Genomic DNA, 71,643 nt, shown 5'->3' with positions numbered 1-71,643 from the left:
AACCAGGCAAAGACCCAACCAAAAAGGAGAATTACTGGCCAATTTCCTTGATGAACACAGATGCAAAGATCCTTAACAAGATTCTAGCTAACAGAATCCAGAAACACATAAAAAAAATAATACACTATGATCAGGTAGGCTTCATCCCAGAGACACAGGGATGGTTTAACATACGTAAGTCAATAAATGTAATCCAGCATATCAACAGAGCCAAGGTCAAGAATCACATGATTATCGCCACAGATGCAGAAAAGGCCTTTGATAAAATTCAACATTCATTCATGCTAAAAGCTCTGGAGAAAATAGGAATAGAAGGAACATTTCTAAAAACAATAAAAGCCATTTATGACAGACCAATAGCCAATATTATACTTAATGGGGAAAGGCTACAACCAATCCTCCTAAAAACAGGAACAAGGGAAGGATGCCCACTGTCTCCACTCCTCTTCAACATAGTCCTAGAACCCTTAGCCAGGGCAATAAGGCAAGAAAAAGACATTAAAGGGATCCGCATAGGGAAAGAAGAAGTGAAACTATCCCTTTTTGCAGACGACATGATACTATACCTCCACGATCTCAAAAACTCCATCCCCAAACTTTCAGAAATCATAAGTCACTTCGGCAAAATAGCAGGATACAAAATAAACCCACAAAAATCAGTTGCCTTCCTATACACTGATAACGCACAGGAAGAGAGGGAAATAAAGGGAGCAACCCCATTCACAATAACCTCCCAAAAAATAAAATATTTAGGAATTAACCTAACCAAAGATGTAAAAGAACTATTTAATGAGAACTATAAAAAGTTAAAGAAAGAAATTGCAGAAGACACTAGGAAATGGAAAGACCTCCCATGCTCCTGGATAGGCCGACTTAATATAGTAAAGATGGTGATACTTCCAAAACTAATATACAAATTCAATGCAATTCCTATTAAAATCCCAATGACGTACATCACTGAAATACAGAAAACAGTCCAAAAATTTATATGGAACAACAAAAGACCTAGAATAGCCAAAACAATTCTAGGGGATAAAGACAATATGGGAGGGCTATCCATGCCGAACTTCAAACTCTACTACAGAGCTATAATAACAAAGACAGCATGGTACTGGCACAAAAACAGACCCGAAGACCAATGGAACAGAATAGAAGATCCAGATATAAATCCACAGGCCTACAGCCAGCTGATATTCGACAAAGGAGCCAAAGACATACAATGGAAGAAACACAGCCTCTTCAACTGCTGGTGCTGGGAAAACTGGGCAGCCACATGCAGAAAACTAAAAGTGGACCCCAGCCTATCACCATGCACCAACATCAACTCAAAATGGATTAAAGACCTTAACATTAAACCTGAATCTCTGAAACTACTGCAGGACAGAGTAGGAGAGACACTTGAACTAATAGGCACAGGAAGGAACTTCCTGAACAGAGTCCCAGGGTCACAACAAGTTGGAGAGAGACTCGACAAATGGGACTACCTTAAAATAAAAAGCTTCTGCACAGCTAAATCTATCGCAACTAAGCTAGAAAGACAACCAACTAATTGGGAAAAAATATTTACCAGCAATATATCAGACAAGGGGTTAACATCCTGTATATACAGGGAACTCAAGAAACTAATCCCTCCCAAACCTAACAAACCAATTACTAAATGGGCAAGGGAACTAAAGAGGGACTTCTCAAATGAAGAAATAAAAATGGCAAAGAAACACATGAGGAAATGTTCAACATCCCTGGTGGTGAAGGAAATGCAAATAAAGACAACCCTGAGATACCACCTCACCCCAGTCAGAATGTCCCACATCCACAAATCAGCCAACGACAAATGCTGGAGGGGATGTGGAGAAAGAGGAACCCTATTACACTGCTGGTGGGAATGTACACTTATACAACCACTTTGGAAAGCAGTCTGGAGGGTCCTTAGAAAGCTAAAGATTGACCTCCCTTACGATCCAGTCATACCACTTCTAGGCATCTACCCTGAACAACAGGAACCAAAATACAAGGACACGTGCACCTCCATGTTTATTGCAGCACTGTTCGCAATAGCTAGGATATGGAAACAACCTAGGTGCCCCACCACAGATGAATGGATCCAAAAATTGTGGTATCTATACACAATGGAATATTATGCAGCCATTAGAAATGACAAAATAATGGCATTTGCAGGGAAATGGATGGAGCTAGAAGGAATCATGTTGAGCGAGGTAAGCCAAGAACGAAGAGACAAACGGTACATGGTCTCCCTGATAAGTGGATGCTAAATCCAAAATGTTAGGTGATACGACAAAACTAACAGGACTTAAGAAACAAAGAACTCCTGCTCATCTGGTTGAACCACTACTAAATATCCCCATGCTGCTGATCACATATATGGTATATAACATGTGAACACTGTTATATATTACAGACTGTGGTAGACAATTTGCTCCAGGGAAGTTAGAATGAACTTGTGACTTTGAAATTATGTAATCACTTAATCACAATCAAAAAAAAAAAAAAAAAAAAAAAGAACCTCGGGGAAGGGAGGGAGGGAGGGGATCGTAGGGGGAAAACAATGGAGGGGGTAACAATGTTCAAGAGGAAGTGTACTCATAACCTCACTCATGTAACTGTAACCCTCTGTATAGTATCTTTACAATAAAAAAAAAAAAGCCAGCCTGTCCTGGGAAGCCTATAACCTGTATCTCCAATTCATCCCCAAAAAGGCAGGAAGTGGAACTGTGGCTCACCTGGCAAAGCGCAAGTCTAGGAAATTCTGCCCAAGCTCTGATGTGAAGTCCAGGACTGGCAACATGAATGAATGAATAAAACAAAACAGATCCCTGAATTTGCTTTGGCTATCTCCTGTACACTCTTACAGCTCCACCTCACTCTCACGGCTCCATCTCACTGTGTACAGCTCAGGGTATGCATCAAAATCTCTCAGAGGGCTATGAAACCTTCACTGTGAGTGAGGTGGAGAATAGGTGTTTCTTCCAAGGTCCTCCAATGTGGCCATTCTGAAGTCAAGCATGGCCCCTGGAGACACAGGCCTAGGAAAGTATGTGCCGATAAGACAGGAGACTTTTTGGAAGGCTCATTCCAGCTTATTAACTGACTCAAATGACTTCACAGAGCTGTTCTCTTTCTAAACTAAAGGTCCGTTAGTTGATTCAAAATCTGTTTTGGTGACCTAAGAGCACATTTCCAAATAGGAACAAAATCCCTGCCAAATGTCACAGCAGGAAAAGTGACAATGTACAGAGCAGTTTCCACCTCTCACCAGGGAGGAGGAAGAGATGTGGAGAGAAGCCAGCTTCCCTATTAAGACGTAAGGACTTGAGCAGAATGTATAGATTAGACAGACAGAGCAGACGGACAGGCAGACAGACAGACAGGCAAAGAGACAGACAGACAGACAGACAGACAGACAGACAGACAAGACAGACAGACAGACAGGATACAAAGATTGACAGAGAGAAGGGTGGAGAGAGATATACGGATGTATATATGCTAAGAGCCTGGGACTCATTATGTTGCCACTATGCCTTGGAATTTACTATGTACTCCACCATGGGATCAAACTTGAACCTTTTCTATTTCTTTCTCTCAATTGCAAGTGTTAGAGGTGCAAAATGCCATGCCTTGAACAAACATCCTTTTAAAAAGGTCAAGAGGAAGACTGGGAAAATGACTTAGGGATAGAGTGCTTGCCTAACATTCACAAAACCCTGGGTTTAATTCCTTAGTACCATATGAACAGAAAAGGCTGCACGTGTCACTGTACCTCAAGCGGTGGAGTGCTAGCCTTCAGCCAAAGAGACTAGGGACAGTGCCCAGGCCCTGACTTCAAGACCCAGGAATGGCCAAACAAAAACAAACAAAAAATAAGACTCCATTGTTAGAATGACTCCAGTCATCTTCACATTCTCAATATGACAAAACTGAAAAAAATCAATATTTATTTGTAGTGGTGGCATGGCTACAGTAGGAGAGCACCAGCCTTGAGCAGAAAAGCCATGAAAGAGGACAAGATGCTGAGATCAAGCCTCATTACTTACAAAAAAGCAAGTAAGCACATGCTAAGTATTGGCTCTACCGCTGACATACATGCATAGCCCACTCCCACACAACTTAGTAAGCATGTGACCTAGTTTTTAAAGGGACAATGGAAAGGTAAACAATGGGAATTTTCCATAGACAAATCTGGTCACACAGACTTCATACTCCTGATGAAAGTAAACATCACCACACATGTAAGAAAAATTTCATAGCAACAAAGGCTTGGCTATGTTATAGATAAACCCTACTTACTCTGTGATATTGCTGTCCTCCAGAACATACCTCCTGGTGAAAGTAAACATTACCAGACATATGAGATAAACCTAAGAGGAAAGAAGGCTTGGCTATGATATAGGTAAACCCAACAGACTCTGTGGTATTTCTGTCCCCCAGAACATTCTTTCAGTTCATCATAAATAACCATCAGCAAACCTCACAATAGGGATTTCAATGTCATAAAATCTAGGGAAGTCTGAGAAAATCTCACAGTAAAAGAAAAAGGGAAATGGTTCCCTAAGTACCCCCACACGGTGGGTGGTAAGTCAAAGATGGCAATCCAAATAAAGTGTGAACATTAAAGATAATATTATAATTCGTTCATTACTACCAACAAATCTAAAACACTACAACAATAAGGAATACTAAAGGAAACTACTTCATCTAAAGGAAAATCCGGCGATTTCCACATATATCCTATGAAAAAACTGTTAACCAAAGATTCCTATGCTAGCATCGGAGACACATGCATGTAACTCTAGCTACTCAGGAGGCTGAGACCTGAGCATCAAAGTGTGAAGGCATGTCAGGCAGGAAAGACTGTGAGATGCTTTATTCCAATTAAGAACCAAAAGGTCACAAGTAGAGTTGTGGATCAAGTAGGCCATCACTAGCCTTGAGCAAAAATACGTAGGGACAGTACACAGGCCATGAACTGAATTTCTATGATGGTAGCAAGAAAAAAAAAATTCCACTTTCTTCTTTCAAAGCCTCTACCAAGCCAATAACTGAAACACTGTGAGTGCTCTCTGAGGAGGTCACCACAATACCAGGACCTGCAATGAATGTTATTCTAATTGTACAGTTTCTCTGCCATTTCCATAATAATTTCTTTCTCTAGTTCCATGTATGTTTCTAATACATTTTCAAGTTGTCCTGTTCTTCAAATTAAGATGAATGTCAGTGCCTAAATCAAGCCATAATTCTAGAAAAGTCATGAGGAATCACCACCAGCTCTATGCTATGTGTTAGTCCACAGATTAGGAAATCCAGATTATAAATGCCTGAAGACTAAGAACTGATGCCTGATTCGTAATGCCTGAGGAAGACAGGTAGCCTACTGTATGGTAAAGATGACAGAGGATTCACAACTCTTAGATGTACAAGGCCTTGCAGTCAATCTGTTGTCCCCACGACTGCGGAAAAGAACTGTTTCATCTTAAAAATACAACTTCACCGAACTCTAATGAAAGTCATTCATTCATTTGATTATGTCACAAGACTGGGAACTTTATCTTCCTAGAAAAGTCCATGTTGATGTCTTTAGTGATGTGTACTAGAAGACAGTATGTCAAAAAACTAAATGAGCTGGGTGTCAGTGACTCATGCCTATGCTCCTAGCGATTCAGGAGAGTGAGATCTAAAAATGGCCAATCAAAGCCAGCCCTGCCAGTTAGTTCCTGGAGACTTTTATCTGTAATTAACTAGTAGAGAGTCAGAAGTGGATCTGTGATTCACGTGGAAGACCAATTGCCTCGAGGAATACAGATCAGGGACAGACAGCATCCAGGCTACAGTGCAAGCCCCAGTGACAATACTCAAAAAAAAATCCTAAAGGAAACTGAAGGTCAACTGTCAGCAAGAAACAATGTTTCTTCATCTAGAAGTCTTTACACAGCATACAATGTATTTTCATATGCTACATTAAAGTTGACAAGTGTTGTATTTCTCATATTTGAAATATACATTATGTATGTGCTGCGGGGTAACCTCAATTATGTGATACTAAAATAAATCATATGATCATGTAGATGTACATATAACATCATCTTTAACTTGGTATCGATTCATTTGGACAAAAGTTCAAAGATACCTTTGTATCTTCTAAAAGTCTGACCTGGGAGTATTGTTCATTTTCCATAATTTCAGTTGAGTCTCCTCTCCTGAAGTTTTCATATTGGCTACAGTTGACACCAGCCAATGAGCTTCACAATGAGAAAAAAACATGTTTTATATACAAGTAATTTGCTTCCTTCCTATCTCGTAAGAATTGTTTTTCTAAAAAGTTTCTGATCTGGCCAGGTTGACTGCATTTTAGTTATATACTTTTCCTTTCTGAGATTTTTTTTTAATTTTTCATTTTTATTTTTTATTTATTTATTTGTTGGTTGTGGGGCCTGAACTCTGGGCCTGGGCGCTGTCCTGCAGCTCTTCAGCTCAATGCTAACACTCTACCACGTGAGCTAGCGCGCCACTTCTGGCTTTTTCTGCTTATGTGGTGCTGAGGAATCGAACCCAGGGCCTCATGCATGCAAGGCAAGCACTCTACCACTGAGCCACCTTCCCAGCCCCCTTTCTGAGATTTTTAATGCAGACAAGCTGCAACAATCTCCATGAAATTTAGGAATATCCTTCTAATTCAACCACATCCTCTTCCACATTGAGAACCTGAGCTCAGGCAGGTTCAGGGCAGAGAGGCAGGGCCTGCTGAGCATAAGGGATCAAAAGGTAGCAACTACCTGCCTTCAGCATGCTTGCCAGATTTGAGGCTGAGAGACAACACATCTGCACAAATCAACTTTGCCTTGCAGAGTTCCTTTTCAGATGGGGTCCTTATTCCTACAAACAATCCCAACATCCCTAGTCAGCAAAATGGGTGTTTAAGGGTACAGACACCTATTAATACCCTGGGGCACACGCATAGAATAAAAACTAAGATACACAACAAACTGGAGAAAGACTGGACAAATGGGATTACCTTAAAAGTTTCTTCACAGATAGAAACATAGCAAACAAGCTAGAAAGACAACCAAATAACTGGGGAAAAAATACTTACCAGCAATATATTAGACAAGGGGGTAATATCCAGTATACACAGGGAACACAAGAAACTAATCCCTCCCAAAACCAACCAACCAGTTACTAAATGGGCAAGGGAACTAAAGACACACTTCTCAGAAGAAGAGATAAAAATGGCAAAGAAAGATGACATGATCTTGTATTTAAAGAATCCCATAGACTCCACTCCCAAATTACTCAAGCTGATTCAAAACTTTGGCAAAGTAGCAGGTTATGAAATTAACCCCCAAAAATCAATGGCTTTTCTGTATGCCAACAATGAGAAAAGTGTGGCTGAAATTAGGAAAGCAACTCCATTTGTAATAGCCCCACAAAAAATAAAATACCTAGGAATTAACTTAACTAAAGAAGTGAAGGATCTCTATGATGAAAACTTTAAAATCTTGAAAAAGGAAATCAACACAGAACTAAAAAAATGGCAAAGCCTCCCATGCTCCTGGATTGGAAAGATTAACATCGTGAAAATGGCAATACTTCCCAAGGCTATCTACAAATTCAACGCAATACCTATCAAAATTCCAACCTCATTCTTCAAGGAAATAGAAGAGGCAATCCAAAAATTCATATGGAACAATAAAAGACCCCGAATAGCAAAAACGCTCCTCAACGGAAAGAACACTGGTGGAGGAATATCAATACCAAATTTCAAACTCTACTATAAAGCCATAGTAATCAAAACAGCTTGGTACTGGCATAAGAACAGACCTCAGGACCAATGGAATAGAATTGAAAACCCAGAAATGGGCCGGGCGCTGGTGGCTCACGCCTGTAATCCTAGCTACTCAGGAGGCTGAGATCTGAGGATCGCGGTTCAAAGCCAGCCCAGGCAGGAGAGACCGTGAGACTCCTATCTCCAATAAACCACCAGAAAACCGGAAGTGGCGCTGTAGCTCAAGTGGTAGCGCGCTCGCCTTGAGCTGAAGAGCTGAGGGACAGCGCCCAGGCCCAGAGTTCAAGCCCCACGACCGACAAAAAAAAAAAAAAAAAGAAAACCCAGAAATGAACCTACAGACCTATAGCCATCTAATCTTCGATAAGGGAGCTAAAACAATAGAATGGAAGAAAGACAGCCTCTTCAGTAAATGGTGCTGGCAAAATTGGTTAACTACATGTAGAAAACTAAAGCTAGATCCTTATATATCACCCTGCACCAGAATCAACTCCAAATGGATCAAAGACCTTGAACTCAAAGCAGACACTCTGAAAACATTACAGGATGGAATAGGAGAAACCCTAGGTCTCCTTGGCTCAGGCTGAAATTTTTTGAATAGAGACCCGGAAACACAACAAATCAAAGAAAGGTTGGACAAATGGGATTGCATAAAGTTGCAGAGCTTCTGCAGGGCAAATGACATAGCTAGCAAGATCAATAGAAAGCCCACGGATTGGGAGAAGATCTTTACTAGCCATACAACGGACAAGGGTCTCATATCTAAAATATACTTGGAACTCAAAAAATTAAACCCCCCAACAACAAATCCTCAAAGAAACAACTGCCCAATAAATAAGTGGGCGAAAGACTTAAAGAGAAATTTCTCTGAAGAAGAAAGAAGGATGGCCAATAGACACATGAAGAAATGTTCAACATCCCTAGCCATAAAAGAAATGCAAATCAAAACAACATTGAGATATCACCTCACCCCAGTTAGAACGGCAAAAATCAAGAACTCTAACAACAACAGATGCTGGAGGGGATGTGGACAGAAAGGAACCTTACTTCATTGTTGGTGGGAATGTAAACTTGTTCAACCACTTTGGAAAGCAGTATGGAGGTTCCTCAAAAGACTTCACATAGAACTCCCCTATGACCCAGCAATCCCACTTTTGGGCATTTACCCAAATGTTTACAAACAAGACCACACTAAAGCTACCAGCACAACTATGTTTATTGCAGCATTATTTACCATAGCTAAGATATGGAACCAACCCAGATGCCCCTCAGTAGATGAATGGATCAAGAAAATGTGGTATATATACACAATGGAATTCTATGCCTCCATCAGAAAGAATGACATTGCCCCATTTGTTAGGAAATGGAAAGGCTTGGAAAAAATTATATTAAGTGAAGTAAGCCAGGCCCAAAGAAACATAGGTCCCATGGTTTCCCTTATTTGCAATATCTAGTATATGTATGAGTCAAGCGGAAAAGGTCAGATAATGTGATGTCAGGAAAATGAACCCTTAAATATGTATTTTAATGTTTTTTTCTTTCATGCATGTGTTTCTAACGCATTTATAAGATTATCTCTTTGTTGCTTTGTATGTCCCTCCCCCCTGCTTTCACTATATTTGATGTCAGTATAACTTGTGGAGGAGATGGGGAAAAACCAGTTGTTTAAGGATACAGGTGGACCTGTTGCAACAATGAGAAGTACAAGTTGACATGTCCAAAACGAGCTTTACAACGTCGGTGCGGGGGGGGGGGGGGGAAGGGGGGGAAGAAGAAGGATTGGGATTGGGGGGGAGGGGGGAGGCTGGGAAGGGATGTGAAGGGTAAACCAAAGGAGGAGGCTGCAATGCTTGGTAAGAAAGGTACGCATTATCCTGCCCATGTAATTGTAACCCCTCTGTACAGTATGTTCACAAATAAAATTAAATTAAATTAAAAAAAAAAAGAAAAAAATGGCAAAGAAATACATGAGGAAATGATCACCCCCAGTTGTAAAGGAAATGCAAATAAAGACAAACCGGAGATACCACCTTACCCCAGTTAGAATGGCCCACATCCTGAAGTCAGCTAACGACAAATGCTGGAGGGGATGGGGAGAAAGAGGAACTCTATTACGCTGCTGGTGGGAATGTACACTTATACAACCACTTTGGAAAGCACTCTGGAGGGTCCTCAGAAAGCTAAATATTGACTTCCCTTATGACCCAGCCATACCACTCTTAGGTATCTATCCTGAACAACAGGAACCAGTATACAAGGACACATGAACATCCATGTTTACTGCAGCACTGTTCACAATAGCCAGGATATGGAAACAACCCAGATGCCTCACCACAGATAAATGGATCCAAAAATTGGGGTATCTACACACAATGGAAAGAACATTGGACAAGACATTGGAAAGAACAAAATAATGGCATTGCCAGGTAAATGGATGGAACAAGAATAAATCATGTTGAGTGAGGTAAGCCAAGAGCAAAGAGACAAACACCACATGGTCTCCCTGATAAGTGGATACTAAATACAAAAAGTAAGGTGATACAACAAAGTTAATAAGACTTGAGAAACAAAGGACCTCCACTCATCTGGTGGTATCACTACTAAATAACCCCAGGCTGCTGATCACATATATGGTATATATGTGCACATAGGAGGGAAACTAGGAGGAGAACATAGAAGTAGAGGTAATCAAGGAACAACATACAACTGTGGAACACATCAGCTGCCCTGGACATTGATCAAAATGAACTAAGCAACTCAATGGCAGCTATGGGATGTAGGCAATGAGTGGGAAAGACTGAACAGCAGGGAACGCGAACGGAAAGGAATGTACATATTACCCGATGTGGAAGCAATAACTGCATTGTCAAAGCTCATAGAACTCAGAAACTTTATAGACCAGGATAGAAAATGTACCCCATAAAGGTTAGAATGTGTTTGTGACTTTAACTTATCATCACTAAACCACAATATTGTAAAATTTGTGAAATTATGTCATCACTTGATCAAAATAAAATTTCCCCAAAAAATTGACCAACCCACAACTAGGGTGACAAGGGGACCATGACACACAAAATGACTTAGGATCACTTAAATGGTAAGCAAGCAGGGCTCTGTCTGCTTTTAACTGAAACCCTGTCTCCTTCTAACTGAAACCCTGCCTATAGCCAGTTCTGACAGGATGGTAAGACTGGACAAGGTCGGCAGTTAAGTGTGAACAAATGTGTGCATGGTGATGAGGGAGGGGGCAATTCTGCATCCATTGAGTCCTCTGGGGAGGCCTTGTATGAGGAAGGGGCTCAGCAAGAAGGGAACTGGGGAGGGAAGCCTACGACTTTAAGATGGGGCCAACTGAACATGGAATCCTGGTAGCCAGGCAACAACATTCCAGATCAACAGCAGCCAGCTCACTTGGCTAGCAATCTTGAAGAAGAAGGATGTTCTCCTGCTGTCTGCCAAGATCCCGGGACTCAGGTCTCAGGAGATCCCGCAGTGGTCGCTGGGTCAGGGCTCACCCCCTACTTTGGCGCCTCAGGGAATTCTTCCGAAGGCACACAAATGGCACAAATACTGCACCACAGCAAATGAACTCTGCCCAGGTAATTTATCTCACTGTCATCCCAGCCGACCCTAGAGCCCTCTCAATTCCCAGGTGTCCTGTTCACAGTAATTCTGTGCACTTTTCACTTCACTTGATCACACTGAGTCCATTTTTCAAGGGTCTTACCACCTCACCTCTCAATTACCTCCCCTTGATCCCTCCTCAGGAGGAAAAGGAGCCAGTCCCAGCCCAGGACGTGCCCCATACAGTGAGCACACTGCAGCCAGGCATGCTGGAGAAGATGGTAAACCTCCTGGTTCCTCAACACCAGAAGGAGGATCCCTTCTTCGTGCCAGCCTTCCTGTTCACTTATAGGAAGTTCACCACCACAGACCAAGTGTTGGACCTTCTGCTGAACAGGTGAATGCCCCATCCAAACCAAAGTCATGTCACCACCCTCCTGGCTAGAGCTAGAAAATTCTGTACTCTGTTTGCTTCAAACTGATCTTCACAACCAAAAGTGGGCTGAGACCAGGCAGCACCTTCCCAAGCTTGTTCCACTGATGTGTGGGATGCCCAACACCAGGGGCTCTTTGGAGCGATCACTTTACTTCCTTAAATGAAGGACTCACACTATGGAAACCTGTATTTGAAGCCCTCTGAAATGTTTCCCATAAGTTAACAAGGCTCCCAAAACAATTCCAAAAAAGCCATCAGGAATGAATCACTGCACAAACATGTGAACCATGTACTTTGGAGAGGCACATTCAAGCCCCTACATTTAAAATTCCAGGAAGGGGGCCAGGCACTGTGGCTCACGCCTGTAATCCTAAGTACTTGGGAGGCTGAGATCTGAGGATTGAGGTTCAAAGCTAGCCCAGGCAGGAAAGACCTTGAGCCTCCTATCTCCACTTAACCACTAGAAAACCGGAAGTGGTGCTATACTTCAAGTGATAGAGCACTCACCTTGAGCTGAAGAGCTAAGGGACAGCGCCAAGGCCAGAGTTCAAGCGCCAGGACCAACAAAAATAAACAAAAATTCCAGAAACTGTGCAGATAAATGTCCCCATCCTCCACCTGGACTTACCAGTGTAAATAGACCACCAGGGAGGTCAGACAAAGAGGACACTGAAAACATGACTTCCTCCTCTCTTCCCACAGACATTCACATTTCCATCCAAACTGTGAAGAGGATGAAGAAGTAAAGAAGTGAGTGGAATCTGGGACAAACAGAAGGGCTCTCTTTGAAGAGTGAGATAAATGTTAGGGTTTGGGCTACAAGGTAGGAAATGCCACTTAGTCCCTCACTTGTGATCAAGACTGAGGCTTCATCTAAAGGCATGGGAAAGAAATGAGTGAAATATCCTGGTCTACTAGAGATGAGAGGGGAAATGAGGACTCCAAGACCCATGGAGAACCAATGCTATACAATCCAATCCTAGCAGGGCCTCTAGTGAGTGCCACAGGGCAACTGTAGAGATCCTTCTCCTCATGGGACTCCTCCCACTTCCCAACATGCAAGTCTGTCTGTGAGGTGGGAGGTGTTTGCATGGGAGCTCTCCCAGCAAGGGACTGTGCAAGAGCTCAGGAAGGAGACCGCAGCTCTCATTCTGCTTTCTATCCAACTGCACACAGAACCCTGTGTTCCATGCTTGCCATGTGGCTGGACAAGTACCCTGAGGATTTCTGCCAGTCCAAGGACCTGGCCAACCTGAATAAGCTGATGGCCTACGTGCTGCTCCACATGCCCTCCTCAGACCTGGCAGTCCGTGGACACCTCCTCCTCACCCAACTGAAGGAAAAGGACAACAAGGAGGCAGACAAAAAGACAGAGGAGTCCACAGGTAGATACCTGAGAACATGGGAGTAGGGATGGACACTGGTGTCCAATGGGATGAGAATCCCGGATGGTGATTGGCCAGGTTACCCTAGTGAAACCCAGTCTGGAAGATGTCCTGTGATGGGGATTCTTCTAGAGCTCCCTCCATTAACAGTGCATATACTTCCATCCTTAGATTTGGGGCTGCATACAGCACCTGCTCCTGAGATCAAGGCAGAGGATCCATCCATGACGGCAGCAGATGTGGTACTGGAATCAACAGCTTCACCAGTTGCAGAAGATGATCAAGGCCTCCACAGGACTGTGTTACCCACCTCGTGGGAGTGCAGTATGTGTCCTCTGTCTAAGGAGCACAACATCTTCTGCCTTCTGTAGGTTTCCAACTGGTTCTGGTCACTCACCTGAAATACAAAACTCCCAGTTATAAAGGCAGGGGGTAACATTCCTATCATTGCCAGTTGATATTCACCTTGTGCTGCCTAAACTCTGTCCAATCAACCTATGTTGTATTTGGGACGGATAGCATTATATCCACAGGGCTTCTCTTGCTGTGTTTTCTGTGGCACATTAGCCACTAGTGGACTTTCTATTGTCCACCTGACAGCAGCTTCCTTCCCTTTCTTCCTTTGTCAAGGGAAATATGTTTTGGTTTTTATATTTATTGCAGTGTTGGTCATTATTTTGATGGTTGATTTTAATAAAAATGTCACTGTTTTTTCTAAGAGGTACATGTTTGGAGTATTAAATCACTTGTCCATTTCATACCCCAACATAATGTCTAAGTACACTGGCAATCTCCTAGTAGGGCACATGTAGAATATCTAAGTCCCAAGTAGAACAAGTGAACTCTAGTATGCGAGATAGAAGCTGATGGACTCACAGCGGTCAGTGAATGACCAAGCAGAAAACAGATGCAGGTATATGGTAATATCGGGTCCCTAATGTTTGGGCACACATGAGGTATCACAGCACAAGACATAAGACCTAGAATGCTGACCTTGTTTTTCTTGTTTCTCTCCATTGTCTCCAATTGAGACAGCTTGGTAGATCCTAACATCTTCTTGTCCTGAGTAGCCAGCATGACAAGCATGAAACACCAGGGCCCACACACTTTGTTTTTATTTATACGTAATTGACAAAGACAGGCATGGTTTCAAGGGGAAAACTAACCACTGGCTTATCAAATTATAGCTCCCCTGTACAAAACCTTGATAATAAAATTCTTTAAAAAAGAGAGAGATGGGGCTGGGAAGGTGGCTCAGTTGTCGAGTGCTTGCCTTCCATGCATGAGATCCTGACTTAGATTCCTCAGAATCACATAAGCAGAAAAAATCCAGAAGTGGTGCTGTGGCTTGAGTAGCAGACCACTATCCTTGAGCTGAAGAACTGAGGGACAGCGCCCAGCCCCAGAGTTCAGCCCCCACAACTGACAAAAAAAAGAAAGAGAGAGACAGACACACAGAGACAGAGACAGAGAGAGACACAGAGGAGGGCACTGGGTATGTGGCTTAGTGGCAGAGTGCATAACGCTCTGGGTTCAGTTCCTCAGTACCACATACACAGAAAAAGCTGGAAGTGGTGCCCTGGCTCAAGTGGTAGAGTGCTAATCTTGAGCAAAAGAAGCTCAGGGATAGTGCCCAGGCCAAGAGTTCATGCCCCAGCACTGGCACATAAAAGGACACATATACAAACATAATTCACACACAAGCATGTTTATAAGCAACATACTACAGTACCTCACCAGAAATTAGTAGAATGGGGCTCGCTTCAGCAGCACACAATATGAATTGGAGTGACACAGAGAAGACTAGCCTTGTTCCTGCACAAGAAAGACGTACAAGTTCCTGAAGTGGTCTCTGTGTTTAAGAATGATAAAGTACCATTCCTAAAAGCTTCTAAAATGGAATGGTAACCATCACCACTATTTTAGGAAAATACATTATGGTCCTTTTACATAGTAGAACACGGTATGTGTGAACACAAAAGTTTAATTAAAAATAGCCATGTGCCAATAGAGCCATTGCAAATATGCCAGCAAGAAAGAACTATTCCACAAAAAACAACACGGAGGGGAAAACACCTGGTTGAGGTTTGCACAAGACCTACATGATGTAGGTTTCAGTAGCCTGAGACCCACATGCCCAGGTCAACATGAATCCCGCCCCGCGCCCTCCCTGCAGGCAGAGGCCACCGCAGCCAAATGCGCCCGCTCCGTGCGGTAACCGGTAACCGCACCCGACCCCTGGCCACCCCAGCTCCGTCTTGCCCCTTGTGCTCGGCCGCCCCACCTTCCCGCAGCCAGGCCCCGGAGCCAGGCAGCCCCGCGCCGCGTCCCCCGCGGGTCCTCACGGGACGCCGCGCCCCGCACCGCGGCAAGCGGCGGCAGAGTGCCGCAAGCAGCAGCGCCTGCGCGGCCGCGGCCCCGCCTCGCCCAGCGTCCGCTCCGACCCAGGCCCGGCGGCCTCCGCCAACACGCCTGGATCGCGGGCCGGGCAGCGGTGCGGCCTCCCGAGCCCCCCGCGAGGCCCATCGGGGTCTCCGGAACACAGACCTCGGCCCCGAGACCCCCCGGCCACGCCCGTACGGCCAAGTCCTCCCGCCATGGGCACCTCAGGAGCAACAGCCACGGATCCGCAGGCTGAGCTCAAGGCCCCGGCCCAGCTAACCTTGCCCGCTCTGCGGCATCCCTGCCGCCGATCAGAACCGGAAATCCGCCATGTCTAGACACCACTGCTTCCGGCACAGGTTCCGCGGCAGCTCAGCCACGCTGCGTGTTGCCTGCGCATGCGCACCAAATGCACAGGCTTGGTTTTTATTTTCCCCGGACACTGGGCCTGCATAGGGACACGAGTAGGTGTTATTCAACTGAGTATTAACCTTCATGCAGATCTAAGTTAACTCACAGACCCAGGCTCCCTCCAAATGGTAATTATCAGGATGGACTCCGAGACTCTTATCTCCAGTGAACCAGGAGAAAACCAGAAATGGTACAGTGCATCAAAGTGGCAGAGCCCTAGCCTTGGGCAAAAGAGCTCAGGAACATTGGTCAGGACAAGAGTTCAAGCCCCAAGACTGAGAAAAATTAATGTAAATCAATAAAAATGACAATATCTGCCTTTCATATGGAGCTGAGACTTTCCCTGGATCTTCACCTTCCAGACAAAGAAGCCTCCACATGCAGATGAAACAACTACTTAAAACAATATCAAGACATTCTCACTGTATTCCTCCTGTGCTTTCTAAGATCCTTAGCCAACAAAGAATATTGGGATAAATGTGACTCATGTGGGACAAACCTTGGTTCTGTGTTTACTAAAATTGGAGCTAGAAGTCAGTCTCTAGGTGATGGTCCCTCTTCTACTAATGCTCAAGTCTAACCCCCTGCCAACTGAGCCACAGCTTCACTTCCAGCTCTTTTGTGCTGAGAGAAAAAACTCTCTTCAACTCTTGTCTGGGATGGCTTATAATTGTAATACTCAGATTTTAGTCTTCTGAGTAGCCAGGGTTACATACATCAGCTACCAGTGACCAGTTCTAGTGAAACAAGTGGCAATTACTTTTTTTATCCTTTCTTCTGAAGTTTGTGCACTGACCTCATTAGAATTAATGACTATTTCATAAGTTAAAATGGCAACATGACAATGAGATACACAAACCATAATCACTAGATATTCTAATTCAAATAACTATTAGAGGGGCTGGGAAGGTGGCTCAGTGGTAGATCGCTTGCCTTGCATGCCTGAGGCCCTGGGTTCAATTCCTCAGCACCACATAAAGAAAAAAGCCGGAAGTGGCACTGTGGCTCAAGTGGTAGAGCGTTGGCCTTGAGCTGAGGAGCTGAGGGACAGCACCCAGGCCCAGAGTTCAGGCCCCAGGACCGGACCCAAAAAAAAAGAAAAACAAATAACTATTAGATGAACAATCTGGAAAAACTAGTATATGTTATTAACAAACATTTGTCAAACCAAGTATGACATAGGCCTCTAATTTCATTGGGCAAAGTCAGTAAAGAATAATTTGAAGTGCTGGGTGCTGGTGGCTCACGCCTGTAATCCTAGCTACTCAGGAGGCTGAGATCTGAGAATCGTGGTTCAAAGCCAGCCCAGGCAGGAGAGACCGTGAGACTCCTATCTCCAATAAACCACCAGAAAACCGGAAGTGGCACTGTAGCTCAAGTGGTAGAGCGCTCACCTTGAGCTGAAGAGCTGAGGGACAGCGCCCAGGCCCAGAGTTCAAGCCCCACGACCACAAAAAAAAAAAGAATAATTTGAACCCAGGAATCAAAGTATCAGATCACATTCTGCATTCATATGGTGAAAAATACTATTATTTTGTGGAACTGAGAACTAGAGAAGACTGTAATGGGAACAAGATGTCCTGTCAACTTTTCTGCCTCTTCGACTACATGATCCAGCATATTCAATAGAACTTGAAATGTCAGTGGAAAATAGCAATGCTGCTGAGCATCTCTAGCAAACCCATCATAGATCTGGCCCTTACTATATTAGAGTAGATCCCTGTCCATCTTCTTTGAGCAAATGACATTTGTACTGAAATTGGGCTTTAGCAGAGAACAAATGCTTACACTTGGCTGCCAATTAACTATATGGCCTGAGAAGCCCATGGTGAGTTTGGTGATATCTGATAATCTTAAGCTAGAAATTTAGGCACAAAAAGCCATACTCCATGATTAAGTGGAAGTGATATAAAGAAGACTGGGCTCAGGACATGAAGATAAAGAAAATAGTTCTCATTCTATCTTTCCTAGTTTCACCAGTGGCCGTACAAGGAGTTCCTTTCAAAACAATTACACACACAGACACGTTCATACAGGTTTACAAATATCTGTACTTGATGTGTAATCATCTCCTGCAAGTGGACAGCAGGAGGACTCTCTCTCCTCTTCAGATACCTTTTGTAAGTGTATTCACCCCCACTTTGGGTTGACAGCCCTCGCCCTAGGTCCTTCGCAAGCCAGGCTAGGCCATAGTTGTCTATTCCCACCGGCCCTGGCTGCATCAGCAACAGAGTCCGGATACTAGTCTTGGTCTCACACTGGTTCTAGTGTTGATTGTAAGGTGCCAATATAGAATGTATTGTCTCTGCTCCAAGATGTTTCCTCTGGCTACATGACAGCTATAGGATACATTGGTTTTGTTACATGCTAGATATAGAATGTATTGTGTCTGTAATGGATGATGTTTTCCCTGGCTGCTCAGGACAGCTATAGAATGTCCTGCCCTGGCTGTTGGATATCTCCAGTGTCCCATCTGTGACTACAAAGATTTCCTGCCCCAGCCTCTTCTTCTGCCCTCAGACTGCTGACACTGTATCTACCCCTAGGACTGCAAGAGCAGTTTGCTACTCTCTATTCTATGAGAACCTGTCAGCCTCTAGCTGACATTAAACACTTCTTTCTTTAACGTGACTGTGTGTCCCAGTTTTCTGGATCATTGCTTACAACTTTGAATGCAGAGATGAACACAAATCCACCCAGGTCGACACAAGCTATATACATGCATTTAGCTGCTTATTTGCTTAAAAAAATAATGACAGTCTTGCCTAGCAAGTGCAAGGTGCTTGATTTGACATTTAGAACAAGTTTTTGTTTTTTGTTGTTTTTTTTTTTTTTTGTCTGTCGTGGGGCTTGAACTCTGGGCCTGGGCGCTGTCCCTCAGTTCTTCAGCTCAAGGCGAGCACTCTACCACTTGAGCTACAGCACCACTTCCAGTTTTCTGGTGGTTTATTGGAGATAAGAGTCTCACAGTCTTTCCTGCCCAGGCTGGCTTTCAACCGCGATCCTCAGATCTCAGCCTCAGCCTCCTGAGTAGCTAGGATTACAAGCGTGAGCCACTAGCTCCCGGCTACAGAACAAGTTTTAAACAAAGAGCAAAGGTGGGCTAGGAATGTGGCTTAGTGGTAGAGTGCTTGCCTAACATTCATGAAGCTCTGGGTACCACATGAACAGAAAAAAGCAAGGAAGTGGTGCTATGGCTCAAGTGGTAGAGTGCTTGCCTTGAGCAAAAAGCTCAGCTCAGGTACAGTGCCCAGGCCCTGAGTTCAAGTCCCAGGACTGGCAAAAAAAGAGCAAAGGTAATCCTGGCACAGATGCCTCACACCTGTAATCTAGGCTACTCAGGAAGTTGAGACATGGGATGGCGGTTCAAATTCAATCTGGGAAGGAAGTCAACGAGACTCTTATCTCCAACCAACCACCAAACAAAAGCCAAAATTGGAGTTGTGACTCAAGTAAGTAGAGTGCTAGAGCATAATCCCTGATCACAAAAGCTCAGGGATTGCCCCCAGGCCCTGAGTTCAAGCCTCAGGAGCAGCAACCCCCTTTACCCCAAAAGACTGAAGGGCTGGGAAATGGTGACTCCCACCAGTAATCCTAGCTACTTAGGAGGGTGGCATGTGAGGATCAGGATTCAAAGCCAGCCCAGCCAGGAAACTCTGTGAGATTCTTATCTCTCATTACCAGGAAACAGTAAATGGTGCTGTGGCTTAAAAGTTGTAGAGGGGCTGGGAAGGTGGCTCAGTGATATAGTGCTTACCTCACAAGCATGAGGCCCTGGGTTCGATTCTTCAGCACCACATAAGCAGAAAAAGCTGGAAGTGGTGCTATGGTTCAAGTGGTAGAGTGCTCACTTTGAGCCGAAATGCTGAGGCACAGCGCATAGGCCCAGAGTTCAGGCCCCATGACCAACCAAAAAAAAAAGTTGTAGAGTGCTAGCCTTGAGCAAAAGAGCTCAGGGACAGTGATTAGGCTTGAGTTAAGCCCCACAACTAACAAAAAGAAAAAAAGAAAAACTGCATTGCTAGTAGATAGTTGAAAATATTAACTATGATTTTTTTGTTTGGGTATGGGTACTGGTCCTTGAACTCAGAACCTAGACATTGACTTTTAGCTTTCTTTGCTCAAGGCTAGTGCTCTAGCACTTGATCAACAGCTCCACTTCTGGATTTTAGTGATGAATTGGAGATAATAAACCCAGATATTCCTGTATGCACTGACTTTAGTCTGTGATCCTCAGATCTTATCTGATTAGTCACATATGATTTTTAATCACTTGCAAAGTCAGGAATGTAATTATTCCTGAAATTTTATTCCTGAATAATAGAAGTGTAAGGATATTTCTACATGCTTAACTCCCTTAATCATTACCATTATATTTTGTCATCTCTAAAACCAAGCATTACATGGGAAGAAAGAATAGTGGATAGAGAATAGGTAATTAACAGATGTTGACTTATACTAAAAAGAATATATAATCTGGTACATTTAATTCACAACTATCTCAAATTTTTCTGCAAAGGACAAGTGTTTTGTTCTTTTTTTCATACTAGTCCTGGAGCCTAAACTCGGCCTAGGAGGCTCTTCCTGAGTTTTTTTTTCCTCAAAGCTAACACACTTGCACTTGAGATACATCTCATTTCTTACATTTTGCTGGTTAATTGGAGATAAAGAGTCTCACAGACTTTCCAGTCTGCTGTGGCTTTCAATGGTGAGTATCAGATATCAGCCTCCTGAGTGACTAGGATTAGTCGTGAGCTATGGGTGTCCAGCTTACAGGACAACCATGTTAGGAGCCAAACATTCCAGACAGTTAAGACTGATTATTCCCTCCTTCTTTTTAGCATTGGCCATCTTTGAGTGTAAAGCAAGAAGCAGGTCCTAAACCTCAGTTATGCCATCATGGGCTCAAGACAAATGTGAAGACATTTACCAAGCCCTGCACTGCTGCCTTCCCTTGGAAATTTCAGCTCCTCTCTCTTTAAGCACAGGATGACATGGAAGAATTGACTATTTGTTGTGTGAATTACAGCTTACCTCAGGCCTTAGGACCACTCCACTCTCTTACCTGGAAAACAAAGCTCTTCCTGAATAGAAGAAATACTCAAAACTGATCAAATGGATTTCACAGCTTCTCTACATGGACACTTCCTAGAAAAACTCCTGGAAATTCACTGGTTTCCTGGCAATAAATATATACACCTGCATTCACATCAATACACTGATTGAGCCTAGGAGATAATCAGGCTCATCTGCTTAAAGCCAATCCTTAGGAACCTTGCTGCATCTGGAGCCTTAGGAGCTTTTGACTTACCTGTTCATTTGCATGGATCTGGACATATACGGTAAGATATACATGTCAGAACAGCCTTTAGTAACTAAAATATCTAGGCTTTCTTTAGTTATTCCACTTCTGGAACTTGTATCTCCACCTTTAAAAAAAATCATGAAATGTCCCTAGCCTATCAGATTGATATTTTTAGGTACGAGCCAATATAAGATAGCTGAGGACACACCATTTTATTTCATTTTGCTTTGTTTTTATTTTGTATTTCATTTTGCTTTGTTTTTATTTTGCTTTTGTTTTTATTTTATTTTGTAGATGGACCTTACACCATTTTTGGTAAATACCCTAACAAAGATAAACTCTTCTCCTAAAAGACACATGCCCTTGAAATTCTTGCCTCCTTGGGACAGAGAAGGTGGCTCAGTGGTTAAAGCACTTGCCTTGCCTGCCTGAGGCCCTGGGTTCAATTCCTCAGCACCACATAAGCAAAAAGAAAAAAGCCGGAAGTAGCACTGTGGCTCAAGTGGTAGAGCACTAGCCTTGAGCTGAAGAGCTGAGGGACAGCGCCCAGGAACCAGAGTTCAGGCCCCATGACCGGACCCAAAAAAAAAAAAAAGAAAAGAAATTCTTGCCTCCTTGAAAAGAGATAACACCTGGGTAAGTTTCCCAGGGAGGGGAAAACACCTTAATCTCATCCAATTCAGAACATAGCCATAAAGCATCAACCACCCACAATTTCTGAGATTAGCTTTGGTAGCACTGGAAATTTGGGAGGAATCTAGCTCATTGTTTCTCAAACTATTTTAAAAAACACATATAGGGTATGCATCAAAATCACTCAGAAGGTTATGAAACCTTTGTGGTCATTCACAGGACTGAATGAGGTGGAGAATTTGTATTTTTTCCAAGGTCCAACATGGGCATTCTGTAGTCAAGCATGGCCCCTGGAGACAGTAGCCTTGGCAAGTGTGTGCTGATAGGGATAAAGAGCTCACATGCAGAGATGAGACCCTTGGGGAAGGCTCATTCTACCCTGTCAATCAGCTGAAATGACTTCATGCATCTGTTTTCTTTCTAAACTACAGACCTGTTATATGGCTCTACAACTGTTTTGGTGACCTAAGAGCATGTTTTCAAGTAGGAACAAAATCCCAGCCAAATGTCAGAGTAGAAACACAGGCAGTGTCTGTGCAGTGTGGTTTCCACCTGTCACCAGTATCAGAAGAGAAGGAACACTTGTGAAGTGTGAGCTTCAGCAGAGATGCAAGATAAAAGGAGGTGGAGAGGAGTCCCCTTCTCTATGAGGACTCAACTACTTGATTATAATGCATAGATAGATAGAACAAACATGTGGAGACAGCATCTCCCAATGTTACCCACTGTGACTTGGAATTTATTATGTAGTCTACCCTTTGATCAAGCTTAGAACCTTTGCCACTATCTCCCAACTGTGAGTGTTACAAGTACAAAATACTACACCTTGTAACAAACCAATTTTTTTTTTTTTTTAGGTCCGGTCGTGGGGCCTGAACTCTGGGCCTGGGCACTGTCCCTCAGCTCTTCAGCTCAAGGCTAGCACTCTACCATTTGAGCCACAGCGCCACTTCCAGCATTTTTCTTTTTGCTTATGTGGTGCTGAGGAATCGAACCCAGAGCCTCAGGCATGCAAGGCAAGCGCTCTACCACTGAGCCACCTTCCCAGCCCCTAACAAACCATTTTTTTTTTTTTTTGTCGGTCGTGGGGCTTGAACTCTGGGCCTGGGAGCTGTCCCTCAGCTCTTCAGCTCAAGGCGAGCGCTCTACCACTTGAGCTACAGCGCCACTTCCGGTTTTCTGGTGGTTTATTGGAGATAGGAGTCTCACGGTCTCTCCTGCCCGGGCTGGCTTTGAACCACGATCCTCAGATCTCAGCCTCCTGAGTAGCTAGGATTACAGGCGTGAGCCACCAGCGCCCGGCTTAACAAACCAATTTTTAAAAGGTTCAAGATTCCATTGTTTGGATGATTCCAGCCCTTTCAAATTCTCAATGTGAGAAAACTAGAGAATCTGAAATTTATTTGTAGCGGTGGCATGGATCAAGAAGTAGAGCACCTGTCTTGAGCAGAAAGCCAAGAAAGATTGCCAGGCTCCTAGACAAAGACTCATTATCTATACAAAAGCAACTGTGTGGCAGAGTGCTAGCGGAGACAGGGCTTATACCCCGTGTTTAAGCCCAAGGACCAATGTAAAAACAAGAAATTGCCACATATTTATCATATTGACTCACTGAAGCACTAACTCCTTTGAAGTTCCCATGAGAGTGGGATTTAATTCTTTGTGTAGATGTTTTCACCGGTAATTTTTAAAATAAAACACACAACATATATTTCTAAAATAAGCAGAAATAAATACTTCATCTCTATTAGTGTTTATGCATTTATTGCAAAGTATAACAAACTGGGTTATTGATAAATAATAGAAATTCATTACTCACAAGTTGGAAGCTGGAAAAGAGAAAGGCTTTAAGAACAGGAACAATAAGAACAGTTGTAGTATTGTTTCTTAAATGATGACAGCTTATTGCAATTTCACATGTAGCATTCAATCATCTCTGTGCTTTCATCTTAAAGATTGAAAAATGAAAAAGACAACTAGGAATTTTCTACTTTGATTAAAACAAGTAAACTCATTTGTAAGGTAGAATTTAACAACCCAAATCCTAGTCACCTGCTGAGTCTCTACAGCTTACATTGCTTAGTCTTTTCTTTATATTTCAACCTTTCCTTAATATTATCACAATAAGTATTAAATGACATCAGGAATCTTAAAGGTGACCACAATCCAATCATCCTAACAGTTCTTTCTATGAGACCACTTCACTTGGTCCAATGACAAAACCAGAAGCAAAATTACAAATGAATGACCATTACAAATATAAAAAATTAAACTCCTCAAGAAGATGCTATCAACCCTAACCCAGTAACATAGGAACATGGAGAATAGGACTGGGAATGTGGCTTAGTGGTAGAGTGCTTGCCTAGCAAGTATGAAGCCCTGGATTTGATTCCTCATAACACATAGACAAAAAACGCTGGAAGTGGCGCTGTGGCTCAAGTGGTAGAGTGCTAGCCTTGAGCAAAACAAGATCAGGGACAGTGCCCAGGCCCTGAGTTCAACTAGGACTGGCAAAAAAGAAAATATTTAACACACAATTCAAGTTTGGTACCCATGACAAAATAATGAGTGTAAACAAAGGCCAAAAAAAAAAAAAAAGAAAGAAATGGAGGGCTCGGAAAGTGGCTCAATGGTAGAGTGCTTGCCTCGCATGCATGAGGCCCTTGAGCTGAAGAGCTGAGGGACAGCGCCCAGGCCCAGAGTTCAGGCCCCACGATTGGACCCATTCGAAAGAAAGAAAAGAAGGAAGGAAGGAAGGAAGGAAGGAAGGAAGGAAGGAAGGAAGGAAGGAAGGAAGGAAGGAAGGAAGAGAAAATGGAATATATACTATCAAGGAAAATATTTAACACACAATTCAAGTTTGGTACCCATGACAAAATTATGAGTGTAAACAAAGTGTAACTAAAGGGGTGAATATAATCACAGACATGAGTATGTATGTATGTGTGTAATATACATGAACATATATGTATGCATACATACAAATACATATGTGTATGTGTGTGTGTATATATATATATATATATATATATATATATATATATATATATATATATGTCTGGCACATGCAAAGCATTTTGTTCTACCGCTGAGATACATGCAAACCCACATAGCCCACTCTGAAACCATTTCTTAAACCTGTGACACACAGAGTGACTTATTTTTTTAAAGTACAATGGAAAGAAAGGTAAGCAATAGAAATTTTGACATGGAGAAATCTAGTCACATATACTTAATACTGCTGATCAAAGTAAACATCAGAGATAAAGGAAAAATATCATATTAACCAAGGCTTGGCTACATTATAAGCCTATCCAACTTACTCTGTAGTATTTCTTTCCCCAAACTACAACTCCAGATAACCAGGGAGAAACCATCAGGAAATCTCCTCACATTTCTTTCTTTCTTGGTTTTTATTTTTTTGTCAGTCATGAAGCTTGAACTCTTGGCCTGGGCACTGTCCCTCAGCTCTTTAGCTCAAGGTTAGCATTCTGCCACTTGAGCCACAGCAGCACTTCTAGTTTTCTGGTTGTTAATTGGAGATAAGAGTGTTATGGACTTTCCAAAGCCAGCTGGCTTTAGACTATGATCCTCAGATCTCAGCCTCCTGACTAGCTAGGATTATAGGCATGAGCCACCGGTGCCCAGCTTACATGAGGTATCTCAATGTCATAATATCCATGGAATTGTGAGAAATTCTCACACCTAAACGAACAGAAGACAAAGGGAGGCAGTACCCTAAATACCCTAGGCAGTGGATAGCAAGAAAAACAGCTAATCCAAACAAAGTATGGACATTAAAGGTAATGTTAGAATTTGTTCATTACTACTGACAAATCTATCAGACTACTCTAATAAGAGAATAAGGGAAACTACTTCAGGTATAAGGGAGTCCTGAGTTCTTCAAATACATTTTGTGAAAATAAAACTGTTAACTAAAAACATTCCTATGCCAAGCACTGGTGGCCCACACATGTAATCCTCATTACTCAGGAGGCTGAGATGTGAGGAGGGATGTTTGAAGAAAAGCCAGACAGGGAAGACCATGAAACTCTATACTACAATAAGAACCCAAAAATCCACAAGTAATGTGACTCAAGTAATAGTATAGTAGCCTTGAGCAAAAATACTCAGGGCTTTGCCGAGACTATGATCTGAATCCCCAGGAATGATACAAAAAACAAGAACAGGGGCTAGGAAGGTGGCTCAGTGGTAGAGCGCTTGCCTTGCATGCATGAGGCCCTGGGATCGATTCCTCAGCACCACATAAGCAGAAAAATAAAAGCTGGAAGTAGCACTGTGGCTCAAGTGGTAAAGCGCTAGCCTTGAACTGAAGAGCTGAGGGACAGCGCCCAGGCCCAGAGTTCAGGCCCATGACTGGACCCCCAAAAAACCACCACCACCAACAAAACAAAAACAAAAATCCATGAGCCATTCCTTTTTCTTTTTGCAAAGTCTTTACCAAGCCTAATAAATAGAGAACTAGCCACACTGTTGGTGCTCTCTGAGGATGTTATCACAATACCAAGGACCTGAACTGAATGTTATTCTAATTTTGAATTTTCTCTGTGCCGTTTCCATAATACTTCTTTTTCTAACTCAAAGTATGTTTCTGGCACATTTTCAAGTTTTCCTGTTCTTCACATTTAGATAAATGTAAGTGCCTAAATCAGTCCATAACTCCAGTAAAGTAATATAGAATCACCACCATATGTCTATGTTATGTGTTATTCCACAAAATAGGTAATCCAGATAGTAAGTACCTGAAGATTAATAACTGATACCTGTCCTCCTCCACTCATCCAAGCTGGGACTCCAACAGTGATCAAGGTAAGAAGGCACTTAGCAATTATTGCCAGACTCTGTGAGCAGGTATATAGACAGTGCCTAGGAAGCCAACTAATTTATCTAAGGTGAGTGAGACTGTGTAGTTCACCTGTGAGTCCTCACTGCTTTTCTAGAACTTCTCTTGGAGGCCTATAGGACCTATACACCTATAGATCCTGAGGCCCCAGAAAATAGAAGAGCCCTTAGTATGGCCTTCATTACTCAGTTGGCCCCAATATTAGAAGAAAGCTTCAAAACTTAGAATGTTTGAGGGGAAAGGTGTTATCTGAGTTGGTAGTGGCCGCCCAGTAGGTGTTTGATAACAGAGATACCTTGGAAGAAAAAGTTAAAAAAGGCAGATGGAGTTTTAGTAGCAGCACTAGGACAGGGATCAAGAAACCCTCAGCAACGACAGAACTCATTTGCAAATGGCAATAGGGAACCTCTAGGACTAGACCAGTGTGCTTACTGCAAGCAAAACAGACATTGGAAAAAGTACTGTTCAAGGAGGAAAAAGAACAGAAACTTCAGATACTGATCAAGAAATTAATATACGTGGCAAACAGCATCACTTTGGCTTCTCTCTGCAAGACTGCTAAAAGTCAGTGAGTTGCAGAATGAAGTATGTGATCTTCAGATCAAATTAGCTGAGCTGCTAAATGAAAATAAGGCATTGAAAATGCGTCAGTACAAACAGCAGAGGGCCTGGAGTAAGTATGAAGATGAAAATGAAATTGCTCAACTTGTACTTCATCATAACAATAAGATTAAAATAGTCAAAGAACACTTAAGAAAATCTCAAGAGAAAGAACAGGCCAGGGAAAAGAGACTGAAAGACACAGAAGATGAACTGTTTAGAAAAAAATTTTCCTTACAAAAACTGAAAAAGGGAAGTGGTACTATAGCTCAAGTGGTAGAATGCTAGCCTTGAGCTGAAGAACTGAGGGACAGCGCTCAGGCCCAGAGTTCAAGCCCACCACCGACCAAAAAAAAAAACTGAAAAAGATCTCAGAAGCCAGACACCTGCCTGAATGATTTGGTGAAAAAGCTAGTGTCAGCTGAGTTAAAACTAGATGACACCAAGAGAAGAATTAAGGGAATTAAATGAATCTTCTTTTTTATTTTTGCCAGTCCTAGGGCTTGAACTCAGGGGCTGAGCACTGTCCTTGAGCTTCTTTTGCTCAAGGCTAGCATTCTACCACTTAAGCCACAGTGCTACTTCCAGCTTTTTTTCTTATTGATAATGAGGAATCGAACCCACGGGCTTCATGCATGCTAGGCAAGCACTCTACCACTAAGCCAAATTCCCAGCCCTGAAGTGAATCTTCTTGGTTAGTGATGTGAGTTGTGGACTTGTGGATACATTGTGGGGAAAACAAATTGCACAGAAGTAGGTACTATTGTCAAGATATGCATTCCATGAAACTGTTCTTCAGTATTGTCACAAATCTGTAAATTTCCAGGAATTGAGACCATCTTTCCAAACAATGGAGCAAAGACTAAATGTCCAAGGGACCATTGGAAAGACTGAATCCTATCCATGGCCTCTAGCTAGAATAACTGATATGGAAAAAGGAACGATTACCCACTCCTTTCTCATCATTCCAGACTGTCCTTATCCACTCCGGGGATGAGACTTATTGAAAAAATTAAAAGCCAAAATCTCTTTTCAAGATGATGTGAAACCATCATTAGAGGAAGGTTCCCAGTTAGTCTGCTGGTAACTTGTCTCCTTGGAGAAGAATATATGTTGCTTCCCCCAGAAGAAAGCAAAGAGCTATATATAGGCTGCCTGTTCCAAGGGGTGGGAGGGGGGTAGAATAAGAGAGATGGTGGGGAGCTGGAGGGGAGACATCTATTGGAGTAGAGCAGGGTAGACCATTGGAGAGGCCGGCAAAGAGGCTTGCAGGGGAGGAAGGAAGGAAAAGGAAAAGCTCTTCCTTTTGCAGGCTTGGAGCTTTGGAAGTCTGGGATTTGGAGGTTTACAGACCAACTAATAAAGGTTGAGGCTGCCCATTGGAGGCTTGAAGGTTTGGTGGTCCAGGCTGCTCTTCTTTCTGGGTAGCTAGCCCAAGACAAGGTAGTTGCAGGCCCCTTTTCTAGTGTAAATAATTTTTGTCAACTTTAACCAAGCCTCAGTGGATTAAATTGCTCTCCGGAGGACATAATAAAACCACATTCTTTTAAAGATTATAGAAGCTGAATTCTGCCAGGTTCAGGGCAGAGGCAGGGCCTATTGGGTTAGTGATAAAAAGGGAACAACCTGCCTGATCATTGCATGCTTGCCAGATTTTTAGCTGATAGCCAACCCCTCTGCACAAGTCTATGTTGCCATGCTGAGTTCCTTTATAGTTGGTGTCCTTATTCCGACAAGCAATCCCAACATCCCAAGTCAGGAAAATGGGTGTTTAAGGGTATAGACACTGTAAATAAGCATGGCCCTGTGGCCTGGCCTGCTGGACGGGGCAGGGCATCAAGAGGTGAGCCTCAGTGCTCCCAGACCAGGCCACCGGAGGGGGCGGGGCAACAAGTCCCACATGTCAAGAAGTGATAGGACACTGGGCAGCTTGGGAAAGGGGCATGAATGGCACTTGGAAACAGCTAGGCAGGAGATCCATTGGAGTGGAAGAGGGGCACAGCTTATATATAGGCTGTCTGTTCCAAGCAACAGAAGAAGGGAAGCTAAAGGGGAAAGACCCAGAAGGAAGGACAGACCTGCGGAGAGTGGAGAGGCCTGTAGAGAAGGAGAAGGAAAAGGCCTTGCCATTTGGAGCTTTGGAGGTCTGGGGTTGGTGATTTGCAGACCAAATAATAAAGGCCGGAGCTGCAGTTGGAGGCTTGGGATTTGGTGGTGGAGGCTGCTCTTGGTTCTGGGTATCCAGCCAAGGACAAGGTAGTCTCAGGCCCCATGCTAGTATAAATAAAATTTTCTTGTTATTGTAATAACCAGTGGGGCCTCAATAATCAGTAGGACCTCATAATCAGTGTGGCCCTGAGGCCTAGCCATCTGGAATGGGTGGGGCATCAAGAGGTGAGCTTCACCTCCACACACCAGGCCACCAGAGCAGGCAGGGCATCGAGACTGATATCACTGCCCCACGGGCAGTCTGTGGCTATTTGTTTTTATTAATTCTATCTGTGTCCTGTATACACCTCTGCATACTCCTTTTTTCCAGGAAGGGAGAACAATGTTCTAAAGTTTTTGTAAGTGAAACTGTAACTGAGTAATCTTCTCCCCTGGTGTTACAGGATCCCCCAGAGGAAGACTCAATGGTGTATTCTCCCTCCTATTCTGTGCCATCAGCACCTCCAATGATAAGTCCCCCTCCATACCAGAAGTGGTTCCTTGTACCAACTGGAGGTGGTACAAGGTGATAGAGTCCTCTTATTACCCTTCAGATAGGTACATGGGGGAGACAGTGGGAAAGCCCCCTTTCTAGTGTATTTCCCTTTAAAACTAGTGACCTGTATGACTGGAAACAGCAAAATCCATCCTTTTCTGAAAAACCCCAGGGGCTCATATCCTTCTTAGAGACAGTATTTTTCACACACCAGCCCACCTGGGATGATTGTCAGTAACTTTTACAGGTGCTTTTCACCTGAGAGGAAAGGGAGCGAATCCGGCACAGTGCCTTGAAGGCGGTCCTTGGAACAGATGGTTCCCCAACTGATGACCTAGTCTGTTTGGAGCAAGTCTTTCTCCTAACTCGCTCAAGCTGGGACTACAACTATAAAAGTCCCTGTTAGCAGGGATATGGGAAGCAGCTAGGAAAGCAACTAATTTATCTAAGGTAAGCGAGACTGTACAGCTCCCCAGTGAGTTCCCTGCTGCTTTTTTTTGGAGGCCTATAGGACCTATACACCTATAGATCCTGAGGCCCCAGAGAATCAAAAAGCCCTAAATATGGCCTTTATTACCCAGTCAGCCCCAGATATTAGAAAAAAGCTTCATAAGTTAGTAGATTTTGAGGGAAAGGTGTTATCTAAATTGGTAGTGGTCACCTAGTGAATGTTTGATAACAGAGATACCATGGAAAATAAACAGTCTAAGAAGGAGGTTCGAGTTTTGGTAGCAGCACCAGTACAGGGATAAAACCCTAGGCAAAGGGAGTATAATTCATTTGCAAATGGCAGTAGGAAGCCTCTAGGATTAGACCAGTGTACCTATTGTAAGCAAAAGGGATGTTGGAAAAAGGAATGTCCAAGGAGGAGAAAGATGGAAAATGACAGGTTAAGTAAGCCTGTTAGCCACCTGGAAACTGTGTTCAACAAAAAAAATGTGGTGGCTTGAAAAAGACTCTGACTCTCCAGCATGTGCCAGTCAAAACCCACAAAGAGGTTAAACATGCAATGAACAGCAAACTGGAGAAAACTAAGAGAGAGTTATTGGATGTGAAGAAAAGAGTTGAAGACATAAATTAGGATGAGAACAAAATCCGCAAAATGAACCTGGAAAACACTCAGAATCAAATGAAATCCAAGTACATAAGCCTGGGTGATCATGAGGCAAAGATGGGGATCACAGGTCAGAGGCTGAACGAGGCACAGGACGCCAATGCTGCCATCCTTGCTGACTATAAGCAAGGTCAGGAGGAGATACTGATGCTGCACACAGAAAACAAAGCCCAGAAAAAGGAGCTGGACATGATACAAGAATGTATTAGGCTGAAGGACATGCCGGTTATAAGCCTTGAAGAGTGTGAGCAGAAATACAGAGCAACAAAGAAAGAACTGAAAGAGCAATTAGGAGAACATACACATAAGTGCTGCATCAGAGAAGAAGAGGCCAAGAAAAGTGGACAGGAAAACAGCAGGCTCAGGAAAGCGATTGTTACTCTTCAGAAAGAGTTAAAGGACATACATTCTCTCACGGGGAATGCCCAGGAAATGGAAAGAGCATTAGGCAGAAAAACAGAAGAGCTAAACAGTTGAAAGATTGGTCACAAAAATACACTGAAGTGATAAATGAGAAAGAGAAGATACTAGAGGAAAAGGCCAAACAGATTGCCAAGATCCTCACCATAAATGTAATGCAGAAGCAGCATGTCCCAATGGAAAAGGTGGAGGTGCAAAAAAACCCTCTCAACAGTACCACTGAAAGGTGCTGTGAGGAGCAGCAGCAGTTGGAGAGTCAAAGGAATTCTTCTGTGTCCCTGACAGAACACTTGCAGGTTAAGGAGGACTTTGAGAAGGAGATTGTGATCATGAAAGTGAGCTTGCGAGAAAAGGAGGAGGATACAAGAGAAGCAGTCTCCAAGCTCCAGACTGAGGTTCAGAGTATTAAACAGGAGTTAAAAGAGACTCGAGACCCCTGAGGATCTGGGAAACAAGAGCTGATCAGGTAGCTCGGGAGGCCACCCTAAAACCAGCGGGACCTCTAGAGCTACTAGTAGTTAAGATTAAAGGAAGAAACAAAAACAGTGGTAACACGTATGTAAATGTGGAGACTCCACTTGTGAAAAATGGTTACAGGCTCAAGCCTTCTGTCTGTTGATATCTGGTTATTTGTTACCTTGGTAAATTGCCCTGGGCTACTGCCAAACTGCCTTGAAAACCAATGGGGCCTCAGCCTGACAAGCCTATGTAATGTATGTAGAAAGTTGCCAACATATAAATGCTGGAAAGCTGGAACATGTGGAGCGGGCACGTATGCGAGGAACCTGACCTGGTGAATTTTGGGAAGTGGACTTCATGGAAAGTATGGGTATTGGTATCTGTTAGTACAAGTGGACACTTTTTCAAGCTGGGCTGAGGCATTCCCAACAAAAACCAAAACAGCTCAGGTAACAGTTAAAAAATTACTCCATGAAATAATTCCTCCATTTGGCTTTCCCTTATCAGTGGGGTCCAATAATAGCCCAGCCTTCATAGCCCAAGCTACTCAATCATTAGCTAAGGCCCTAGGAATAAATTGGAAGTTAAGTTGTATTTATAGACCTCAGAGTTCAGGGCAGGTAGAAAGAATGCATAGGACCTTAAAGGAAGCTTTAACTAAATTGATTACAGAGACTGACCATGATTGGGTAAGTCTCCTCCCCTTTGCTCTCCTTCAAGCAAGCTGCACCCCTTATGTCAGAGGATTTACTCCCTTCAAATAATTTATGGTAGACCACCCCCTCTGGTTCCTAAACTTGGGGAAGCTATCCTAACAGAAATGTCTAACCACAATCTTGTACAGGCCCTGCAGGCTTTGCAACATGAACTTTTATGTGCCTATCCTTTGGTAGCACAGGCCCACCGGCCTCCTGAGAAAAACTCTTTCTTGCCTGGACAACTGGTGTGGGGGAAAAAGATATCATGCTCCTGAATTGGAACTCAAGTGGCAAAGACCTTACATGGTCAACTATTAAAGTTGCAGGAAAGCAGCATTGGATCCATCAAACTCAAGTGAAAGAGGCAGTGGCACAGTATCCAGACAGGACTGCAAGATGGACTGTTCAGAGACACTCAGAGGATCCCTTAAGGGTAAGATTTACCAAGTGTTAATTAGTGTTAACTTGTGTGTTTCTATGGTTTCTTCCTTATCTGTTAAATTTGCATTTTAAGCCAGTTCACTGGGGAGAGGAAGGGAGAGATTAGGATTTTGTCCAAAAGGACGCAAAAATCAGTTATTTGATTGAACATGAAAACCAGTGGGAGGCTGGGAAGGTGGCTCAGTGGTAGAGCGCTTGCCTTGCATGCATGAGGCCCTGGGTTCAATTCCTCAGCACCACATAAGCAGAAAAGCTGGAAGTGGCGCTGTGGCTCAATTGGTAGAGTGCTCGCCTCAAGCTGAAGAGCTGAGGGACAGCGCCTAGACCCAGAGTTCAGGCTCCAGGACTGACCAAAAAGAAAAAGAAAACCAGTGGGGAATGTAATAACCAGTGGAGCCCCGATAATCAGCCCGATGGCCTGGCATGCTGGAGGTGGCAGGGCATAAAGAGGTGAGCCTCACCACCCCACAGACCCAGCTGACATTACTGCCCTACAGGACCAGCCACAGAAGGGGATGCCATTCCTGCAAAGGGGGAGGGGCACAGCCTATATTTAGGCTTCCTGTTCCTAGTCCTGAGGGGAATAGGGGAAAGACCAGGAGTCCTGAGGGGAGTCCTAAAGAGAAGAAGGAGAGAACAACAAAGAAGTAGAGGGAGAGGGGAGACAAAGACAGCAGGAGGGGAAAGCCTGTTGGAGTAGGTCAGGGCAGGCCTGACGAAGGGAGGGCAACCCTCGAGAGGCCATTTGGGACCTCCTCTGGAGGTCATTTGGGGCCTCCTCTAAAGGCCATTTGGGCCCTCCTTGGGGGGACATTTGGGACCTTCCTCTACAGAGGCTGGTGGACAGGCTCCTACTGGAGGAGCAGAGCAGGCAGGACTGTAGAGTACAGAGGCTTACAGAGAGGGAGGAAGGGAAGGAAAGAAAAAAACTTTCAATTTGGTGGTCTGCAAATGGACTAACTGGCGGTTTGCACACCAGGTCAGGGCAGCCTATTGGAGGTTTGGAGGTTGGGTGGTAGAGCCTGCACTTGGTTCAGTGTATCTAGCCCAAGACAAGGTAGAAACAGGCCCCCTTTCTGGTGTAGTGAAAATAAATTTGTTATGTTTAACTATGCCTCGATGGAGTGTCTCTCACCTCAGAGGTCATAATTATACCTATTAAGACCCTAGGGCATACATATTAAAATAAATACCAGGAAACAATTGGGGTCACAAGAGAACCATGACTTATCAAGGATCATCCAAATGTTAAGAAAGCAGGGCTCTGTCTCCTTTTAACTGAAACCCTACCTACAACCAGTTCTGACAAAGGATGGTGAGATTGGACAAGATGGGTGGTAAACTGTGACCATAAGTGCACATGGTGATGAGGGAAGGTACATTTCAGCATCCATTGAGTCCTCTGGACAGGCCTTATATGAGGAAGAGGCTCAGGAAGAAGGGGTACTGGGGAGGGAAGCCTACGTCTTTAAGAGGGACCAACTGAACATGGAATCCTGGTAGCCAGGCAACAACATTCCAGATCAACAGCAGCCAGCTCACTTGGCTAGCAATCTTGAAGAAGGATGTTCTCCTGCTGTCTGCCAAGATACCGGGACTCAGGTCTCAGGAGATCCCGCAGTGGTCGCTGGGTCAGGGCTCACCCCCAACTCTGGCGCCTCAGGGAATTCTTCCGAAGGCACACAAATGGCACAAATACTGCACCACAGCAAATGAACTCTGCCCAGGTAATTTATCTCACTGTCATCCCAGCCAACCCTAGAGCCTTCCTCAATTCCCAGGTGTCCTGTTCACAGTAATTCTGTGCACTTTTCACTTCACTTGATCACACTGAGTCCATTTTTTAAGGGTCTTACCACCTCACCTCTCAATTACCTCCCCTTGATCCCACCTCAGGAGGAAAAGGAGCCAGTCCCAGCCCAGGACTTGCCCCATACTGTGAGCACCATGGAGCCAGGCATGCTGGAGAAGATGGTAAACCTCCTGGTTCCTCAACACCAGAAGGAGGATCCCTTCTTCGTGCCAGCCTTCCTGTTCACTTATAGGAGGTTCACCACCACAGGCCAAGTGTTGGACCTTCTGTTTAACAGGTGAATGCCCCATCCAAACCAAAGTGATGTCACCACCCTCCTGGCTAGAGCTAGAAAACACTACCCAGTTTGCTTCAAGTTGATCTTCTCATCCAAAAGTGGGATGAGAACAGGCAGTGCCTTCCCAAGCTTGTTCCTTTGAAGTGGGCTGCCCAGGACGATGTTCTCCTTGGAGGGAACATATTACTTCCTTAAACACAGGACACTCACAAAGGAATCCTGTATTTGAAGCTCTCCGATACATTTCCCATAAGTTAGCAAGGTTCCCAAAACAATCTACAAGGCCCCTAGAGAACTGGAGCCAGAGAACGGGCTAAAGCATAGGGGTGGACTGAGAGCCCTATGTCCACTGAGCCATCAGGGAAGGATCACTGCACCAACATATGAAGCATGCACTTTGGAGAGGCACATTCCAAACCCCTTCATGGAAAATTGAGGAAACTGTGCAGATGAATCTGCCCATTCTCATCCTGGACTTAGCCAGTCCACATAGACAACCTGGGAGGTCAGAAATAGAGGACACTGAAAACATGACTTCCTCCTCTCTTCCCACAGATATTCACATTTCCATCCTAACTGTAAGAAGGATGAAGAAGTAAAGAAGTGAGTGGAATTTGGGACAAAGAGAAGGGTTCTCTTTGAAGAGTGAGATAAATGTTAGGGCTTGGGATACAAGGTAGGAAACGCCACTCATGGAAAAGCTATGAGTGAAATATCCTGGTCTACTAGGGATGAGAAGGAGATGTGGGCTCCAAGACCCATGGAGAAGCAATCTTATACTATCCAATCCTAGCAGGACCTCTAGTGAGTGCTACAGAGCAACTTAGAGACTCTTCTGTTCACATGAGTCTCCTCCCTCTTCCCAACATGCAAGTCTGTCTATGAGGTGGGCAGTGTCTGCATGGGAGCTCTCCCAGCAAGGGGCTGTGAAGGAGCTCAGGCAGGAGACAGCAGCGCTCTCTCTGCTTCCAATCCAACTGCACACAGAACCCTGTGTTCCATGCTTGCCATGTGGCTGGACAAGTACCCTGAGGATTTCTGCCAGTGCAAGGACCTGGCCAACCTGAATAAGCTGATGGCCTACGTGCAGCTCCACATGCCCTCCTCAGACCTGGCAGTCCATGGACACCTCCTTCTCACTCAGATAAAGAAGCAGGAGAACAAGGAAACAGACAAAATGACAGAGGAGTCCCCAGGTAGGAGAATATTTGAATAAAGATGAAAACTGGCTGGGCACTGGTGGCTCATGCCTGTAATCCTAGCTACTCAGGAAGCTGAGATCTGAGGATCACGGTTCAAAGCCGGCCTGGGCAGAAAAGTCCGTGAGACTCTGACCTCCAATAAACCACTAGAAAACCAGAAGTGGCGCTGTGGCTCGAGAGGTAGAGCACTCGCCTTGAGCTGAAGAGTGCAGGGACAGCGCTCAGGCCCAGAGTTTAAGCCCCATGACTGACAAAAAAAAAAAAAAAAAGATGAAAACCGGTCCCCCATGGGATGATTGGCCAGTAACCCCTAGGTAAAACTCAGTCATGGAAGATGTCCTGTGGTGGGTGTTCTGTGTCAGACAGCCTCTACTCTGTATGGAGACTCTCAGGCATAGGTACTCATTACCAACTAAACTCTCTTTGAAGATTCAGTCCCACCTCAACTTCTAGAGCTCCCTCCATTAACAGTGCATCTATTTCCAGCCTTAGATTTGGGGCTGCACACAGCACCTGCTCCTGAGATCAAGGCAGTGGATCCATCCATGATGGCAGCAGATGAGGTACTGGAATCTGTGGCTTCACCAGCTGCAGAAGATCTGGGTCCTCCACAAGACTGTGTTCCCCACATCATGGTAGTGCAGTATGTGTCCTCTGTAGAAGGAACGCAATACCTTCTGCCTCCTGTGGGCCTCCAGTCTGTTCACCCACCTGAAATACAAAATACCCAGTTATAAAGGCAGAGATAATATTCCTGTCATTGCTAGGTGATACTCACTTGGAGCTGCCTAAACTCTGTCAAATCAAGCTATCTATACTTGGGAAGGATAGGAAAATATCCACAATGCATTGTTGAACAAGTATTTTTTTATGGAAGTTGAGCCACTGCTGGCTGGACCTCCCACTGTCCACCTGACAGCAGCTTCCCTCCCATTCTTTCCTTCCTCAAGGGAAATACGTTTTACTTTTCCATTTAGTTTGTCTGTGTTTGTACATTATTTTAATATTTGATTTTTAATAAAATATCCCTGTTTTTTTCTTTCAAATTTTCCAATTTTGGAGTAATAAATCTACTCTTCATTTCGTACAAAATATTGTCTAAAGTACACTCTAAATATCCTAGTAGAGCACCGGGCCCTAATAGACCCAAACACAGTGAACTGGAGGATATGAGAACCTGCAGATGTACAGGCGACAGTGTATATCAAGAATGTTTGATGGGGCTGGGAAGGTGGCTCAGTGGTAGAGCGCTTGCCTTGCATGCCTGAGGCCCTAGGTTCAATTCCTCAGCACCACATAAGCAAAAAGAAAAAAGCCGGAAGTGGCGCTGTGGTTCAAGTGGTAGAGCGCTAGCCTTGAGCTGAAAAGCTGAGGGACAGTGCTCAGGCCCAGAGTTCAGGCCCCACAACCGGACCCCCCCCCCCCAAAAAAAGAGAATGTTTGAAAGGAATCAGGCAATGGAAGGATCCTGCTATGTGGTAAGATAAATATTTAGTGGCATTTTCCTAAGATGACCATAGCCATAGAGATATATATGAGGATTTTTGAAGGCTCCCCTTGGGTTGTGGTGTACTATGAATGAAGCAGTAGGCTTTCTACACGTATGTTTGTGACAATGGTCTGGAAATTCATCTGTTGTCCTTCATTGATCATCACCACTAAATTCTCTCTAGCTTCTGTTATCCTGGGCATATGACATGCTATCTACTCTGTGAAGAATCAATGTGGGCCAGAATTTTTCTATAGAAGTTTTTAATTTGAATGCCTTGTAAATTTGGATTGGTGCATTCAATGTACTCCTGTGACAATTACTTGAAATTGCATCAATTCTCTTTTCAGCTGGAGGACCTTGAGATATATAAACCTAGAGAAATGGTTATTCAGATAATTAGATGAGTATAGCTACAGTTTGGATGAAAAATGCCAACTACACATGGTCTATACATAAGCAAAGGAAAAAACTCATCCATCTGAGGACATGGCTCATGCTATCACAGAAACTATAGATACAAATATCTGTTTCAAAAAGCAAAACAAAGCTGCAAAAGAAGAAACAATACAAAACATCATTCATTGGTGACAAAAATAAAAGCAAAATCAGCATGATGACTACACATGTTCTTCCAACTAGTGCATACCAGAACAATTTCTTCTGCTGCTGCTAGCCACCATCCACCTTCTCCCCTATTCTTACACTGGACTAAGAGTCAGCTACTCAATGAGAGCATGGTGGTTGTTTCAGGGCACTTTGATAGCATATGAAAAGCCCTGAATTCAATCCCCTGTACAGTATAGATCTCAGGGCTTTCCAAATGCTATTCAAGTGCCCTGAAGGAAGAACCATGCACTCATACACACACACACACACACACACACACACACAAACACACAAGTGTGATACACATATATGTTGTGAACACAAGTGAAATAGTTGGTTTTTGTTTTTTTAATGAAAACTATACAAGTAAGACATCCAGGCCCTGGTGGTTCAGTCTGTAATCCTAGTTGCTCAAGAGGCTGACAGCTGAGGATCATGGTTCAAAGCCAGCTCTGGCAGAAAACTCTGTACAACCCTTATCTCCAATTTATCAGTGGAGCGTTACTCAAGCACTAGAGAGCTAGTCTTGTGCACAAATATTTAAAGACAGCACACAGGCCCTGAGTTGAAACACTAGGACAAGCACTAAAGTTTATATGTATGTTTCAATAACACAATTCCTAGGAATTGTGAGATGAGACAAAAAGAGAAATGAGAAAAAGACATGTTGGAAATGCAAAAAGGCCTTTGAACAAAGGCAAGTAGACCCATGTAAGTGGAAAAGTACCCCTTTCCATTGAAAAAATAACAATATTCATAATCATGCTGGTCAAAATTCTGACCTGGATTTTTTTCCCAGTTAATGTTGTATCAGTAACTCTTTTTTCCACCTAATGTATCAATAATGCCAGGCCAGTCCTCTCAGCCCTACTGAGAATTTGAGAGCTGGGAACAGGTGGCTCACACCTGTAGTCCTAGCTATTGAGAAGGCTGAGATCTGATGACTGTGGTTTGAAGCCAGCCCAGGCAGAAAATCCCTGTGAGACTCTCATATCCTATTAACCACTCAAAAATGGGAAGTGACTATGTGGCTCAAAGTGTTAGTGTTCTAGTCTTTAAAAAAAGAACTCAGAGATAGCACTCAAGGCTCTGACTTCAAGCCCCACAACTAACAACAAAAAAGTCTGAGAGCTGAGGACTGAAGTTCAAAATTGAGCAAATACAGCTAAGGCCCAGAACCACACACACACACACACACACACACACACACACACACACACACACACACACACACACACACACACACACACACACACTTATATAGCCATAGCCAGTACTTTTTTTTCCAATCCTGAGGCACACATGCACACGCACGCGCGCACACACACACACACACACACACACACACACACACAGAGTTATATAGCCATAGCCAGTACTTTTTTTTCCAATCCTGAGGCTTGAACTCAGGGCCTGGGTGCTGTCCCTGAGCTTTTGTGCTGAAGGCTATTTCTTTACTACTTTCAGCTACAAGCCCATTTCTGCCTTTTTGGTGTTTAATTAGTGGAAAGAGTCTCATGGACTTATCAGGGATGGCTCTAGACAGTGATTCCCCCATCTCAGCATTCTAGTAGCGAGGATTATAGTCGTGATCCATTGTCCTCCGCTTCTGGGTTTGTATTTGAGAAGTTCATTCTAAGATGTGTAAGGGAATATAAGAAAACAAAACATTCTAAATCCATACTTATAACTAGTGAGGTTAGCTGTGGTGGTGATTCATACACGTAGTCTTCTCTACTCAGAATGTGAAGACATGAGGTTCATGGTTCAAAGATAACCTAGGGCAGGAAAATCCTTGAGACTGAAATCTGAGGAATGAAGAACAACATTAAGCAAATAAAGCTAAGGAATACAGCCCATACCCAGTACCAACGAGCATCCACAAATGTGCACGCACGCACGCGCATGCACACACACACACGAAGTTAAATAGCCAGGGATTTTTTTTTCCAGTTCTGCGGCTTCAACTCTAGAGCCTGGGTGATGTCCCATGAGCTTTTGTGCTTCAAAAATCCGACAAAAATTCAGAACCAGAGCTCTGTTCTAAATGGCAGAGCAGCAGCTGTGAGCAAAAGGTCAGGGACAGGAGCTGGGAAGGTGGCTCAGTGGTAGAGTGCTTGCCTTGCATGCATGAGGCCCTGGGTTCGATTCTTCAGCACCACATAAGCAGAAAAAGTCAGAAGTGGTGCTGTGGCTCAAGTAGTAGAATACTAGCCTAGAGCTGAAGAACTGAGGGGCAGCCAAGACTCATGACCGTCATTTTTTTAAAAAAAAAAAAAAGGGGGGGGGGGGAAGCTAGTTTTTTTTTTTTCCTTTTTCCTCCTCCCCACAGGTCTCTCCCACTCTCCAGGGGCCTATTTGATCTCTGCAGGTCTTTCCATCTATCTGCTGGCATCTCAGCTCTCCTCCAGCCTCTCCACTTCCCCATCGGCCTATTCACCTCTCTGTGGGCCTCTCCGTGGGCCTCTCCTCGAGCCCGGGATTCCCCTCAGGGTGGCCCGAGCACTCTTTAACCCCGAGGAGAGCCCGGGCACTGCTCGGCTCTGGGAGAAGCGTCTATTGCCTTGCGTCTCTTGTGGCATCTCTCCTCCCCGGAAGCCCCTCCTCCCTATATCCGGTGGCCCGCCCCCCCAAGCTTCCCTTTGACACCGGGCCCAGCGGCCTGGTGTGGGTGTGTCAGCATGGGGCGGGACTTCCTGCCCCCCCAGGGTCTCTCCCCAACAAGGCTCCCATGCCCACCATGTTGCCCCTCCAGACCCAACTAGACACCTCAGGAACTCACCTCAGACAAACCCCGCCGACTTCCTCTCACCGGCAGAACCGCGTCGTCACGGCTCCACGCCAGGCGCGGGAGGATCACCAGCCGGGCTGATGGGAAACACGGCGGCGCCAGGCGCCACGAGGCCGCCGAGGCCGCACGGGCCGACAGCCAGGCCTGAGCCCCCGAAAGGACGCCCCAGGCTCCCGCGGCACACAGGGACGGGCGGGGGTTCCCGGGAGGCCTCCCTTCCCCACGGCTGCCCCTCCGCATCGCTTCCCCGAGACGGGGCCTCAGCGCGGCCTTGGCTCCGCTCCGGACCCGTCTCCTTGATGTCCCGCTGGTGGTCCTGGAGTTTCTGGATTTCCCACCGAGCATGCGCACCAACTGCCCGCTGCTGCTGCGCATGTGTGTATTTGCTCCACTGTAGGGGTCCCAGGGCTCCTGTCAGAATCCAAAGGTCTGGGGTTAGACCTGCTGAAACTCAGACCCCAGATTCCTGACTACCTAGAATTACAGGCCTGAGCCTCAGGTAGCCAGTTGATGGCCCTTTTTTGAATGGGTGGAGTAAATTTCATTAGATTCATTTCATAGATTCACATAAATATATATATAATCCATTTATAATCATTGTGTCTAGATACATGCAAGTCTATATTTATCTAATTATAATCAATGTTCTATCACCACTTTCCCCAATAATGTGTTTTACAGTAAAGTTTTATGTAACCATATACTTAGGCTAAAAATGTTAGATGGCACTCACAATTTTTTTAAAAAATCATACATTTCGGGGCTGGGAAGATGGCTCAGTGGTAGAGTGCTTGCCTTGCATGCATGAGGCCCTGGGTTCAATTCCTTAGCACCACATAAACAGAAAAAGCCAGAAGTGGCGCTGTGGCTCAAGAGGTAGAGCTCTAGTCTTGAGCTGAAGAGTTGAGGAACAGCACCCAGACCCAGAGTTCAGGACCCATGACTGGCAAAAAAAAAATCATACATTTCAGGGGCTGGGAAGGGGGCTCAGTGGTAGAGTGCTTGCCTTGATGCATGAGACCCTGGATTCAATTCCTCAACAACTACAGAAAAAGCCAGAAGTGGCGCTGTAGCTCAAGTGGTAGAGTGCTAGCCTTGAGCTGAAGAGTTGAGGGACAGCACCCAGGCTCAGAGTTCAAGCCCCACAACCAACCAAAAAGAAAAAAAATCATAGACTTCAGAACCAGCCAAATAAAAATAAAAATCCTTGGCCAGTCACTGTTGGGTAATGCCTGTAATCTTAGCTAGTCAGGAAGCTGAGATCTGAGGATCATGGTCCAAAGCCAGATTGGGCAGCAAAGTCCATGACATTTTTCTTTGGTGGTGGTTGTGGGGCTTGAACTCAGGCCCTGGGTGGGTGCAGTCCCTGAGATCTTTGCTCAAGGCTAGCAGTTTACCAATTTGAGCCACAGTGCCACTTCTGGCTCTTTTTGATGGTTAATTGGAGTTAAGAGGCTCAGGAACTTTCTTCCTTGGGCTGACTTCAAACTGATCCTCAGATTTCAGCCTCATGACTAGCTAGGATGACAGGCTTGAGCCTCCAGTGCCCAGCCATTATAGTAATCTTGAACAACAGCAGCATTTTGGCGGTCTATCTGATCTTATAAATCTGCCTTGCTACAGATGTTGTAAAAACAGAGCTCTACTCTTGCAGTCCAATTGTGAAGATTCTAAATGTAACTCGCCAGATCTTTCCACATTAGATTTTTTAAATGTAAATTTGCAAGTACATGTTAACAATTTTCCTTAGAAAAGTCTCTGTAGGAAGCCAGATCCCTGTGTATTTTACATTTTTTACACAGGACCACACATCTTAAAGCATCATGTTTTGTGGCATATCATTATAGTGTTTAATTTCTTTTTGGAGTATTTTTACAAAAATACATAGTGATAAATTTTGGTGCTGCATACAGAGCCTTGTGCTTCCTAGGCAAGTAGTCTCCTGTTCAGCCACATTTACATCACTTTTATTTTGGTGGGTCATGGGGCTTGAACTCTGGGCTTGGGTGCTGTCCTTGAGCTCTTCAGCTCAAGGCGAGCACTCTACCGCGTAAGCCACAGCACCACTTCTGGTTTTCTAGAGGTTTATTGGAGATCAGAGTCTCACGGACTTTCCTTCCAGGGGTGGCCTTGAACCATGATCTTCAGATCTCAGCCTCCTGAGTAGCTAGGATTACAGGCGAGAGCCACCAGCGCCAGGCTTACAGCACTTTTTTTTTTCATGCTTATCCTTGGGCATGAACTCAGGTCCTAGGAGTTTTCTCTGACCTTTTTTGTTCAAGGTTTGAGCTCTACCACTTGAGCCACAGCTCCCCTTTTGGCTTTTTGCTGGTTAATTAGAGATAAAAGTCTCATGGACTTTACTGCTTGGGCTGGCTTTGACCCATGATCCTCAGATCTTGGTCTCCTGAATATCTAGGATTATCCCCATAAGCCAACTGCACTTGGCTTCCATTAGTTATTTTTATATAGTGTTTTACTTCCTGTCTGGATCACCAGTATATTGCTCCCTTTTGTCACTGAGATGACACATATGTGCAACTGGGTGTATATCCCTCTTGGTTGGGGGATGAATTTGTAGAAAAATTTCTAAGCTTATGTTAAAGCAGTGACCCATTGCAACAATGATACTCATAAGACACTATGTTGGAAAGGAACTTTACAATTTGGGGGGGGGGGCGTAGAGTGGGGGAGGCAGGGGAAGGAAGGGATATTAGGAGAAAAACAAAAGGAGGGGGTAACAATGTTGGACAAGAAATGTACTCATTACCTTACTCATGTAACTGTAAGCCCTCTGTATAGCATCTTTACAATAAAATTAAATCGAATAAAGTAGTGGCTTCAATTCTTTTTTTCTTTTATTTATTTATTTATTTTTGATCATAGAGCTTGAACTCTTGGCTTCGGCAGAATTCCTGCGACCTTCAGCTAAAGGTGAGTGCTGTACCACTTGAGCCACAGCGACACTTCCAGTTTTCTAGTGGTTTACTGGAGATAAGAGGCTCATGGACTTTTCTGCCAGGCTGGCTTTGAACCGTGATTCTCAGATCTCAGCCTCCTGAGTAGGTAGGATTATAATCGTGAGCCACTGGCACCCGGCTTGTGGCTTCAATTCTTAAAATGTTTTTTTTTAATTTTTTAAAATCACCATTCAATTTTATATGTTATTAAGGCTGCTTAATTTGTTGGTTCCGTCACTGGTATTAGTTAACAGTGTAGTATCAAGCTTGAAGAGCCAGTTCATGGCCAGAAAGCAGTTACACACACCTGTAGTCATTGCTAATAAGGAAGAAGAGCTGTGAGACCTGTGGTTTAAAGGCGCAGAAAAGTCTAGGAAATTTCTATCTCCAATTAGGAAAACCTGGGAGTGGGGACTGGAAAGATAGCTCGGTGGTAGAGTGCTTGCCTTGCATGCATGAGGCCCTGGGTTCGATTCCTCAGCACCACATAAGCAGAAAAGTCAGAAATGGCACTGTGGATCAAATGGTAGCATTAGCCTTGAGCTGAAGAGCTGAGGGATGGCACCCAGGCCCAGAGATCAGGCCCCACAACCGACAAAAACAAAAAAACCTGGGATTGGAGAGGTTGCTCAAATGGTAGAGCATCAGCTCTAAGGGACAGTCCCTAGTCCCTGAGTTCAAGTCTCAGAACTAGCACACACATCTGCTCATCTGTGTGTGTGTGTGTGTGTGTGTGTGTGTGTGTGCGCTCACACACGTTTATGAAGGTCACATTGATAAATTTACATTTAAATCCCAATACAGTTATAGATAAACTTCCTTTGAATTCAGAGACTTCGTATTTCCCCATTAGTGATCAAATTCCTTTCAGTAAAAAAAATTTTTAAAAAAACTTTTTTGTGTACCGGTTCTGGGGCTTAAACTCAGAGCCAGGACACTGTCCCTGAGCTTTTGTGCTAAATGCTTGTGTCCTACCACTTAAGGCGCAGCCTCATTTCAGTCCTTTGTGGCTAACTGAAGATGAAAGTTTCACAAACATTCCTATTCAGGCTGGCTTTGAAATGAGATCCTCCAATCTCAGCCTCCGAAATTGGACTACAAGTATGAGTCCCCCCCCCCTTAAATACTTCTTCAAATATATAGGGTTCCAGGCAATGCTGGCTACCTAGGAAGCTGATTTCTTAGGATGATGGTTGGAAGTCAGGCCAGAAAGGAAAGGCCGTGAGACTCTCATCTCCGACCACAAAAGTCCACAAATGCAGCTGTGACTAAAGTAACAGAACACTAGCTTTGAACACAAAGCTCAGGGACAGCACCCAAGCCCTAAGTTCAAGCCCCAGGGCCGGAAAGAAGAAGAAAAAAGAACAAACGATAGGTGAAAGTAAAGATGAGATAACTCCTTTAAATTCTGATCACGGGGGGGGGGCGATAGAATAAAACAACAACTTTTGAAGTACATTTCCTGCCAGCATATGCTTTTTGGGAAGTTATTTAATACAACACGAGAATTCCATCACCAAAAGCTCACCACCCAAAGCTCAGCGGCCGGTCTGAGGAAGTTCTGCTGCTCTGAGCCGCGCCCCAGACTTACGTCATCAATCGGCGCCCCTCCAGTCTTCCCAAGCTACCAATGACGAAATCCTCATCCTGTGTACGGTGGCCAGCAGGGGCCTAAATTGCTGAGGTCCACGCTGCTGGCCTGAACCGGCATAGACAGTGTCCATTTCGCTTTTGTTTTCAATGATCGCGGCCTAGTGACATGTGTGCTTTTTTTTTTCCCTTACATTTAGCATGAACTCTTTAGTGTCTGAAACAAATTTACGTGTACCCTACACAATTTGGATTTAGAAAGGTACAGTTTAGTTTAGCTAGTGCCCCTGGCTCACCCTGTAATCTTGTCTACTCAGGAGGCAGAGTTGTTGTTGTTGTTGTTTTAATTTTATTGTAAAGATGCTGTACATAGGGGCTACAGTTACGTAAGGCAGTGAGTTCGAGTATTGTCACCCACTCTTCCCTCCCCCACATCCCTCACTCCTCCCCAGGAGGCCAGGGTTTTGAGTATCACAGCTGGAGGCCAGGCCATGCAGTAACATCTTAGAATCTTATCTCCAATGAATTACAGAAAAAGCCAGAAGTGATGCTGTGGCTCAAGTGGTGGTAGAGTGCTAGGCTTCTGTAAAAAGATCTTAAGGGGGCTAGGAAGATGGCTCAGTGGTAGAGCGCTTGTCTTGCATGCATGAGGCCCTGGGTTCCTCAGCCTCACATAGGCAAAAAGAAAAATGCCAGAAGTGGCGCTGTGGCTCAAGTGGTAGAGCGCTAGCCTTGAGCTGAAGAGCTGAGGGACAGCACCCAGGCCCAGAGTTCAGGCCCATGATGGGACCCCCCCCCCCCAAAAAAAAAGATCTCAAGGACAGCATCTAGGCCCACAGTTCAAGCCCTAGGACTGGCAAACACACACACACAGCATTACAAATGTCAAGCACCCAACCAGTGTTTGTGTTTTGAAATGTACTAATGCAGTTGAAAATAATATACTTGTAAAACTGTATAATTTTTATACTTGTTTTTATTATTTTTGTGCTGATCTTTGTGTTTTAACTCATGGCCTGAGATTTTTTTTTTTTTTTTTGCTGAAGGCTGGCACTCTACTACTTGAGCCATTGCTCCATTTCCTGTTTTTTTTTTTTTTAAGTTTTTTTTTTTTTTAATTTAATTTAATTTTATTTGTGAACATACTGTACAGAGGAGTTACAGTTACATGGGCAGGATAATGCATACATTTCTTACCAAGCATTGCAGCCTCCTCCTTTGTTTACCCTTCACATCCCTTCCCAGCTTCCCCCCTCCCCCCCTAATCCCAATTCTTCTCCTTCCCCCCCTTTCCCCCCCCTTCCCCCCCCCCACCAACGTTGTAAAGCTCGTTTTGGACATGCAACTCCATTTTTAATAGCCCCACAAAAAATAAAATACCTAGGAATTAACTTAACTAAAGAAGTGAAGGACCTCTATGATGAAAACTTTAAAATCTTGAAAAAGGAAATCAAAACAGAACTTAGAAAGTGGCAAAACCTCCCATGCTCCTGGATTGGAAAGATTAACATCGTGAAAATGGCAATACTCCCCAAGGCTATCTCCATTTCCTGTTTTTTAAGTGGTAAACTGAGATAAGATTTTCAGGGACTTTTCTGCTCAGGCTAGCATTCTCAGATCTCTACCTTCTGAGTAGCTAGGATTACAGGCACGAGCCACCAGCACCTGACCATATTTTACTCTTTTTTTTTTTGGTGCTGGTCCTGTGGTTGAAAATCATGTTAGTTTGCCAGGCGCTGGTGGCTCACACCTGTAATCCTAGCTACTCAGGAGGCTGAGATCTGAGGATCGCAGTTCAAAGCCAGCCCGGGCAGGAGAGACTGTGAGACTCCTATCTCCAATAAACCACCAGAAAACCAGAAGTGGCACTGTAGCTCAAGTGGTAGAGCGCTCGCCTTGAGCTGAAGAGCTGAGGGACAGCGCCCAGGCCCAGAGTTCAAGCCCCATGACTGCCAAAAAGAAAAAGAAAAAAAGAAAATTATGTTGGTTTATGCTTTCAGATATTTCATTTGATATCTGGATGGATCCTTATTCCTAGACCGTGGTGATATAGAAGGTGTGTTTGAACAAATCAACCAAGTCATCTTCTCTCTCTCTTTCTCCACACACACACACACACACACACACACACTTTATATATATATATGTTTGTATTATTTCATTATTATTTATCCATATAATCTATGTATCTATGTATGTATACAACTATAAATTTATCTATCTGGAGATAATAAGAATTTATCTATCTATCTACTATCTATCTATCTAAAGAGACAATAAGAAACTAGGCATGTTGGAATTGGGGATTAGGAGAGATGAATGTATAAAGAGATTGTGAAGTAAGAGAAAAGAAAAGGGAACAATGAAAGGAGAAAAGAACTTTGAAGTTGACTTTTCCCCAACACTAGACCACCACATACTTTCTACCATCTACCAAGAAATCCACCATTTTATAAAGCTGTCATTGATCAAGGGTTAAGGACCATAGCTGAAGTTAGAGCCATCCTGAGCCAATCATTTCCCCAAGCCACAATTCTAAAAATCCTTGTTGGAATATAAGCTTTCAAAATAGGAGCCTTTTGAAGAGACAACTACAACTGATAGCACTGCTCTTGTATAATGCAACTTAGCTCAATTCAGTTTTAGTTCTAATAGTGTTTTGTTGGATTTGTTAGTATTTTCTACCATTTTCTATACACCCTTGCCAATGGAGACAATGATTTGTATTCCATTTTTCATGCCTTTTGTGTTTTCTGGTTTAATATGCTTTACTGCAGTACACTGTTGCATAGAAATGACAAGACTAGATTGTTGCTTCTTACCTTGATGAGAATTTTGAATTTCTTATGATAATGTTTATTGCCAGATATGTTCCATTTATTTATATACAGTTCCATTCTGGGCTTAATATTTTCTGGCTTATTCTACAAAGATTGACTTGTCCATATATGAAATGCTTTCCTGTGTTTTTGAGATGATCATGTGGTTTTGCCCTTTATATTGAGAGTATGTTCACTGCTTATGTTTTAGGAAACATGTATTCCTATGATGAATTTATTGTTCATAGTATTATGACATTCCTGTATTTGGTTTGATGGGACTTTTATGGACTTCTCTTCTGTTATTCAAAGTGCATTACAGACTAAGTTTCCTTCTATATGATATCTTTACTTAATTGTATATCAGGGTAGACAAAAGCAGTGTTAACTTTTCTGTTGCCTTTTAAAATTTTATAAAGAATGTATGAAGTATTAGTTCTTCAAACATACTGTGATTTTCACAACCATCTTTGATTGGAACTTTCATTGTGATAAGTATTTTTATTAATGTACATTAGTTACAGAGGTGGAATTTTATGACATTCACACACAAGTTTACAAAGTATTCTAATCAATAACATGCTTTTTTTTCTCAAGTCTAGATACACATTTTTAACAATCTACCTACCACTGGGCCTCAGCTCCACTCCAGGCTTTTTCTGCTTAATAAAAGATAAGAATCTCACAGAGCTTCCTGCTGGTAGCTCACACCTGTAATCCTAGCTATTCAGGAGGCTAAGATATGAGGATCATGGTTCAAAGTCAGCCCAGGTAGTAAAGTCCATGAGACTCATTTCCAATTAATAACCCAAAAGCTAGAAGTGGAATTGTGGCTCAAGTTGTTGAGCACTTGCCTTGAGAAAAACAGTTCATAGAAAGTATCCACACTCTGAGTTCAAACCACAAGACTATAACACATAAAAGAAATGGCCATATAATTTATCTCATTGATTCATGCAAGAAATTCTTCCTTCTAAGTTCACAAATGTTGTTAGGATTCAGTTCTCTACACATATATTCTCATTAGTGATTTTTCAATAAAAATATACATTTACAAATGTAAGACAGATAAATAAAACACTTCTCATTTATATTAGTGTGATAATGTTTCATATCAATGTGTCACAAACTGGGTTATTGATAAATAATAGAAATTTATTTCTCACAAGTTGGAAGTTAGAAGCTGGGAAGCCGAAGGTCAAAGTGAAGCAACAATCAGAGCAGTGAAGACTCTTGTTTCCAAAATGATGCCATCTTTGTGCAACTTGACATATAGGACAAAATCAACCCTGTGCTTTCACCTCGAAGACTGGAAGAAAAAAAGAGACAACTACCTGTCCTCAGGCTGATTTTAGTAAGACAAGTGATCTCATTCTTAAAGGTAAAACAGCCAAGCCCTAGACACTTGGCAAGTCTCATATCTTACTTAATATTATGACAGTGTCAGCAGGTATTTGAAATAATAATTTAAGGCATCATAAAAATCGAATCTATGAGAACAATTTTTTAACAGATCAATGCAAAAGTCCTCAAGAAGATACACACCTGGAAAGCTTATCTCAACACTTTGGGGCATCCCAAAGTTTGGCGCTTACATATGTGTTACCTAGTCCTAAGTCAATTGTATTTACACACATCCACATACCACACAAGCATGGCGAATATTCCAGTCATAACATGAGGAGGCAAACTACAGTTCTTATTCAATCCAAGAGGTGGAGAATTTATCCTAATGTCATCTGTTACAAAAACCAATTAAATTTATCCTTTCAAAAATGTAAATGTAAATCATACACACAAATATAACAGATGATATAACATTATGTTTAAAATCATGAATAAGCCAGGTTCCAGTAATCCTAGCTACTCAGCAGGCTGAGATCTGAGGATTGTGGTATCAGAGCCTGGGTAGGAAACTCTGTGAGACTCTTATTTCCAATTAATCACAGAAACAGGCAGAAATAGAGCTGTAGCTCAAGTGATAGAATGCTAACTTTGAGCAAAAGGAGCGGAAGGTCAGCACACAAGACCCAGTACTGGCAAAAAAAAATCCTGAATAACCTGTAAAATATTTTTAATGCTAGCAAGGTTATAATCCTATGAAGGGACTTTATTACAGAGCAGTCAAGCTGACCTATGGCCCAGGAAAAGTCCAGCCCACATCAACTCTCCATTACTTAATAGACAGTACTCTTTTGTCCAGGATGACAGATTCTAGAAAACATTTGGTGGTGATTATCAATGATAATAAGTTGACTTGCAAGCCGTTCTCACAAACACAGTTGTTGAACATCTACTTGTCTCAGCTTGGTCATTTCTATTTTCAACCATTGTGGAGACTCAGTCAATCTTCATAAAACACCATGGTTATGAACATCTTAGACATATTACTATGCTACTAAACCTTTACCTCTTCTTATTTAAGTTTCCCTTTAAGTATGTGTGCAATGCAGACTTGATCTCACTGTTGTCAAGGAGATCCATCTATCATATTACATTTACTTTGCAAACATGGTAAAGAGGAGTTGTCTTAATTCCTAGATGAGGAGCTTGAGACTCAAGAATGAATGCCTTTCTAGGATATTTGGTCTGTAGCACAACAGAGCTTATGTCCCTAATATCAGGAGTCCTCCAGTTCAGCACATGGCAGCATCCACACATAACTAGATTCATTTCCACTATGTAGGCATTCACCTGTTACCTGTAAATGCAACTTCTTCCCTCTTACTGCTCCAGTTCACTCTGTTTTCTCCCACTCAGGACTCATACCTGAGCCTGAAACTTCAGATTGAAGATAGAAATGAACACTGTATATAGTACTCCAGAATTGCACAACTTAAAATGAAAAGCAGTGAGATTATATTAAAAACTAACAGTTTATATTGAAAAGAAAATATAAAGGTGGTATTTCCTCAGGGGGAGGGGAATGATGGCTGTAGTCCTAGAGCTTGTTAGGTGAACTTCAGGACGTAATCATAATGAATGGGTCCACAAGTTGCTCTACCTCTACATCAAAAAGACGTTCTTCCTGACTTGGATTGGGGATGATTTCAGCTCCCAGATGGCGCTAGTGACTCTTCCAGAAGTAAAGGCTGTGCCTAATATGGACTGGGAACAGTTTGAGCAGACCTAGCCTAAGCTAACTTCTCCTCTACCAGGTGAGGTAGGTTGATTTGAGATGGTGGGCAGATCCATGTGGATATCTGCAGGCAATGAAAGAAGTGCTACCTCTTCTGCCTTGATATCTGGAGGTTAGTGGATGTCCAGTGCAGTGGCCACAACAGGCTAGAGGTCCACAGGACATACAAGAAGTTCTGATTGTTCTACTGCTGACACAAAGTGCTCTACCTTCACACGTGGCCCAGGGTGCTGTGGAGGCCCCAGGCCTCTAGCTAGAGCAGGCAGTGTTGATTCTAGTACCAGAGGTGCTGATGTCACTGGTGGGTCCATTGCCTTGAGCTCAGGAGCAGCTGCAGTGTGCAGCCCCAAATCTAAGAATGGAAACAGATATACAACTAAGAGAATGAGTACTGGAAGGTGAAGTGGAATTCAACTTGCATGAGGAGCTAAGGTCTTTAGAATGAGTGCCTGTATCTAATAGATGCCATACACATAGTTACTGCTTGTTGTAGAATTCCCAGTGCTGTCTAAAAATCAGGACATCTTCAGTGACTGGCCAATCATCGGGTCATAGGTCTCATCTCAGAGGGGCACAGTTTCCCTCCTGGCCCAAGAATTCCTCACACTTTGTCCCTGCTTCACTGGCCTCTGATTCCATCAGCTGGGTTTGAAGATGTTGTACATGGCTTGCCAGGTCTGAGCAGGGCATGTGGAGCAGCACATAGGCCATCAGCTGATTGAGGTTGGCCAGGTTCTTGGACTGGCAGAAATCCTCAGGGTACTTGTCCAGCCACATGGCAAAGAAAGAACAAATGGTGCTGTTGGAGATGGGGTAGGGAACAGAATTAGAGCTGGCTAGAATATAATTCTCAGAGAAAGATGGGCATGGTTGTCTCCCCACAGGAGCTGGCTTTCTACCTACAGCTCTTCTCTGTTACCCAGGAAACCAGACCCCACCCACAGCTGTTTTCTCTACCTTCTCTGAAGTCCCAGGCCCCACCCTCAAGGAAATCATGCTAGTATGCAAAGCAGACATTGTCAGCCACACCTCAATCCCAAGACCTCAATATCTCTATCTTGAAGGAGAGCCCTTCCCTTTGTCCCAAAGTCCACTCACTTCTTTACTTGTTCATCCTCTTCACAGTTTGGGTGGAAAAATCCATATCTATGGGAGTAAAGGAGGAAGTCATCTCTGATATCTGGACTACTTTTTTCCCTTTCTTTCTTTTTTTTAAACTATGGGGACACCTATGAAGCTGACGAAAACCCACGTGGCGGGTAGAAAGATTTGTCTTTACTGCTCCCTCAGTTTTACACTAAGACATTCGCAATGAGTTTGCCCAAGATAAATGCTTCATAGGTTTGTACAATGAGTGAGCGCAATATAATCCTTCCTGATGGTATAGGAGACAGTGGGGCCTCAGTGCAACCTGCTAGCCCTTTCTCTAGCCACAGAACATCAGGGGCAACCCAGATTGGTTCTGATGGGATTGTTTACTAATGGGAAATATGGTTGCATAGGGATTTACCTAAATGAGTCCTGAAGCCAAGTACCACTGTCTCACACCTGTAATCCTAGCTACTCAGATGGCTGAAATCTGAAAATCAAGCTTTGAAGCCAGTCCTTCCAGACAAACTATTAAAACCAGAAGTGTGGCTCAAGTGTTAGATGCTCTCGAGCCTTGAAAAAGTGAGGTTTCAGACAGAGAGGCTATTCATGGAGAAGGGGAAGATCCTATACCTGAGACACTCATAAGGGAGAAACCTGAGAAGGCATGTCTGAGGCTCATCCCACTTTTCACTGAGAATCTCCACTGAACCAAGCAGGCTCAGAGTTGTCAAGTCTTCCTTAGACTCAGACAGGAGATCCAATAATCCCCTGGACTTGGGGACTAACCTTTATTTATTTTGCATCAGTCCTGGGGCTTGAACTCAGGGCCTGAGCCCTGTCCCTCAGCTCATTTGCTCAAAGCTCTCACTCTACCAATTGAGCCACAATGCTACTTACAGCCTTTTCTGAGTAGTTTATTGGAGATACACTCAGACTTTTCTGCCTCGGCTGGCTTCAAGCCATGATTGTCAGTCTCAGTCTCCTGAGTAGTTACGATTACAGGTATGAGCCACCAGCACCTGGTAGAACTAACCTTTTAAACAGCAGGTCCAGCACTTGCCCTGTTGTTGTGAAGTTTCTGTAAGTGTACAGGAAAGCAGGGACATAGAAGGGATCTCCCTTCTGGTGAGCAGGTACCAGGTTCTTCACTACCTTCTCCAGCATGCCTGGCTCCAAGGTCCTTATCCTAGGGGTTTCATCCAGGGCTGGAGCTGACCCATCTTCATCCTGATATGAGAACCATTGTTCAAACATGGAAATGGTAGCGCACCTCAAACTGATCCATTGTGGCGGAGTGAATTGAAAACTACACAGAAAGCATTATCTCAATATTCCTACTTAATTGCACATACCAAGCAGGTTGTAGGGTGATCCAGGAAAGGGATCAGATAGGTTTTCTGTCCTGAGCTGCCTTTAATGTGCTTTTGCTCTGTTAGAAAATGGCCCAAGGCACCAGATTCAGGAGTGAACACTGAGCCAGCCTACCTAGGCTCCAATGAGGCACCCATATAGTGCTTTCCTGAGACCTGAGTCTCATGACCTTCCAATACAGCAAAAGAACACTCTTTCTCTCCCACACTGCTAATCAAGGAGCTGGCTGCAGCTGACTGTGGGATGCTGTTGTCTGGCTATCAGATACCACATTCCCCTTGCCTTATTGTTGAGGAAGTAAGGTTACTTCCCCAGTTCCCCTTACCTGTGCCCCTTCCTCACACAAGACTTTTCCAAAGGACTCATTGGCTGCTGAAATCTCCACTCCCACACCACAAGGTGCATATCTAGACATTCCTAACCTCACACCTTGTCCAATCTCACCATCCTCACTCAGACCTTGGGGAAGCCATTGTCTTAGCATTAAGGAGACAGAGCCAGGTCAGATCCATCCCTTCCTTCTTACCATATCTGTGATTTTTGCGCAGGAGACTTTTCTTTAGCAGTCAGAAATGATTGTATAAATTACCACACACTTTTGAAGAAGTAATACTTAACACTTTTTTTTGTCAGTGGTAGGGCTTGAACTAAACCTGACAGCAGAACGGATGGTACATGTTGCACACAATATTTTTTTTTTTGGTTCCGGTTGTGGGGCCTGAACTCTGGGCCTGGGCGCTGTCCCTCAGCGCTTCAGCTCAAGGCTAGCGCTCTACCACTTGAGCCACAGCGCCACTTCCGGCTTTTTTCTTTTTTGCTTACAGCGCCACTTCCGGCTTTTTTCTTTTTTGCTTATGTGGTGCTGAGGAATCAAACCCAGGGCCTCATGCATGCAAGGCAAGCGCTCTAGCACTGAGCCACCTTCCCAGCCCATGTTGTACACAATATTAAAGGTTGTAATTTCCAAGTAGTTGTCAGGATGAATAGCTTATGATAAAAACTTACAGCCCCTGGTGGGGGGGGGGGGGGGAAGAATTTGCTAGGAATGTGGCATAGTGGAAGAGTGCTTGCCTTGCATGCATGAGGCTCTGGGTTTGATTCCTCAGCACCACATAAGCAGAAAAAGCCAGAAGTGAAGCTATGGCTCAAGTGGTAGAGTGCTAGCCTTGAGCTGAAAAGCTGAGAGACAGCTCCAGGCCCAGAGTTAAGGCCCCACAACTAACCAAAAAAAAAAAAACTAAAAAAAGAAGAAGCTCAAGGACAGTGCCCAAGCCTTAAGTTCAATCCCCAGGACTGGCAAAAAAGAAAAAAAAGGCTCCTGGGACATGTGAACCTAAAGAAATAGGTGCACAGAAAATCAGTTGTGTGTAGAAGCAGAGGTTGTGAAAGCTACAAACTAGATATATCAAGCACAAAAAAGGCCTATCTGTATGGAAACATCTGTCAAGTGGTAGAACATCTATCTGCCTAGCATGTGCAAGGCACTGAGATCAAACCCCAATACTGCCAAAATACACACAAAAAAGAAATGACCTACTTGGCGTGGAAAAATATATTGTTACATACATCCAGGTAAATCTATGTGTGGGTATTTATATACATACATATCTACTATACATGGTATGCAACATATATATATATATATATATATATATATATATATATATACACCCATCAGGATAAAATTTATCTTGGAATAAAAATGACAGAATTTACACAAAACAGCAATAATATTGGACATCTATAATTCAGTGAAAAGACAAAACAAATTGAAAATTAAGGACAACTGAGATTTTAGGTACAGAATTCCAACTGCTACATACGAAACCACACATTTTATATATCTATAAAGTTCTTCCTGGAGACTGCTTCTATCTTGTAATAAGATAGACTATTTCTCACCTGTGGAAAGTCAAGCTTCTTCAACATTGCTGGGTCTCAAGACTTCAGAAAGCTGAATGTGCATTTTCAATTGAATAGAGTCATTATCAGGTGTGATCCTACATTTAGAGGAACCTATGAGAATAGCTTTGGGTGAGTAGAATATTATGGATATCCTTAGATCTAAACATCTTCCAGAAATTTCAAAAAACCCCTCCCACCAGCCAAATCATGACAAGTTCTAGATCATTCATTAGATGTTCTGGTACAAAAGGACCATTTCAAGCCGGGCGCTGGTGGCTCACGTCTGTAATCCTAGCTACTCAGGAGGCTGAGATCTGAGGATCTCGGTTCAAAGCCAGCCCGGGCAGGAGACACCGTGAGACTCCTATCTCCAATAAACCACCAGAAAAACCGGAAGTGGCGCTGTAGCTCAAGTGGTAGAGCGCTCGCCTTGAGCTAATGAGCTGAGGGACACCGCCCAGGCCCAGAGTTCAAGCCCCACAACCGACAAAAAAAAAAAAAAAAAAAGGACCATTTCAGGACATACTTCATTTTTTTCTGAATACTGGAGATGGAACCAAGTGTTTGCTCAAGCTAGGCTATATCATTTACAATGATTTGCTAGGCCACACTGTGTTAATTCTTGACTACAATGTAGAAGACCACATATAAAAAACTGTCAAATAAACCTTCATCTGCAGGTAAATTTAGATAAGGCCACAAAGCATGAGAGGCCATGGAAGCTAAGAGGGCCAAGAATAAAAAACACATGGATTACTGTGAATTCAGTGGGTTGTGGTTGAGATCATCTTTCTCTCTCCCCTCTTCCTCTCTTACTCCCTCCACCCCCTCTTTCAACCTGGGGCTTGCACTCAGGGCCTGATCACTGCCCCTGAGTCTCTCTGTGCTCAAGGCTAGCACTCTACCACTTGAACCACAGCACCACTTCCGGCCTTCTGTTTACATGGTACTGAGAAATCAAATCCATGGCTTCATGCATACTAGGCATGCACTCTACCACTAAGCCACATTCCCAGCCTCTTTTTTTTTTTGTTGGTCCTGGGGCTTGAACTCTGGGCTTGGTGGCTGTCCCTGCACTCTTCAAGGCTAGCGCCTACCACTTCCAGTTTTCTAGTGGTTTATTGGAGATAAGAGTCTCACTGACTTTCCTGCCCGGACTGGCTTTGAACCATGATCCTCAGATCTCAGCTTCCTGAGTAGCTAGGATTACAGGCATGAGCCACAGGTAGTCAGCTCTCTATTTTTTAATGATCCTGGGGCTTAAAGTCAGGGCCTAGGCACTGTCCCTGAGCTTTTTACCTTAAGGTAAGTACTCTATCACTTGATCCCAGCTCCACTTCCAGGATTTTGGTGGTTAATTGGAAATGAAGAGTCTCACTAACTTTCCTAGACTTTCCTGCCTGGGTTGGCTTTGAACTGCCACTCTCAGATTTCATAGTATTGAGTAGCTAGGATTACAGGCATGAGCCACTGGTAGCTGAGATAGTTTGGCTGTGTTTATTCCTCACCTGGTTGCCGTTGCTAAATAAGGGCATTAGAGTTTCAATCCTATGGGGACTGTTACATCTCTCAATAAAATCCTCAGATCAAAATCTTTTTTTTTTTTTTGGTCAGTGGTGGGGCACTGTCCCTGAGCTCTTCAGCTCAAGGCGAGTACTCTACTGGTTGAGCCACAGTGCCGCTTCCAGTTTTCTGGAGGTGTATTGGAGTTAAGAGTCTCACAGAGTTTCCTGCCGGGGCTGGCTTTGAACCACCATCCTCAGATCTCAGCCTCCTGAGCAGCTAGGATTCCAGGCATGAACCACTGGCACCTGGCTAACAGACCTTTTTTATAAATGCAAATAACCACTCTCCAAATAGATTTTATGAATTATAATTCCTGGAGACATTTATGTTCAGTCTTTTAAGAAGACAGAAAGAGAATGTTCATGAACATTCAAATGTTAGAAAAACTGCTTCTGCCAGAGTAATACAGTAAAGACAAATAAGTGAAAAAGAACTAAAGGAGAAAAGTAAATATCTCAAAATAAAAACAGCATTACATAGTGGAAATAATTTTAAAAGAAATGATAACCAAAGGAGTAATATGAAATTTATTTTAGAAAAATTACCTGAGAAGGGCACTGATGGCCCGTAACTGTAATATTAGCTACTCAGGAGGCTAATTTCTGAGGATCGCAGTTCAAGGCTAGCATAGGCAGCAAAGCCCTGAGACTCTTAACCTCTAATTAACCACCAAAAAGCAAGGAGTGGAGCTGTGGCTCTATTGGTAGAGCTCCAGAATTAAGCAAAAAAGCTCAGACCATGAGTTCAACTCGAAGGACCAGCACAAAGATGTAAAATAAAAAAACAAAAACATACACTTTGACAAGAATATTAATCACAAGTGCATTATTTGAAAACATGAACATAAGTTGGTTGCTGGATGACTTACGTAACAACAGGATTAACGACACTAATTTCTAGCTGCTGCTGCTGCTGCTGCTTCTTTTGATGCTGATCTGCGGTTTGACTCTGGGCCTGGGTGCTGTCCCTGAGCTTTTGCGCTCAAGGCTACCACTCTACAGCGCTAGCCACAGTGTCATTCAGGCTTTTTGGTAATTAATGATATGAGTCTCACAGATTTTCCTTCCCGGGCTGGCTTTGAACCTCTGTTCTCAGATGTGCGCTGCCTGAGTAGGTAGGATTACAGACGCGTGCCACTGGTGCCCGGCTTCATGTAGTTTTGAATAAACATAGAAAATACACGTTAAAGCAATCCAGAAAGCCAGATACAAGGAAACAAGAAAAAATAAACTCAGCTGTACCTTTCTAGATCCGTATTGTATAGGGTACGTATAAATTTGTTTCAGACACTAGAGCGTTAAAACGCACAGAACGTCACTCGGCCGCCATCATTGAAAACAAAAGCGAAAGGGGCGCAACGTCTACCGCAGCTCCTGCGAGCGGCGCGGACCTTAGCAGTTGAGGCCCCTGCAAGCTTCCGTAGACGGGATGTCCTTTTACTTTCGGGTCCCTAGGAGGCCAGATGCCGTCGCGCGCACTGATGACGCAATTCCGGGGCGCAGCTCAGCGCTGCCGAACTCCCTTGGACCGGCCGCTGAGCTTCGAGGAAGCCGCGCGGAAAAGGGTGAAGGAATGCTTGTGTGGGGAGTAAAGAATTTCCCAAACAGCATACGCTGGGCAGGAAAATTACTTCAGAATTGCTGTTTTATTCTAAAAGCTCTGTGACGATAGGAATGTAAACGAGTTTGCTCAAAACGACGTTCACCTCTAGGACTTATTTATTTATTCTAGTCTGCCCTGGGGCTTGAACTCAGGACTGTAAGGTATATTAAGTAGGTAGGTTTCATTAGGTAGCCGATGAAGAGAACACCCCGCTCTCTTCAGTCAGGAGAAGAAGTTTATTTACCGAACTGCGGTCCCCCCCCATGCAGAGTGGAGAGACATGGCTGAAAAGGAAAGGGGCAACCCACCCTTGCGCCAGGACTTATCTAGGCCAGGAACAGGAAGAGGTGTGGCCACACTGGATCAGGACATGACTTCAGGGTCTGGGACCCTCCTCAGATGGGAGGCGTGTGACCAGAAGTGGCCCAGGATGTGACCTAGCAGGAGGGGAAGGTGACTGCTTCCAGGCCTGCCAAGTTACCTAGGTAATAGATACTGGGAAGAAACTTAGCCAAGAGTAGGGAGGTGTCCCTGTGCAGACCGTACAAGGACCTAGTGCTCCATTAGCTTTTTTGATCCAAGATGATGCTCTACAATATGAGGAATACCTCCTTTCCCATCTGTTTTTTTTTCTCTTTCTGATGAACTGTGGATAGGAGTTTCTCCTACTTTTTGACCAGAGGTGCTTTTAAACACATTGCTTATAGCACATTTCTGAATTTCTTGGTATTTACTATATTGTTAGCTGATACTAGTGGCTGTGAACTAACAAAATAAGTAGCCTTAACAACACATATGAAATTGATACTTTTTCTATGTATATTTTCTTGTAATATATTTTCGCTCCATGGTTTCTAAACTTTTTCTTACAACTGAGACCTAATTTTTTATTTCATAAATACTTATTGAGCCAGGCACTGGTGGAGCAAACTAGTAATTCTAGCTACACATAATTTTGAGATCTGAGGATTGGGATTCAAAGCCAGCCCAGGCAAGAATGTTGGTGAGAGTCTTATCTTCAAGTAACCACAGAAAACCAGAAGTGGGGTCAGTCCACATTGGCTCATGCCTGTAACTATAGCTACTCAGCAGGGTGAGAGCTGAGGATTGTAGTTAGAAGCTAGCATGGCCAGAAAAGTATGTGAGACTCATATCCAATAAACTGCTCAGAAAAAGAAAAGAACAGAAATGGTGCTGTTGTACAAGTGATAGAATGCTATCCTATAGCAATAAGAAACTCAGGGACTATGCTCAGGCCGGTAATTCAAGCTCCCAGATTGAACAAAAAAGACAAGTGAAACTATGGCTCAAGTGCTAGAGTGCTAGCCTTCCACTTTCATCCAAGTTTTATCCAACTTCACTATGTCTTGCCCACTGCCCTATCAATATCTATTGAATTAGGCACAGAATGTATGTATTTCCAGGTAACAGTAACCCAGTGAGGGGGCGGGGAGGGAAGAGTTCTGTGCAATCAAATATTTTCACCAAACAATGTCAGGTGGTTATTGGATTTTGTATCTGTGGGCTGGGGACTGGGGGCTCATGCCTGTAATTCTAGCTACTCAGAGGGTTGAGATCTGAGGATTGATGTTTGAATCTAACTCAGGCAGAACAGTGCATGAATCTCTGCTCTCTATTTAACAAGGTGAAAGCTAAAAGTAAAAGTGTGGCTCAAGGGGCAGAACAACAACCTTGAGTGAAAAAACAAGCAACAATACAAGGCCCTGAATTCAAGTCCTACTACTACATACACAGAAAAATGCACCTGCGATAATGGATCCTAATTGATTTTTTTTCTTTTTATTTCTTTTTTTTTGGGGGGGGGGGTGGTCTGGTCGTGGGGCCTTAACTCTGGGCCTGAGCGCTGTCCCTCCGCTCTTCAGCTCAAGGCTAACACTCTACCACTTGAGCCACAGCGCCACTTCTGGCTTTTTTCTTTTTGCTTATGTGGTGCTGAGGAATCGAACCCAGGGCCTCATGCATGCAAGGCAAGGGCTGTACCACTGAGCCACCTTCCTAGCCCTAATTGATTTTTTTGTATTGAAGAAAAAACTATGTTTTGGTTATATTCTGAATTGCTTTATAAGCTCAGGAGCAATTGCGTTTGTGTGGCAATGTTTGCTTTCAGGAACTCTAGTCTTAAACTTAGCTATCCATGTACCTGTCTATCTTTCCATTAATCATCTATCTATCTAGGCCTTCTGATCAAGTTGTTAAGGCCTCATAGAGAAGAGGACTTCTCTTCACCACTCTCCCTCGTGCCTTTGCTGAAGCTCACATCCTACAAGTGTTCCTTCTCTTCTGTTACTGATGACAGGTGGAAACCACACTGCACAGACACTGCCTGTGTTTCTACTCTGCCATTTGGCTGAGGTTTTGTTCCTACTTGGACACATGCTCTTAGGTCACCAAAACAGATTTAGAGTTGAATAAAAGACCTTTAGTTCAGAAAGAGAACAGCTGCATGAAATCATTTCAGCCAATTGACAGGCTGGAATGAGCCTTCCCCAAAAGGTCTCATGACTGCCTGTGAGTTATTCGTCCCTACAGCCTCTGTGTTTAAGGGCCCTGGTTGACTGCAGAATAGCCACATTGGAGGACCTTGGAAGAAATACAGTCTCCATTTCACTCATTTCTGTGAATGACCATGAAGGTTTCATAGCCCGCTGAATGGTTGATTCATACTATTATCAATTGTAGATTGAGAACCCATGAACTAGATTTCAAATGAGCTAGATTTCAATGAGCCCCCAAGTTTCCTGTGTGGCCTAGAATCCCCCATCTCCTACCCACAGGGCACAAGATGTCCTTTTGGCCTAGGAAGCTTGCCCTCTCTGTGACCCCATGGAGAAGGGAGCTCCTTCAGAAGGAGGGTACATTGGGACAGTAGGCAGGTTGGGGGCATCCAAGTTGTGGTGGCCGGTAATAGGAAGACTCAGTCCACCCAGGATCCCTTTAGGAGACAGGCGAGTCTGTCAGGATCGCTCCCCCGAGTTGGTTCCTGTTCAGGAAACTGAAGAGGCCAAGGATGGTATGGTATAATGGTCCTTGGTGTGCATATGTGTGAGGCGAGGGTGGTGGTTACACTGGAGGCCTAGGGAACTAGGGAGACACTGGCTCCAGCCAGCCAGCCCTGAGCCTTCCACACCCCCACCCTCTCTCTGTCTCTCTCATACATACACTCTTATATATCATGCACCCAGACATGCATGCAGATACCCAGGACCATCCTTGCTCAGGAGTGTGTCCAATGCAGGTTTTGCTGCCCACATAGCACAAGCTCTGAGAGTGAAGGACATGACCAAGAGGTTGGGGAGGACCAGGTTGCTCATGCAGAGGACAGACATGGGCTCCCACGTGCCTAGGCTCTGTTCTCATGCTGCCACTTGATTTGTCCCCACATGCCAGGGTGTGCTGCTATAGAAACTCTGCAGGGAGCATGGCAGGAAGAGTTGCACCATTCCAGAAGAGCAGACCAGGAAGCCTGTGGACAGAAGTCCTGTGTCAGTGTGTAGCTGGGAAAGGTAAGAGTGAGGATCCCCAAGGCAAGGATGATTATTTTTAAATGCAATTAAATATGATTTCTTAAAACTATGATAGCATCATAACATTTTTTTAGTCTCAAATGCATTGTTATACAAACATTACTATAAAACACATTATTGGAGAAAGCAGTGATGTAATATTGATTATATGAGAAGAATATATGTGTACGTATATACATATATGTTATATAATTGTGACTATCTACAAATTCAAAATTCACCACACTGTGTATAAAAAAGGGGTCAGATGGCTACAGGAGGCTCAAGCCTGTAATCCTTGTTATTCAGGAATCTGGGTTCTGAGTTTTACTGTTTCTTTTTTTGGGGGGGCGTCCAGTCGTGGGGCCTGAACTCTGGGCCTGGGCACTGTCCCTCAGCTCTTCAGCTCAAGGCTAGCGCTCTACCACTTGAGCCACAGCGCCACTTCTGGCTTTTTTCTTTTTGCTTATGTGGTGCTGAGGAATCGAACCCAGGGCCTCAGGCATGCAAGGCAAGCGCTCTACCACTGAGCCACCTTCCCAGCCCCGAGTTTTAGTGTTTCTTAGCCCTAGGGCATTAGATTTTGAGAGGAGGCCTGGGCCATTGGTGCCCTTGCTTAATTGGAAATTTAAAAAACTTGGGGACTGCCTTTACAGTGCTGAGGAGAGTTGGGGTCTGGAGGGGATCAAAGGCCGTGTTGAGGTCCTATCGTGGGGAAGCGATGAGGAAGGGCAGCCATGGGGAAGGGAGGCCTCTCAGGAAAACATGCATTTGCATATATGATGTGGGCACTTGTGGGCATCATGTCAATTTCCCTCCCCTGTGTGGCCTTGGCCTTTTGGCACCTTTCTCTGCCATGTTTCCTGTCAGGATGGCACAGATGATTCTCTTGTGACCAGTGTGGGGCTGGGAGGATAGGGAGATACCATGATGGGGGTTGCAGGACAATGTTTGGTTTGATGCATTTCTGCCACAGTGTGGGGAAGGTTGGCAGGGTTGGAGCTGAGGTAAGTTCATTAGTTGTCTAGCTAGATCTGGAGGGGCAATGTGGATATTTGGGAGGAAGAGTGTCACTGAGGTACAGGGATTATATGAGTGACCGTGGGTTTGTTGTCAGGAAGAGTATACTGAATACATTATCCTTTTTATAAGGTTTATGTTGTGCTGGTCCTGGGATTTGAACTCAAGGTCTTGGTGCTGTCCTTGACCTTTCTTGGCCCATACGTGTTCCTCTACCACCTTGATTAGAGATAAGAGTCTCAAGGACTTTCCTTCTTGGGCTAGCTTGGGGGGGGGGTCCGGTCGTGGGGCCTGAACTCTGGGCCTGGGCACTGTCCCTCAGCTCTTCAGCCCAAGGCTAGCACTCTATCACTTGAGCCACAGCGCCACTTCTGGCTTCTTTTTTTTCTGCTTATGTAGTGCTGAGGAATCGAACCCAGGGCCTCAAGCATGCAAGGCGAGCGCTCTACCACTGAGCCACCTTCCCAGCCCCTTGGGCTAGCTTTGAACCACCGTCCTCCTGTCTATACTTTCTGAATAGTGAAGATCACAGGCATGAATCACTAGCACCTGGCTATCTTTCTCTTAATTTGCAAGTGTGCATTTAGTCTATTTTGTTTTCTTATATTCTCTTACTCTCCAGAATGAACTTCTCAAATATAGACCCAGAAGCCAATGGCAGTAAGTAGTTCACAACTATAATCCTAGGTACTACAATGCTGAGATCCAGTTCAGATCCATCCTGGCAAAAACATCAATGAGGCTTTTACCACCAAATAACCACTAATACTCTCTTCTGTAAAGTTTCAGTGACTTAGAACAGAGAGCATTTTTCATCTAATAAATACAATTACTGCAAGGTGCTGATGGCTCATACCTGTAATAGTAATTACTGAGGAGGATGAGATCTGAGGATCATGCTTAAAAGTCAGCCTGGACAGGAAAGTCTTTGAGACTCTTATCTCCAACATGAAGTAGCACTGTGCCTCAAAGTGGTAGAATATCATCATTGAACAAAAAAGATAGGGGACAGCTCCCAGGTTCTAAATTCAAGACCCATGATCCACCAAAAAAAAATTCTTGCCAGGCACTGGGGGCTCATCCTTTAATCCTAACTACTTTGGAGTATGAGATCTGAGGCATGAAAGGACATGATACTATCTCCACCAGAATACTCAGAAAACACCAGAATTGCTGAGTGGCTAAAGTGGTCAGAGAACTAGCCTTGAGCAAAAAGAAGTGCAAGAGGATATCATACAGGTCCTGAGTTTAAGCCCCAGGACACATACACAATTCTCATACGTGCAGGGAGACTGTGATTCTCAACAGTTTTAGTTGTATAGGGAGAACCAGGCCAGTCTCAGCTACATAGTGAAACCTTGTTAAAAAAAAACAAACAAACCTAGACACAGATGGCTCACACGCATAATCCTAGAAATACAGGAAGCTGAGTGTAAAGATTTGAAGACAGCTAAGGCAGAACAATCCTAGGGAGTCACTTATTTCCCACCAAAAGCGAGAACTTGAGATCTGGCTCATGTGGTAGAACAACAGCCTTAATCAAAAGGCAAGATCCGAAGCCCTGCGTTTAAGCCCTAGCACAACCACAGGAAAACAAAAAAAAACAAAAAAACACATGAGCTGTGTATTTGGAAATTTTCTTCATATGATATTGCATTGCTACATATAACTAATATCTGTATTGTGAAATATATATTCAATGACTCTACTAAACCTTCACTGACCACTTTCCATCTGAACCTTCTCTAACAGCATTGAATGTTCCAGATAGAACTATTTGTTATTTAACATTAAGTGTATTGCTAATAAAAATCTCACTTTAAGCCGGGCGCTGGTGGCTCACACCTGTAATCCTAGCTACTCAGGAGGCTGAGATCTGAGGATTGTGGTTCAAAGCCAGCCTGGGCAGGAAAGTCCTTGAAATTCTTTTTTTTTCTTTTTTTTTTTTTTTTTTTGGTGGAGGGGTCCGGTCGTGGGGCCTGAACTCTGGGCCTGGGCGCTGTCCCTCAGCTCTTCAGCTCAAGGCTAGCACGCTACCACTTGAGCCACAGTGCCACTTCCGGCTTTTTCCTTTTTGCTGATGTGGTGCTGAGGAATCGAACCCAGGGCCCAGTGCATGCAAAGCAAGTGCTCTACCACTGAGCCACCTTCCCAGCCCAAGTCCGTGAAATTATTATCTCCAATAAACCACCAGAAAACTGGAAGTGGCACTGTAGCTCAAGTAGTAGAGCTCTAGCCTTGAGCTGAAGAGCTGAGGGACAGCACTCAGGCGCAGAGTTCAAGCCCCTCAACCGACAAAAAAAAACAAAAATAAAAAATCTCTTTTGTTTTTATAGATTATTTTGTCCCTTTTTTGGTGTGTGTGCATGTTATAAGGTTTCAAGTCATGGCTAGGGTGCTATTCCTGAACTTCTTTTGCTCAAGTCTAGAGCTCTACAATTAGAGCCCACAGCTCCACTGCCAGCTTTTTCTTTCTTCAGATTGGAAATGTGAATCTCAGACTTTACTGCCAAGGATGACTTTGACTTGAGATCCTCTGATCTCAGCCTCCTAAGTATCTATGGTTATAAGCAGGAGCCACCAACACCTGGCACCATTTATTTTTTGTGTTTTGCCACTCAGTTTAAGCTTGAGCCAGGTCCTCAGATAGATGAATGTTTTTATTTGCTTATAAATGGGCCATGTGTAGTTGACAGTTTCACCCAAATTCATCTAATTACATGAATGACTATTTCTTTTTTTTTTTTTGTCAGTTGTGGGGCTTGAACTCTGGGCCTGGGTGCTGTCCCTCAGCTCTTCAGCTCAAGGCGAGCGCTCTACCACTTGAGCTACAGTGCCACTTCCAGTTTTCTAGTGGTTTATTGGAGATAAGAGTCTCACAAACGGGCTGGGAAGGTGGCTCAGTGGGAGAGCGCTTGCCTTGCATGCATGAGGCCCTGGGTTCAATTCCTCAACACCACACAAGCAGAAAAAAAGAAGCTGAAAGTGGAGCTGTGGCTCAAGTGGTAGAGTGCTAGCCTTGAGCTGAAGAGCTGAGGGACAGCACCCAGGCCCAGAGTTCAGGCCCCACGACTGGAGCCTCCCCCCCCCCCCAGTCTGGCTTTGAACCACGATCCTCAAATCTTAACCTTCTGAGTAGCTAGGATTACAGGCACACTGGCGCCCGGAGAATGACTATTTCTTTAGGTTCATAAATCTAACGGTCTTCTACCTAAAATTAACATGTTTTCAAATGTTTGTCACAGGAGTACATTGACTGCACAGATACAATAATGTCCTCATCCAAATTAATCTCATATCAGGAAAAGTCCAGTCCACATTGATTCTTCCTCATAGAGTAGATAACATATCATATGCCCAGGATAACAGGAGTCAGAGTTAATTTACTAGTGATGAACAATGAAGGACACCAAAAGAACTTCCAGGCCATTCTCACAAACGCACATGTAGAAATCCCACGGACTCATTCATAGTCCACCTCAACAGGAAGGGGGGCACATTAGAAATCCTCATGAATGTCTTCATGGCTATGAACATCTTAGGATAAAATGCTACTAAATATTTGAAGCAAAATTTAAAAGTATGAATTTTTAAATTTTATTTTTACTATAAATATAATTATTTTCCTTGAAAATTTAAATTATGTATTTGTACAATGCAAACAGCTTGGTTGTATGTAGACTTATTTGTGTACAGGCAGACAATCACTGCTGGCAGGGCTTCACATGTCATTATATTTGTTTGCTTCCTGGAGAGTGGGAAGTTGTCCCAATTGATAGATGAAGAGACCCAGGCTCAACCTTGACACTATTCTAGGTCCTATGGCTTGTGCTATGATACTTCTTATGTCCCTAAACAACAGGAGCCCAATCCAGGCACATGGCAGCACCTCTCTAGTGTTGGATTCCTTGCCAGGGTCTCAGCAGTTTCTCTCACACATCTTCTACTTTGTTCTTTTGTTCTACTTGGGACCCATATACTGTATTAAGTGATTCAGAGTCTACTTAGACAATATGTTGTTGTAGGAAATGGAGAATAGATTTAGTACTCCAAAATTGCACATCTTAGAAAGAAAAAAACCGGAACATTTTATTAAATTCAAATATTAAAATACTGTACCAATACTGACAAAACAAACAGAAAAAATGAAACATATTTCCCTGGGGAAGGAAAGAATGGGAGGGAAGCTGCTGTCAGGTGGACAGTGGGAGGTCCAGCAAAGAAAACAGATATTTGGCCAAAGATGCATTGTGGATATTTTCCTACCTTTCTCAAGTATAGATAGCTTAATTTGACAGAGTTTAGGCAGCTCCAGGTGAGTATCACCTAGCAATGACAGGAATATTATCTCTGCCTTTATAACTGGGTATTTTGTATTTCAGGTGGGTGAACAGAACCAGCTGGAGGCCCACAGGAGGCAGAAGGTGTTGTGCTCCTTACACAGAGGACACGTACTGCACTACCACGATCTGGGGAACACAGTCCTGCGGAGGCTCCAGATCTTCTTCTGAAGCTGGTGAAGCCACACATTCCACTACCTCATCTGCTGCCATCATGGATGAATCCTCTGCCTTGATCTCAGGAGCAGGTGCTATGTGTAATCCCAAATCTAAGGCTGGATATAGATGCACTGTTAATAGAGGGAGCTCTAGAAGTTGAGGTGGGACTGAATCTTCAAGGAGACTGTAGGTGTGGATAATGAGTGGCTGTGCCTGAGAGTCTCCATACAGAGAGTAGAGGCTGTTTACCATAGTATACCCATCACAGGACACCTTCCCTGACTGGGTTATACTAATGCTTACTGGCCAATCACAACCCTGGGATTCTTATCCCACGCGAGACTGGTTTCCATCCCTACTCACATATTCTCAGGAACCTACCTAAGGACTCCTTTGTCTTTTTGTCTGCCTCCTTGTTCTCCTGCTCCTTCAGTTGGGTGAGGAGGAGGTGTCCACGGACTGCCAGGTCTGAGGAGGGCATGTGGAGCAGCACGTAGGCCATCAGCTTATTCAGGTTGGCCAGGTCCTTGGACTGGCAGAAATCCTCAGGGTACTTGTCCAGCCACATGGCAAGCGTGGAACACAGGGTTCTGTGTGCAGTTGGATAGAAAGCAAAGTGAGAATTGCTGTCTCCTTCCTGAGCTCTTGCACAGTCCCTTGCTGGGAGAGCTCCCATGCAGAGACTGCCCACCTCACAGACAGACTTGCATGTTGGGAAGAGGGAGGAGACTCATGTGAGGAGAAGGATCTCTACTGTTGCCCTGTGGTACTCACTAGAGATCCCCTCTAGTCCCTAGTAGACCAGGGTATTTCACTTATTTCTTTTCCATGCCTTTAGATGAAGCCTCAGTCCCCATCACAAGTAATGTGCTAAGCGGAGTTTGTTACCTTGTAGCCCAAGCCCTAACATTTATCTCACTCTTCAAAGAGAACCCTTCTCTTTGTCCCAAATTCCACTCACTTCTTTACTTCTTCATCCTTCTCACAGTTAGGATGGAAATGTGAATATCTGTGGGAAGAGAGGAGGAAGTCATGTTTTCAGTGTCCTCTATTTCTGACCTCCCAGGTTGTCTATGTGGACTGGCTAAGTCCAGGATGAGAATGGGCAGATTCATCTGCACAGTTTCCTCAATTTTCCATGAAGGGGTTTGGAATGTGCCTCTCCAAAGTGCATGCTTCATATGTTGGTGCAGTGATCCTTCCCTGATGGCTCAGTGGACATAGGGCTCTCAGTCCACCCCTATGCTTTAGCCCGTTCTCTGGCTCCAGTTCTCTAGGGGCCTTGTAGATTGTTTTGGGAACCTTGCTAACTTATGGGAAATGTATCAGAGGGCTTCAAATGCAGGATTCCTTTGTGAGTGTCCTGTGTTTAAGGAAGTAATATGTTCCCTCCAAGGAGAACATCGTCCTGGGCAGCCCACTTCAAAGGAACAAGCTTGGGAAGGCACTGCCTGGTCTCATCCCACTTTTGGATGAGAAGATCAACTTGAAGCAAACTGGGTAGTGTTTTCTAGCTCTAGCCAGGAGGGTGGCGACATCACTTTGGTTTGGATGGGGCATTCACCTGTTAAACAGAAGGTCCAACACTTGGCCTGTGGTGGTGAACCTCCTATAAGTGAACAGGAAGGCTGGCACGAAGAAGGGATCCTCCTTCTGGTGTTGAGGAACCAGGAGGTTTACCATCTTCTCCAGCATGCCTGGCTGCAGTGTGCTCACTGTATGGGGCAAGTCCTGGGCTGGGTCTGGCTCCTTTTCCTCCTGAGGTGGGATCAAGGGGAGGTAATTGAGAGGTGAGGTGGTAAGACCCTTAAAAAATGGACTTAGTGTGATCAAGCGAAATGAAAAGTGCACAGAATTACTGTGAACAGGACAGCTGGGAATTGAGGAGGGCTCTAGGGTTGGCTGGGATGACAGTGAGATAAATTACCTGGGCAGAGTTCATTTGCTGTGGTGCAGTATTTGTGCCATTTGTGTGCCTTTGGAAGAATTCCCTGAGGTGCCAAAGTCGGGGGTGAGCCCTGACCCAGCGACCACTGCGGGATCTCCTGAGACCTGAGTCCCGGGATCTTGGCAGACAGCAGGAGGACATCCTCCTTCTTCAAGATTGCTAGCCAAGTGAGCTGGCTGCTGTTGATCTGGAATGTTGTTGCCTGGCTACCAGGATTCCATGTTCAGTTGGCCCCATCTTAAAGATGTAGGCTTCCCTCCCCAGTTCCGTTCTTCCTGAGCCCCTTCCTCATACAAGGCCTCCCCAGAGGACTCAATGGCTGCTAAAGTGCCCCCTCCCTCATCACCATGCACACATTTGGTCACATTTAACCACCCATCTTGTCCAATCTCACCACCCTCGGTTAGAACTGGCTATAGGCACAGTTTCAGTTAAAAGGAGCCAGAGCCCTGCTTTCCTACCATTTGAATGACTCTTGACAAGTCATTTTGTATGACATGGTCCCCTTGTCACCTCAACTGTTTTCTGGTCTTTCTTCTAATATGTGTGCCCTAGGGTATTAGTAGGTGCTGGTGCCCTTAAACACACAGTTTTCCTGACTTGGGATGTTGGGGTTGCTTGTAGGAATAAAAGCCCCAAGTGGAAAGAACTTACAAAGGCAAAGTTGACTTGTGCATTGAGTAGGCCATCAGTCCTAAATCTAGCATGCATGCCGATAGCAGGCAGGCTGCTCCCTTTTTATCCCTAATCCATCAGGCCCTGCCTCTCTACCTTGAGTCTGGCTGAGCTCAGGTTCACAATGCATAAGAGTATGTGGTTTAATTAAGAATATATAAGTAAATCGGGGCTGGGAAGGTGACTCAGTGGTAGAGCACTTGCCTTGTATGCATGGGGCCCTGGGTTCGATTCCTCAGCACCACATAAGCAAAAAGAAAAAAAAAGCCGGAAGTGATGCATGCTGTGGCTCAAGTGATAGAGCACTAGCCTTGAGCTGAAGAGCTGAGGGACAGCGCCCAGGCCCAGAGTTCAGGCCCCACAACTGGACCCCCCCCCAAAAAAAAAGAGAGAGAATATATAAGTAAAATTCAAGGAGCTTCTAACAGGATCTCTTATGAAAATGTCCAGAAGGAGAAGAATATAACTGGAATACAGTCAACAAGGGTCAAGCCACCTGGCCATATCAGAAACTTTTCAGAAAAACATTTCTTACAAAATT

General features: G+C 44.0%; 2 protein-coding genes, 1 long non-coding RNA gene, 1 other non-coding gene and 1 pseudogene across 4 annotated transcripts; 2 read left to right on the top strand and 3 right to left on the bottom strand.

Annotated features, from left to right (window-relative positions):
* Nucleotides 1-12,964: 12,964 nt before the first annotated feature.
* LOC122123013 lies at nt 12,965-15,901 on the bottom strand. Its single transcript, XR_006150230.1, has 4 exons — nt 15,843-15,901; nt 14,913-14,995; nt 13,373-13,577; nt 12,965-13,128 (listed from the first exon to the last, which is right to left on the bottom strand). It is a non-coding gene; the product is annotated as an uncharacterized LOC122123013 (long non-coding RNA).
* Nucleotides 14,937-15,040, top strand: LOC122123079. Its single transcript, XR_006150293.1, has one exon. It is a non-coding gene; the product is annotated as a U6 spliceosomal RNA (small nuclear RNA).
* Nucleotides 15,902-27,417: 11,516 nt separating the features above from the next.
* Nucleotides 27,418-32,053, top strand: LOC122122949 (annotated as a pseudogene).
* Nucleotides 32,054-51,618: 19,565 nt separating this feature from the next.
* Nucleotides 51,619-58,897, bottom strand: LOC122122982 (ral guanine nucleotide dissociation stimulator-like). The gene is made up of 6 exons (XM_042697439.1): nt 58,703-58,897; nt 56,266-56,379; nt 54,026-54,219; nt 52,999-53,046; nt 52,491-52,699; nt 51,619-52,252 (listed from the first exon to the last, which is right to left on the bottom strand). The coding sequence occupies exons 2-6, from the start codon at nt 56,290-56,292 to the stop codon at nt 52,047-52,049; spliced, it is 684 nt and encodes a 227-aa protein (XP_042553373.1). The 5' UTR covers nt 56,293-56,379; nt 58,703-58,897; the 3' UTR covers nt 51,619-52,046.
* A 9,731-nt stretch (nt 58,898-68,628) lies between these two features.
* LOC122122948 (ral guanine nucleotide dissociation stimulator-like) lies at nt 68,629-71,138 on the bottom strand. The gene is made up of 5 exons (XM_042697395.1): nt 71,082-71,138; nt 70,044-70,237; nt 69,441-69,488; nt 68,861-69,069; nt 68,629-68,663 (listed from the first exon to the last, which is right to left on the bottom strand). Exons 1-5 carry the CDS (start codon nt 71,136-71,138, stop codon nt 68,629-68,631), a joined length of 543 nt encoding a protein of 180 aa, XP_042553329.1.
* Nucleotides 71,139-71,643: the final 505 nt, after the last annotated feature.

This window comes from Dipodomys spectabilis, unplaced genomic scaffold (genome assembly GCF_019054845.1).
Source record: "Dipodomys spectabilis isolate Male_0828 unplaced genomic scaffold, ASM1905484v1 ptg000219l, whole genome shotgun sequence".
Taxonomy (NCBI): domain Eukaryota; kingdom Metazoa; phylum Chordata; class Mammalia; order Rodentia; family Heteromyidae; genus Dipodomys; species Dipodomys spectabilis.
The sequence above is the reverse complement of the archived record's forward strand: the minus strand, read 5'-3'. Positions and strand labels throughout refer to the sequence as shown.

Excerpts from the sequence above, each read along its gene's own strand:
- LOC122122948 (XM_042697395.1), bottom strand. The coding sequence starts at position 71,138 with ATGCATGCTAGATTTAGGACTGATGGCCTACTCAATGCACAAGTCAAC. Across the intron at positions 69,489-70,043 it reads TTGGACCTTCTGTTTAACAG|ATATTCACATTTCCATCCTA; the intron begins GTGAATGCCCCA and ends CTCTTCCCACAG. Across the intron at positions 69,070-69,440 it reads AAGGATGAAGAAGTAAAGAA|AACCCTGTGTTCCACGCTTG; the intron begins GTGAGTGGAATT and ends AACTGCACACAG.
- LOC122122982 (XM_042697439.1), bottom strand. The coding sequence starts at position 56,292 with ATGTTGAAGAAGCTTGACTTTCCACAG. Across the intron at positions 53,047-54,025 it reads CTGGACCTGCTGTTTAAAAG|ATATGGATTTTTCCACCCAA; the intron begins GTTAGTTCTACC and ends TTACTCCCATAG. Across the intron at positions 52,700-52,998 it reads GAGGATGAACAAGTAAAGAA|CACCATTTGTTCTTTCTTTG; the intron begins GTGAGTGGACTT and ends CATCTCCAACAG.